The sequence below is a fragment of the Humulus lupulus genome, chromosome 3 (genome assembly GCF_963169125.1).
Source record: "Humulus lupulus chromosome 3, drHumLupu1.1, whole genome shotgun sequence".
NCBI classification, from domain to species: Eukaryota; Viridiplantae; Streptophyta; class Magnoliopsida; order Rosales; family Cannabaceae; genus Humulus; species Humulus lupulus.
Window position 1 is genome coordinate 43,735,905 of NC_084795.1, and position 72,089 is coordinate 43,807,993.

Below are 72,089 nucleotides of genomic sequence, written 5' to 3' on the forward strand. Positions count from 1 at the left end.
TAGCACAGCTTTACTTAAAACTATCCTTGTTGATGGCCAACGAGTATTTGAGAGGGTTTATATTTGCTTGAAGGCTTGTAAGGATGGGTTCAATAAGGGTTGTAGGCCTTTGCTAGGACCGGATGGATGTTTCTTGAAAGGATATTGTAGGGGTATGTTATTGGCTATTGTAGGTATAGACCCAAACAACTCACAATTTCCAGTATCATATGCAATTGCCGAGAAGGAAAACACTGAAACTTGGACTTAGTTTCTGAATTTAATAGTTGAGGATCTTGGCATTGAAAACCCAAGCAATTTCACAATGATGAGTGACCGACATAATTGTTTGGAAAAAAGCTTTGGTCGACATTATGATTGGAAGTGAAATCAGGTATTGTGTGAGGCATCTGCACTCCAACTTCAAAAAAGAACATCCTAGTTTAATATTAAAACAAATTTTATGGGGTTGTGCTCGGGCAACTACACCTATGGAGTTTACTCGAAGAATGAATACTCTGAAAGAAGTAGTTTAGAATGCTTACTGTAACGTCCCAAATTACCTAATAAGGCTTAGGGCCTTGATTAGGGGGCCAGTATGGAAAATTATGGAAATTATGTGTATACGTGATATATATGTGTATCATTATATGATTATGTGAGTTATATTATAATATGACTTGATATGCATGTTTAGGTGTATTAAATATACATGTGGGCCTATTTTTTGTTAAAAGAGCAATTTTCGTAATTTGACCCGTTATGGGTATATTTTGCATATATGTGATATATATGTGTGGAACCACGTTATTATGTGGATATATTTGGGTTATTCGGCACGAGACAATCCTAGCGAGCAAGGTAGCGGTTTAGTCACAACAGGGTCAAATACCCGGCTCGAGGTGAGCGTAAGGGTAATTTGGTAATTTAGTACATTACCGGGATCACGTAATAGGGAAATTATTTGGTAATTATTTGAGGATATTGGAAGTAACAGGAATTATAAGGCGCTAATTAGGATTAACGGGGTATGTGGTTAATGACAAATTTTCCCTTGAAAGGCTTTGAGAGAGAGATTGGCTCTAGGGGCATATAGGTCTTTTGGGCATAAAGTAGTGACTTAAGTCCCTAGTTTCTTCAGCTGAAGGAAACCTCCAAAACAGAGTAACTTACAGAATTTTCTCTCTCTCTCAACCACTTCTCTCTTTCTCTCTAAGTTCTTTGGGTGGTGCCTTGGAGTTCTTGAAATTTTGGAGGTTAAGGTTTGGAATTGAAGACTTGAGGCCTAGAATTTGGTTAGCTGCAGCTAGGACTATTAATTCACAGCTAAGGTGAGTTTCAATTTCTATTTTAATGGTGTTCTGTTTTTGTTTTATGGATGTTCTTGAGCTTTAAGGTTCAAGGTATTGGATTGAGTTTTTTGGTGGTGTTTTGAATGGGTTTAAACTTGGGTTTTGATGAGGTTGGTGTATTGATGAGGTTTTGAGGTTAAATTGTGAGTTTGGATGGTGTTTAGATGAGGTTTTGGTGACTTGAACTCGAGGGAAAACGCAGGGGAAAAGCAGAGAAATTATGGGCTGTAGGGATAGCGCCTCAGCGCTATACCTGTTTCAGCAAAGCCCATTTTTAGGGCTTGGGAGGACTTTGGGGGCTCAGAGGATGGTCCCACCACCCCGTTGAGTGGGATTGGAAGTCTTGAGAGCTCGGGAGTGTTCCCAGAGTTTGTTTTTAAGGATTGAATCTTATGAGATTAATATTTATGGTTGTGACTAGGTTACCTCTAGGGCTCAGGATAGGATCCTACTCGAGGGTCCTTCATATTTAACTAGTGATTGGACCAAAGGTAAGAAAACTGCACCCAGTATGTGATACATTTGATTATGGCTTGGCCCGAATTATTGAACAGGAATATGAACAGGGCATGTAATGCCCTGACTATTTCTAAGACCTCAGACCATTAAAAGCTACTATGACATAGCTACTAATTTGAAATACATACATATAAAATAACATAACTTTATTTAAAACCCAAAATATTGTACCAAATACAAAATATGGTATGAAATATAAAATATGGTATGAGATCCCATTGTTATAAAACATAAACATAATCTTTAAATCAATTGTTTAAAATACTAAGTGCGGAAATACATCAAAACATAAATTTTAAACAACGCCATCCTCGATCTTCCAGTAGTCCATTCAGTCCATCCTTCCTCAATACACATGCCAAGCTACCACAAATCCTTTCCGCCTTCCATGCTTATTTTCCTACATCATTCTAAAAAGAAAGGAATGAGCATAATGCCCAGCAAGGAAAATCTACTAACAACATATATGCCACAAATCATAAAACAGAAGATTATATCATAATGCATATACTATAAAACATATGACTATAAAAACGTATATCATATAGGACTACAGTATTAAGAGCCATTAACTCATTAACATGGTATGTGATAAAACTATCTAGGTCCTCTATCTACTAATCGAGGTAGGTTAGATCACAGCTATAGTATATGATAACACATCTAGGTCATCTGTCTACTAATCGAGGTAGGGTAAATCATAACTCTAAACCATAAAAATGATAAAAAAATCTTGGGGTTTGCTATCTAAGCAACTATAAGCCCCAAATGACTACAAAACATAATTATGCATATATACATAGCACATATCATAGCATAAAACATAACATAACATAAACATATAAACACATATAATCTAACCTATTTTCCTTACCAAAAACTGGGATATGGAGACAAGAACGAGACTTGGAACACTCCTAAAACCAACAGTAAGAATCGTGAGTTTCCAAAGTAAAGGAGATGAAAAAGAGAACTAAACCATCCAAGTAGAAACTTGTCGGAAACCTTAATGTTCAAGGATATTAAACACCTAACCAAGAATCATAAACAAGAGTTAGGATCTGAAAGAAAATAAAAGAAAACTAAAGAACCATGAAGAACTGAACTTAAGGATAGGAATACCTTGGATGAACTATGACTTGATTTACACCTCGAGACCGAAATAACACTATATCTTACTTTCCAAGTGTTTATAAAAGCTTAGATTGGAAAAGCTTTTATCCCAAAACTCAAGTGTTTCTCTCTATAGTAAACTTAGCATCTTGGAGGCTCTAAACAATGCTTGAAGAATAAAGGAAATGGCTGAGTACTAGGTCTTATTTATAGAGTTCATGGAGTGAAACTAACCCCTTTTAATTTGAATAAATAAATTAATATAAAATGAAAAAGATTTGAATTTTCATTCAACAGATGCCCAGAACTCGGTCAAAATCGTTCAAGAGCAAGTCCAAGTGGTTAAGGCTGTTTTTAAATTTAAAATCCTCAATATTCAAAAATTAACTCCCAGGGGTGATATATCGCCTACCATGGGCGATATATCGCTTAGACCTTTACCCTGAGCCTCCGTGCTTTCATTCGTGTGAAGTCGACGTGTTTTCATATCTTCCATAGGCGATATATCGGCCCCTATAGCTGTGATATATCGGCATACGCTGATATTTTAAACACGTTTTTGGACTTTTCAGGATATTTTGAAATTAAAACAACTTTGACTAAGTAAAACGTGATCCTAACAGTTGCTGGAAGGTTCTAGAGCTTCTAGATCTTCTTTTAATTAATTTAATCATCCAAAATACTTAAATCCTTGATAAACATGTTTGTGACAAGTGTCACATTCTTATTAATTCTATCTAAACCTTAGGTTATAATAAACAATATTTCTAGGACCAGCAATATTAATCAAACCTTATGTTATAATTAATATTTCTAAACTATAGGTTAAACTTATAAAATCCATAACTGTTGCTATGAGTTTCCTACTAAGTCCCAGCTTGAACCAAAATCCACGGAAACTAACATACTACAAGCTACTATTACTACTATCTAGCTAAGTAAAATTTCGAGACACTACAGGGCATGAACGCCTGAGAATGTCCATGATTATGATTATGCTTGTGATTCCTGAATTATTGAGCAGGAATATGAATAGGGCATGAACTCCTGAGAATGTGCATGATTGTGATTATTGATTAAGCATGTTTAATGCTTTGTATTTGGACATTTGGTATATGATATATGCATGTCTGCATTATCTGATTGAGAAAGGCTTGACTTATGAGTCAAGCACGGCAATAGCGCGCTGAGTGCTGGTCGAAAAGCATTGACTTATGAGTCAAGGGCGGCAATAGCGCATTGAGCACTGGTATTTTTGGCTAAGCTAACCAGGAGCGCATCATACACTTGTCCAACCTAATGATCGTGGAAAACTCAGTGCCAGGTACGTTGGGCCAGCTTCAATGCTGGTTATATTGAGGATACGGCAACGAGCCCCGAGGTGACTTATTAGTCCCATATCCTAGGGTTGGGCCCCAAACTTGACTTATGAGTCAAGAACGAATTTAGCACACTGAGTGTCGATCGAAATCATTGACTTACAAGTCAAGGATAAAAATAGCATTAAGCGCTGGTCGAAAAGCATTGACTTATGAGTCAAGGACGCATTAGCACGTTGAGTGTCAGTCGAAAGCATTAACTTATGAGTCAAGGGCAACAATAGAGCGCTGGTCGATATGGTTATGCCTAATCAGGAGCGTGACATACGCTTGACCGACCTATTGGTCGTGCAAAACTAAAGCGCCAGGTACGCTGGGCTAGCTTTGGCTGGTTATACAGAGGATAGAGCAAAGGGCCCCAGGGTGACTTATTAGTCCCATATCCTAGGACACTGAGGCCCAGTATGATTTATTAATCATGTATTTTGGGCATTGGGCCCCGGTATGATTCATTGATCATTTATCTTGGACTATTGACCCTATATGACACTATAGCCATTTATATGAATGGTATGCATGCATGAGTAGGGTTATTATTGCTAGGCATACTTATTATGATTTGGTAACATGTTATTAACTGGTTATGATCATGTTTAAGTTTTATTGCTGAGTCTTGGCTCACGGGTGCTATATGGTGCAGGTAAGGGAAAAAGAAAGTTGGATCATCCTTGAGTTGGAGAGCTTAGGTGACGATGTGTACATATGCGGCTGCTCGACCACCACGGTCGAGGTTTTAAAGAGGAACTAGGGTCAAACCCTATTTTTTCGCGTAGGTCGGCTGGTTGTAACTTTTTCCATTGTAATTAACCTTTTTAGATGTATTTTGGGATCCCATGTATAAAGTAAATGTTATAGTGAAACGATTGTACCTTTGACCAAAAAATTTAACCCTAAATCACTTTTAATTACACGATTATGGCCAAATGTCTCGCTTAGCGAGTTTAGCACTATTTAAAATACACAGTGTAACGGTCCCTGAGTAGTAGGGTGTTACACTTACTAATGGTTGCTGAAAAAAGACCCTAAAGAATGGATCAAATCACATTTTGGGGAAGTTGCGAAGTGTGATATGTGTCTTAACAATCTATGTGAAAGCTTTAACTCAGCTATCATGCCTGCAAGAGACAAGGAAATTGTAACACTGTTAGAGAATGTCCGATTCTGGCTTATGTGCAGATTCAACACCAAAAGGGAAGAAGTTAAGAAATGGGTAAATCCAGTTTGTAAAAGGATCTTTGCGATTATTGAGAAACACAAGAAATTGGCCATGGAATTTTACTCAACAATGGCTGGAAATGTTCGGTTTTCAGTAACATATAAAGGAACAAAAACCTTTGTGGTTGATTTGGTGAAGAAAGTGTGCACTTGTAGGGCTTTCCAATTATTTGGCATATCATGTCTCCATGCTTTAGCTTCTATATGGGCATCAGGATTGAACCATTATGATTTTGTTGATGACTGGTATAAAAAAGATACATACATGGATGCATATGCTGGGATAATTAAGCCCATGCCTAGTCCAGATAAGTGGCCTCAAACTGGCCTAATCCCCATATTCCCACCTCTAGAGCAAGTCCTACCTGGAAGACCAAAGAAAAAGAGAAACGGAAGCAACGAGGAACCTCCACCAGGTGCTACAACACTTTCAAGGAAGGGTCAAGCTAATCACTGCAACATATGTAAGCAGACTTGGCATTCTAAGAAGACTTGCCAAAATGAAGCTGTTAAGGAGGTACATTCTTATCTATTGTCATCAATTTTTTATATGATATGTTATTGGTTGTGATATTACTGAAAACTAATTGATATGTTAATGGTTGTGATATGTTGCAGCCCAAAGTTACTAAGAAGAAAGGTAGACCATTTAAGGCTAACCCACTTCCTGAGACGGTGAAGAGGAATGAGAGGTGTAACGCTCTACTACCCAGGGACCGTTACGTTGTACATTTAAACAGTGCTAAACTCGCTAATCGAGTCATTTAGCCATAATCGTGTAACTAAGTGTAATTAATGGTTTAGGGTTAAAAAATTTGGTAAAAGATACAACATTTCACTAAAAGTTTACTGTATACATTGGGATCCTAAAATATATTTTAAAGGTTAATTACAATAAAAGATTTACAACCAGTCGACCTAAGCAGCAAAATAGGGTTTAACCCTAGTTCCTCTTTAACCCTCAGCCGTGGTGGTCGAGCAGCCGCATATGTACACATCGTCACCTAAGCTCTCCAACTCAAGGATGGTCCAGCTTTCCTTTGCCTTTACCTGCACCATATAGCACCCGTGAGCCGAAGCTAAGCAAGAAAACTCAAACACATGCTCATAAATATATAATAGCATGTCACTAAATCATAATAAGCATGCCTAGTAGTAATAGCCCTATTCATGCATGCAAGCAAGTCCAAATAAATGATTATGGGCCCTGCCCCCTATATAGATGACTATCAAGTCAATCTGGGAATTTGTTCCCTGAATAAATGACTAATGAGTCTATCTCTAGGGATCTGCTCCCTAAATAGATGGTTAATGTATCCATCTCTGGGGATCCGCTCCCTGAATAGATGGCTAATGAGTCCATCTCTGGGGATCCGCTCCCTCAGCCATGTGATGTTTCAGTCACCTGAGCCTTTTGGCCCTGGCTCTAAGTAACTAGCCTTTAGACCAGACAAGCGCATTTAGTTTTCTTCAACCTTGGGGTCGGTCAAGCATTTAATGCTTATTTTGATTAGATCTAATCATTTTGGCTCTGCGTTCAATATGCCTATGCCGATCTTGACTCATAGGTCAATTCCATACGACCTGTGCCGTTTCTGAATGCACCCAGGCATATATCATATGTCAAATATCCAAATATAAGACATTCAGCATGCTTACTCAACATTCACTAACATAATTATGATCATGCACATTTACAGATACTCAAGCTCTGATCAATTACATATTCAATATTCATGTCATGCTCTAATCACATGTATCATATGCATCACATGCATCACATACTAGTTGCAGTTTTTGTTAGGAAAAATTTGTGTTTCCTCAATGGAAATTGGTAAGAAATGTTACAACTCTAGACAAGATAATAAAAATAAACTTTAGATTGATTAAATAGTGTTACAACTCTATGACTGAAAATACAACTAAATAAGAAAAGAATTAGAAGAAGAGAATGGTGAAATACAACTCTAAACAAAAGATACAAATAAAGCAAAAGTGTTTGTAACAAAAGAAAAGAAAAGATTACAACTCTAAACAAGAAATACAAGTAAATAGAGAAAAAGAATATGAAGATGAAAAGCAATAGAATAATGGAAAGAACAAGAAACAAAAGACAAGCAACTCTCACTCACACTACCAAAGTGAAGAGTGTTGGGGATCACCAACTTGAACAAGATTTGAAACCTTTGTCCAAAAGCTTATTTCCCCCTAACTCAAGCACTAAGGGGTCTCTCAGAGATTTGGAAATGATTTCTGGAATAATCAAGTCTCTAGGTGTTTCTAGCCAAGTGCTCTAATGGATAGAAACATTGGGTCTTACAAGTGAGCAATAGGCTCCTATTTATAGAGTTTAGAGACACCATTTGAATTTCAAATTCCACCAACCCCCATGGATGTTACCAATGATTAATTGGATGTTTATGGAATTAAAAATAAGATTTGAGAGTTATTTTGGTTTTTGGAGCCGTTCAAAAAGGTTGGAAAAAACTTGTCAGATTTTTCACCTGTGGCCGCGGCTAGGAACATCAGTGGTCGCGGCCACTGCTCTCTGTTCCACAGGCTGTAGCCACTGACCAGTTTCAGCACATAAAAATGTGTTATTTTTCCAAACGGTTCCAACACCCTCCCAATTGATTTTCTAACCCCCAAAACACATTATTGGGGTTTAAATCATATCTCTAACAGTCATTTCACTTATGGCTTTAAGAAATTCATCTCAATATTGTGTAACAACAAATCTAGACAATAATGGGCAATATTTGGAAGTTACAAATTTGTGACTGAATTTGTAACACCAAATATGCTACATATTTGGATATTTCACATATATCTAAATATTGTAACTCTCTATTATATGTTACAATATGTGACACTCTTTGTCACATTTATTTAATCTAAAACATTATATTATAAAATAATATAGCATTCCCCCACTAGATTAAATAGTTATCTATTGTAACACTTATTTAATCAATCATTATATGTAAAATATAACATATCCCCCACTTGATTAAATAAGAATTCTCTCTTACAGGAGTCATTGCATTGGTGCATAAAATAAAGTGTTTTTCAACTTGAACTTTGTCGAAAATTGCATTGGTGCATAATTACTATAGTGTAATTATCACAAAATTTGTCGAAAATTTGGTTGCACTAGGCATTGAACCATCTTTTCATGATAACAAATTGGTGATATAACACACACCTTTGTGATGTTCACTTGAGACATCTATGTCTCACTTTGCACCGTTAATGGCCATGTGTACTTTCCATTCATGGGCGTTCTTGAGAATACTCCCAATTCTCATGAGAGGCGGCACCACCCCTAGGTCCATATAGGTAGAATTCTGACAGCATTTTGCTACCAAAAAATACTTGTCTTGACAAGACTGAATTATATTAAAAAACCTCTTGGTTTTAACCCTCAACTCAGTAACTCACAAGTACTCAACATCTCATATGGGACTTGTTTTGAGTACAACTAATATTCACTTGACCGACTTGTTGCTACCTATTGAACCTAACACTAGTTAAATAACTAGTGTTAAGATAGGTTACCATCAATCGTGAATCTCTTTAGGGAGTTTAAGTCCCATCCCTCAAGATGATGTAGCCACCAAATCCCTCGTTAATGGCTTAGTGAAAGGATCCACCAGATTTTCACTTGTTCTCACATAGGATATTGAGATGACTCCTCTTTGAATCAATTCTCATACATATCCATGTCTTAGACTGATGTGTCTAGACTTCTCATTATACACTCTGTTGTATGCTCTAGCATATGTTGCTTGGCTATCACAATGTATCGATATAGTGGATGCATTCTCTTTGATTAGGGGTATCTCTATCAATAGATCCCTTAACCATTCGGCCTCTTTGCCAGTAGCAGCTGGAGCTATAAACTCTACTTCCATAGTGGAATGAGATATACAGGTTTGTTTCTTGGAACCCCAAGAAATTTCACCCCCACCAAGTGTAAATACCCAACCAGCTGTGGACAAGTTGTCCCCAAGATTGGATATCCAGCTTGCATATGTATATCCTTCTAAGATTGAAGGAAATTTGGAGTAGTGAAGGCTTAGTCATTTGGTTTTCTTGAGATAACCTAGAACTCTTCCAATAGCCTTCCAGTGATCCACACTTGGATTACTTGTAAACCTACTAAGTTTACTCACCACAAATGCTATATCAAGTCTAGTACATTGGGCAGCATACGTCAGACTCCCTATAGCACTTCCGTACTCCAATTGAGTCACCGCTCTTCCTTCATTCTTCTCTAGTTTTACATTATGATTGAATGAAGTATTGGAATCTATAACCTTGAGATGGTTAAATTTGCTCAATAATTTCTCAACATAGTGAGCTTTCCCTAACGCAAAACCCCCACTATGTTTCTTTACTTTGATACCAAGTATGGTGTCAACTTCTCCAAGATCTTTCATCTTGAAGGTTGATGATAGAAACCTCTTCATTTCTTCTATCCCTTTCATGATATCACTTAGAAAAAGCATGGCATCCACTTATAAGCAAACAATGATCACATATCCCTTACAAGTTTTGGAATACAAACACTTGTCTCCATTGTTATGTCTAAACCCATTAGACAAGATGGCTTGATCAAATTTTTCATGTCATTGCTTAGGAGCTTGTTTCAATCCATATAAGGATTTTACAAGTGTACACACTTTATGTTCATATTTTGGTAGGACAAACTGTAACGCTCTGGTTACTCCAAGATCGTTACTGTGAACTTTAAACCGTGCTTAACTCGCTAAACGAGTCATTTGATTATAAACGTGCATCTAGGTGTTATTAATAGACTAAGGTGAAAAATCTTGATCAAAAGGGATGGATATATTTTATTTAAAACATAAAACTGTACATGGGCCCATAAAAACATTTACAATCCAAAATGGTCATTACAGTGTAAAAGTTACAACCCGCCGGCCTATGTGGAAAAAATAGGGTTAACCCCTAGTTCCCCTGAGAAACACCTTGGCCGTGGTGGTCAAGTGGCTGAATATGCACACATCGCCACCTAAGCTCTCCACTCAAGGCTGGGTGAGCTTTTCTTTTCCTTTACATGTACCACATAGCACCCGTGAGCCAAGGTTCAGCAAGAAAACTCATTACTGCATGTATTCAATATCAACAGATGATTGTGATAATCATACTGGGGCTTGCAACCCAATCAGATAAGTGACTATTAAGTCATACTCTGAATAGATGACTAATAAGTCTATCTCTAGGGCTTTGCATCCTAATCAGATAAGTGACTATTAAGTCACACACTGTGCAGGTGGCTAATAAGTCAACCTCTAAAGATCTGTTCCCTGTATAGATGGATAATAAGTCCATCTCTAGGGTTCTGCTCCTTAAATAGATGGCTAATAAATCCATCTCTGGGTATCCGCTCCCTAAGCTGTGTGACATGTCGGTCACCTTAGCCTTTTGGCTCTGGCTCTAAGTAACTAGCCTTTAGACTAGACAAGCACTTTTGTTTTCATCGAACTTAAGGTCGGTCAAGCGTTTCATGCTTTGGTTGATAATTCTTATGTCGATTAGATCTAATCTTTTTGGCTTGCGTTAAACATGCTAATACCATTCTTGACTCATAGGCCAATACCATACGACCAGTGCTCAGTACTACTGCCGAACTTGACTAATGAGTCACAGCTTCACAGTCAATACTGACACCATTGCCGATTATGACTGTAATGCCCCGAATTCTCCAATATGGTTTAATGGCAAGATTAGTAGGCCGGGAGGACCATACTTGTTTAATTATGCCATTAAATGGAAATATGCATGTATATGTGAATTATATTATAATATGATGTTAAATGCATGCATGTGGGTCCACATTTTAATTACAGGGGTGTGATGGTAATTTGGCCTGTTGATGGCATAATTGTATATTTGTATGCATGTCGATGACATATTGTTGAGACCACATTATAATGTGGGTTTGTTCGAGCTATTCGGCATGAGATGATCTTGGAATATTGGTTAGCGGTCTAGTCATAACAGGTTTAAGTTCGGGGCTCGGGATGAGTCTCGGGGTGATTTTAGTGATTAGAGTGTTACTGGGAATTAAAGGGTAACGGGATATAAATTATTGGTGTTTGAGATTATTGAGAATAGCGGGAATTGGAGAGTGTTAATTATGATTAACGAGATAGGTGGAAAATACCAATTTTGCCCTTGGGAGCCTTTGGAAAACCTTATTTGACCTAGGGGTATAATGGTCTTTTCACCCCTAGGATAGATATAACCATTTTTGAGATGAGAAAGAGGTAGAAAAGCAGAGTATACTTGAAGCTTCTCCCGTACCTATCTTCCCTTCAGCTTTCTTTGTGATTTTTGAACCATTCTTGAGGATTCAAGCTTGGGAAGTAAGCCTTGGGAGTTTGGGAGGGTGTTCCTCTATTGAAGAGCATCATAAGCTGAGCTTTGGGTAAGTTTCTAACCATTGCAATCTCTGGTTTGCCCTGTTTTAGTTCTGTTTTGCAGTTGAGATTTCTAGGTTGAATACTTGGTTTTGTTGGGAGTTTTGGCTATGGTTATTATGGTTGTGATGTTTGGGGTATGTTAGGATGGTTTTTGGGTTCATTTGGCACTAAAAATGGGATTTGGAAGTATTGGAATCAGGTTAGAATCGAAGGAATTGAAGAAGAAGGTTTCAGGGGGCAGCTGGTCTGGAGGTAGCACTATAGTGCCCACCCTAGGGCGCTACAGCGCTACCCAGGAGGTGTTTGGGCGTGTTGGGGGTTCTGAGAATAGCGTTGGGGTGCTAGGGATCAGCGCTGTAGCACTACTCTGTTCCTTCAAAGTCCCGTTTTAGGTGTTTTTAAGGGTTTTTGACTTGGGGTTTCAATCCTTAAGGCCCGGGATCGAATCTACTCACCGTGTGGGCATGTTTTGAGGTCTTGAGAGTGGTGCTTAGGTTAAGACCCTATCCATGTTGATTTTCATTAATGGAGGTTATAATTGGTTGTGATTAGGTAACTGGTAAGGAACCAAAAGATCGATCGTTCTCAAGGATCGTCCTTATAATATTTCTCGCTCGAACCTAAGGTAAGAAAACTGCACCCCGTGTATATGACATGTATGATAGTTGTTGAGGCATTCTGGTTGATAAATGTGGACATTGATTGCATATTAAATGCTAGCGAATATTGCTTACTTGTATATGGGACTGACTAGTTAGGGACACTGACCTAAAAGTCAGAAACAGCATAAACATCTTGAACGCAGGGCCGAATGAAGATTAGATCTAATCGATAGCAGCGTTGACATTAACGCTGGACCGACCCTAAGGTCGATGAATATTATAAGCACTTGGCTAGTCTAAGACTAGTTACTGAGAGCCAGTGCCAAAGGCCTAGGTGACCGTTCGTCACATGGCTAGGGAACGATGTTCCAAGGTTATGACTCTATGATCATGAGGAAGGTTATGTTGGTGACTAGTCACCATGCACCTATCCTACTTTAAGCTAGTGAAAGGTTCACTTATCTGTTAAGCCCCGGTGACCCTATCGTCACAAGGCTAAAGGGAGTTATACCCAATTTAGTGACTGTCACCTACCTGTTTTGGACTGATAGTCCTGAATGATTATTATGATCATTGTTGATATTATATCATGCTATATTGTGTTTTCTTGCTGGGCCTTGGCTCATGGGTGCTATGTGGTGCAGGTAAAGGGAAAGAAAAGCTCACCCAGCCTTGAGTGGAGAGCTTAGGTGGTGATGTGTACATATGCGGCCGCTTGACCACCACGGCCAAGGAGTTCTCAGAGGAACTAGGGGGTTTACCCTATTTTTTCCACTTATGTCGGCGGGGTTGTAAATTTGAAAACAGTAGTGACCATTTTACATTGTAAATAACTTGTAAATGTTTTGATGAGCTCATGAACAGTTTTATGTACTTAATAAAATATATCCTTTCCTTTTTATTGGTTTTCCTCCTTATCCTGTTAATAACACCTAGAAGCACGTTTTTAACCAAAGGGCTCGGGTAGCGAGTCAAATTTCCGGTTCACCGATCACCGTAACTGTTCTGGGGTAGCCAGGGCGTTACACTGACTAATAAGTCAGTGCCACTCACAAGTAAGCAATATTTCTAAGCATTTAATATGCAATCAATGTCCACATTTAGAGCACTCAACATGCCTCATCAATAACCATGCATGTCATATACTGGGTGCAATTTTCTTACCTCTGGTTCGAGCGAGAATTAATAAAAGAACGACCCTTGAGAACGATTGGTCCTTTGATCCCTTAGCGGTTACCTCAAACTTGAATTGAATCATCTTCAATGGTTGAACTAAGGTCCTAAGCTCCAAACATTGATCTCCTAGCTTGAATCCTCAAATGGAGTTTCAAAAATTCAAAGGAAGAAGAAGGAGAATGGTGATCGTGAGAGAGGAAGGAAAGACACTATGTTTTTGCTTCAGCTTATGCCATCTACAGCTTTCTAGTTTTAATCATAACCCATGGTCAAAAGACCAAAATGCCCCTAGGTCATATTTATTTCCTTAACAGCCCCCAAGGGCAAAATCGTCCTTTCCTGTCTATCTCGTTAATTATAATTAACGTCCTCCAATTCCCGTTATTCCCAATATTCTCAAATGCTAATAAATCATATCCCATTACCCTATAATTTCTAATAATTTACTAATCATTAAATTACCCCGAGACTCACCCCGAGCCCCGAAAATAACCTCGTTATGACCAAACTGCTAACTTGTATTTGAAGATCGTCTCATGCCGAATAGCTCGAAAAAATCCACATAATAATGTGGCATCGTCCATAAATCACCAATATGCATGAAAATATACAAATATGCCCTCAACGGGCCAAATTACCAAAATGCCCTTATAATGAAAAGTGGACCCACATGCATGCATTTATCATCATATAATAATATAATTCACATAAACATGCATATAATCATTTAATTGCATAATAAATCAATTATGGCCCTCCCGGCCCCCTAATCTAGGCACTAAGCCACATTAGGGAATTTGGGGCATTACACAAACACTTTGGGTTGTTCCATATAGACCTCCTCATTGAGGTCACCACTAAGGAATGTCGTTTTGATATCCATTTGATGAACATACAAGTTGTGTATAGAAGCTAAAGCGAACAGAATTCTTATAGATGTTGTTCTTGCAACAGGTGCATAGGTATCGAAATAATCGATACCCTCTTTTTGCCTAAACCCTTTAGCTACTAATCTAGCTTTAAAGGTTTGGATAGTGCCTTCAGTGTGGTATTTTCTCCTAAATACCCACTTACACCCAATTGGCTTAGACCCGGTGGGAGATCTACCAATTCCCAAGTGTTGTTGGAAAGAATGGAATCCATCTCATCATTGATGGCTTCTTTCCAAAATGCACTATCTCTCGATTGCATAGCTTCTCTATAAGTCTTAGGATCATCCTCAACGAAAAGTACAATAGGAATTTTCCTAATGACTTCCTCTCCATTTCCTTCTACCATGTAGAATGAAATTCGTTGAGAATCTATCTCATCCACTACTAGACTTTTCTCCTTTTTAAGCCTTTGACTACTTCTAAGCTCAAAGGGTTGCTTTACATTCTTTTGAGAATTCTCCTCTTGAGAATCAACTTTGGATGTAGAAGCTTGAGAATTGTTCTCATATAACAAATTCTCCTTTAGAGATGTTGAATCTTGAGAATTGTTGTCACATAACATGTTCTCGAAAAATTCAACTTCTCTAGATTCGATCACAATATTAGACTTTAAGTCTAATAGCCTATAACTTTTACTATTGTTGGCATAACCAACAAAATCACACTTTATGGCTCTTGAACCCAACTTTGTTCTATTAGATTTGGTTTTCTTGCAATATGCAAGACACCCCCACACTTTGAAGTGCCCTATGTTGGGTTTTCTTCCTTTCCATAACTCATATGGAGATCATCGGTATTAGATTAAGAATGTGACAATCGGTTAATAACGCTTCACCCCATAAGTTGAAATTCAACTTAGAAAACACCAACATAGAATTTATCATCTCTAGATAAGTTCTATTTTCCTTTCGGCAACACCACTGTGTTGTGGTGTATAAGGTGCGGTGCACTCATGAATTATACAATTTTCTTCACAAAATGTATTGAATTCATTAGAGAAGTACTCTCCTCCTCTATCACTTCTTAGCACCTTAATCTTGTTTAGTTGATTTTCAACTTCTAATTTATATAATTTAAAAGCATCAAAAGTTTCATCTTTATGCTTTAAAAGAAACACATAGGTATATCTACTAAAATCATCTATAAAAGTAAGAAAATACCTTTTACTGTAATGCCCCAAAATCCCTAATGAGGTTTAATGGTTGGATTAGTAGGCTGGGAGGGCCATAATTGATTTATTATGCCATTAAATGATTATATGCATGCTTATGTGAATTATATTATTATATGATGATAAATGCATGCATGTGGGTCCACATTTCTTGATAAGGGCATTTTGGTAATTTGGCTCGTTGATGGCATAATTGTGTATTTTCATGCATGTTGGTGAACTATTTATGAGGCCACATTATAATGTGGATTTGTTCGAGCTATTCGGTATGAGACGCTATTTGAGTGCAAGTTAGCAGTTTGGTCATAACGGGGTTAATTTCGGGGCTCGGGGTGAGTCTCGGGGTAATTTGATGATTAGAACATTACCGAGAATTAAAGAGTAATGGGATATGATTTATTAGCATTTAAGAATATTGGGAATAACGGGAATTGGAGGGCGTTAATTATGATTAACGAGATAGGGGAGAAATGACGATTTTGCCCTTGGTGGCTGTTAAGGGTTTTATTTAAGTCTAGGGGCAATATTGTCTTTTGACCTAAGTATAGATATAATCCATTTGAAGGATGTAGAAACTTGCAAAAACAGAGTGTCTTCATCTTCTTCTCTTGTTCAACTTTTCTCCTCCTTTTCTCTTTGGATTTTTGAGCTTCATTTGAGGAATCAAGCTAGAGAAGTGAACCTTGAGGGTCTAGGGTTGTGTTCCACCATTGAAGAGGGTTCCATACTGAGCTTGAGGTAAGTTTCTAGCCATTAGAACTCTGGTTTTCTACTTTGTTTTCATTTGGTTTTCAGCTTGAATTCTAGATTGGATAGTTGAGAATTGATGGGAGTTTTTGGAAAATATGGATTGGGTTATGATGCCTAGGACTTGTAGAGTGGATATTTGGGTTCATTTGGGAGTTTGGATGAGGTTTGGGATCAATTCTTGAAGGTTGAAAGTGGTGAAATCAAAGGAGGGAAAAACCAGGGTAGTTTAGCCTGGTTATAGCGCTACAACGCCCAAAGGAGGGCACTACAGCGCTAGCCAGGGCAAACTTCCCTGCTTGTAGCGCTATGGCGCTAGGGGGGCAGTGCTACAACGTTGCTCTGTTCTTCCTGATTCCTATTTTGAGCACTTTTGAGGGTTTTTGTCTCAGGGTTTCAAATCCTAAGGCTCGGGATCGAATCTACTAACCATTTGGGTACGATTCGAGGTCCGGGGAGTGAGGTTTAAATCAAGAACCTTTTGTTGTTCATTTTCATTAATGGGAATTATATTTGGTTATGATTAGGTGACCGCTAAGGAATCAAAGGACCGATCGTTCTCAAGGGTCGTTCTTGTATTATTTCTCGCTCAAACCAAAGGTAAGAAAATTGCACCCCATATGTGACATGCATGGTTATTAATGAGGCATGTTGAGTGATGTATATGTGGACATTGATTGCATATCAAATGCTTAGCAAAACTTGCTTACTTGTGAATGGCACTGACTCATTAGTCAGAATCGGCAATGGTGTCAGTATTAACTGTGAAGTTGTGACTCATTAGTCAAGTTCGGCAGTAGTACTGAGCACTGGTTGTATGGTAATGACTTATGAGTCAAGAACGGTATTAGCGTGTTTAACGCAAGTCGAAAAGATTAGATCTAATCGACATTAGCATTATCGTCCTGAGCATGAAATGCTTGACCGACCCTAAGTTCGATGAAAAACAAAAGCGCTTGTCTAGTCTAATGGCTAGTTACTTAGAGTCAGGGCCAGAAGGTCCAGGTGACTGCATCGTCACATGGCTAAGGGTGTGGAGCCCAAGTTAGCAACTCACTCATCAGTCACTCATCTGGTTTAAGTTAGTGACTCACGCATCAGTCACTCACCTGGTTTAAGTTAGTGACTCACTCATCAGTCACTCATCTGGTTTAAGTTAGTGACTTACTCATCAGTCACTCATCTGATTAGGGCTACACACCCCAACATGATTATTAGAATCTCAATATTATCTTATTAGGGCTACAAGCCCCAACATGGTTACTAGAATCTTGAAGTGATATTCACTTATCTATTTAGGGCTTTAAGCTCTGTATGATTATCATAATCATCATCTGATGCTGTATACATGCAGTAATGAGTTTTCTTACTGAGTCTTGGCTCATGGGTGCTACGTAGTGCAGGTAAAGGGAAAGAAAAGCTCACCCAGCCTTGAGTGGAGAGCTTAGGTGGCGATGTGTACATATGCGGCTGCTTGACCACCACGGCCAAGGTGTTTCTTAGAGGAACTAGGGGTTAACCCTATTTTTGCCGCTTAGGTCGACAGGTTGTAATTTTTACACTATAATGACCATTTTGGATTGTAAATAACTTGTAAACGCTTTTATGGGCCCATGTATAGTTTTATGTTTTAAATAAAATATATAATTTCCTTTTGATCAAGTTTTTAACCTTAGCCTATTAATAACACCTAGATGCTCATTTATAACCAAATGACTTGATTAGCGAGTTAAGCACGGTTCAAAGTTCACAGTAACGGTCTTGGAGTAACCAGGGCATTACATTTACCACCTCTAGTTAAAACACCATTTAATTCACAAAGATCACTATAGATTAAATCTAGTAAATTAGATGATCTTTCTACACTAGGAAATGGTTTCTTAATCATTTTTGCCTTAACACATGTTTCACATTTACCATAGTTTTTAATATTGCATGCAATCATACCACATTTTACTACTATTTTCATGGTTGAAAAACCTATGTGAGATAGTCTAAGATGCCAAAAAAATAAAGAATCATACTCAACTATATAGGCAGAATTTGCATTTTTATTGATAACATTGAAAGTTACATCATTGGTGCACAACTTAACCATACCCTCACAAGAGTACCCATTTCCCAAAAATACATTTGATTTGGTAAGAATAAGTTTACCGGACTCAAAAACGGCTTTAATGCCGGGCTTGCCAAGCAAATCACCACTTACCAAGTTTCTACTCATTTCGGGAACATAAAGTACATTCACTAATGTAACTTTCTTGTCGGAGATGAAAAAGATTTCAATGGTACCTTTGCCAAGTACCTTGGATTTTCCCTCATTGCCCATTTGAATCTCATGATTGCCCTTTGACTCTTCAAAGGTCTTGAACAATGATTTGTCATAGGTGACATGGACGGTGGCACATGTATCATACCACCATTCTTTCACCTTGCCTTGGATCGCATTCACCTCACTAAGGGTGGTAGCAACTATGTTTTCCTCTTGAGTTTCGTTTACCTTAGGTCCTTGTTGGTCTTTTCTATGCGTACACTCTCTAGCATAGTGACCATTTTTCCCACACGCAAAGCAAGTACCTTTCTCGCCCTTAAACTTGTTTGGGTTGGTTCTTGGACCCAAGGATGTCCCGTTACCCTTCTTGTCTTTCCCTTTGTTTTTGGGATGTTTTGGTTGTGACACCGCATTTTCTTTGGAAGTCTCTCCATTAGACCCCTCCACAAGTTTATCTCTACTTATCGATTCCTCCTCGATTCGAATATGCTTTTGAATTTCCTCCAAAGAATAATCATCATTTTTATGAAGGATTCTTTTCCTATAGCTCTTCCAAGTTGGTGGTAATTTAGCCACTATAGCACCAACTTGAAAGGCCTCGGGAAGCTCAATCTTCAAAACTTTCAATTTGTTATCAATTATTTGCAATTCATGTATTTGAGGAAGAATAGGTTTATCACCAAAAAACTTGAAATCAAAATATTGAGATATCAAAAACTTTTTGGTACATTTTTCTTCCGCCTTGAATTTTGTCTCAAGTGCATCCCATATCTCATTTGTCGATTTGGTCTCGATGTAGAGGTCATAGAGCCTATCAGAAAGAGCGTTGAGGATATGACCCCTACAAAGGAGATTTTCCTCCTCCCTCTTCCTTCTTTTCTCCACCTCCTCGGGAGTGTCCTTGTCGGATGGCGTTGGGAGAGGTTCTAGAGTGGACTCTAGAATGTAGGCGATTTTGAGAGTGATCAAAAGGAATCTCACCTTGTCTTGCCATCTAGTGAAATTGGACCCATCAAACCTATCCAACCTCACTAGGTCTTGATTCATAATCTTGATAGTCTCGCCTTCCATTGAAACAAACAAAGGGTAAGCTTTTGAATGTTAGGAAAAATTTGTGTTGCCTCAATGGAAATTGGTAAGAAATTTTACAACTCTAGACAAGATAATACAAATAAACTTTAGATTGATTAAATAGTGTTACAACTCTATGACTGAAAATACAAATAAATAAGAAAAGAATTAGAAGAATAGAATGGTGAAATACAACTCTAAACAAAAGATACAAATAAAGCATAAGTGTTTGTAACAAAAGAAAAGAAAAGATTACAACTCTAAACAAGAAATACAAGTAAATAGAGAAGAAGAATATGAAGATGAAAAGCAATAGAATAATGGAAAGAACAAGAAACAAAAGACAAGCAACTCTCACTCACACTATCAAAGTGAAGAGTGTTGGGGATCACCAATTTGAACAAGGTTTGAAACTTTTGTCCAAAAGCTTATTTCCCCCTAACTCAACCACTAAGGGATCTCTCATAGATTTTGGAAATGCTTTCTAGAATAATAAAGCCTCTAGATGTTTCTAGCCAAGCGTTGTAATGGATAGAAAATTTGTGTCTTACAAGTGAGCAATAGGCTCCTATTTGTAGAGTTTAGAGACACCCTTTGAATTTCAAATTCCACCAACCCCATGGCTTACCAATGATTAATTGGATATTTATGGGATTAAAAATGAGATTTTGGAGTTATTTTGGTTTTTGGAGCTGTTCAAAAAGGTTGGAAAAACTGAAAAAACTTGTCAGATTTTTCACCTGTGGCCGCGGCCAGGAACAGTTCCATAGGCCACGGCCACCAACATCCTGTGGCCGCGGCCACTGACCAGTTTCAGCACATAAAAATGTGTTGTTTTTCCAAGCAGTTCCAACACCCTCCCAATTGATTTTGTAACCCCCAAAACACATTATTGTGGTTAAAATCATATTTCTAACAGTCATTTCACTTATGGCTTTAAGAAATTCATCTCAATATTGTGTAACAACAAATTTACACAATAATGGGCAATATTTGGAAGTTACAAATTTATGACTGAATTTGCAACACCAAATATGTTACATATTTGGATATTTCACATATATCTAAATATTGTAACTCTCTATTATATGTTACAATATGTGACACTCTTTGTCACATTTATTTAATCTAAAACATTATATTATAAAATAATATAACATTTTTCTTACCTTTGGTCCAAGCACAGGTTACCAATAAATGAGCCACAAGCACGATCCTATTTCCAAGCCCCTAGCAATAACCTAGTCACAACCATAATATAAAACCCATCAAAAATGAGTAATTAAATACTTCCAGACCCAAACCTTGTCTCCGGGATGTCGAATCCTACTCAAATGGTTAGTAGGATTGATCCCAGGCCCTTAGAATTAAGTTCCCATGGCTAAAAACCAAATCTGGGCAAAAATGCACAAGTTGGTCGTGACCTGGCCCTTAGGGTCGCGACTTGCCCCAAGTCAGAGAGCATTTGCCTGGGCTTCAGGGTGCGGACCGCGACTTGGCCCCTCTTGGGTCATGGCCCACCCCCCAAGCAGAGCCCTCCTGGCTCTTGGCTTCATCCAAGCCGCGACTTGCTAGAACAAGGTCGCGACTTGACCACAAAACCAGCCATTTCCTACGATGTTTCCCACTTAAAACCTACCCAAACATATCCAAATCCCAAAATAAAAGTTCTCAAACATTCTAATTATCCAACACCAATAAAACCCAAGATTCAATTCATCCAAAAACTCATCAAAACACAAAATCCAATCAAAGCTTAAAAACTTTAAAAACTTAGAACTTAAAACTTGGATTACCTCTGATTAAGTCGTTTCTCAACTAAATCCTCCGGCTAATGAGCTTCTAATCTTCTCTAGAATCGCTATGCCTCGATCCTTTCTTGAATCCGAGTCCTAAAACTCGAGTTTCCTTAAAAAATGTGACCGGATGTCGAAAAGGGAACGAGAGGAAGAAAGAACGTTCTGAACATTCTTTTATAATTTTGACAGGTTATTTCAAGCTTAAGTAACCTCAAAAAAATCCTAATGCTTGGGGTCCCGAAAACGCCCCCCAGGATAAAATAGTCAAAACTCCTAGAATTTCCCCATAATCTCACTAACTCCCAATTTATCATCAAATATTTATTCTCATTACCCAATATCTCGGTAATGTGCTAAATACCCATTGACTCACTCCGAGTCAAGTATGAATCCCGTTGTGACTTTCCCACTGGCTTGCCTCCTAGAATCGTCTTGTGCTGAGTAACCCAAACATAACCAAATAATAATGAAATATCACACACATACCACATATATGCCAAATATACTCACAACGAGCCAAATTATGAAAATGGACCAATTAAACAGAAATGGGTCCACATGCATATTTAATACACCTAAACATGCATATCAAGTCATATTATAATGTAATTCACATAATCACATAATGATACACATAAATATCACATAATCATATAATTCCAAAAAATTTCATCCTGGCCCCCTAATAAATGCCCTAAGCCTTAATAGAAAATTTGGGTTGTTACAAGAGGAGAAAGAGACAAAAAGCAAAGGAACAGGCCTCTGGATCTCAGCAACAACAAGGATGAATTTTAGACCTGCTCCACAACAACTCATTGTGTAATGTTGGTTTCTGTGTAGAAGAGGGGATGGAACATATCATTTTGTGTAGAACAAATCATTTTGTGTATAACAGATCATTTTGTACATGTGTAGAGTAGCTTCTTTTGTTTAAATATTTAGGGTGGAAGGATAAATGAGCAACTCCCTATACTTTACTGTTTTATGGCTAACTGTATTGGATATCTTATATTGAATGTATTGCAGGCCAAAATTAATGCTATATTGTTGGTCTATTTCAACATTTTACTAGTTTATTTACTGGTTTAAAACTATAAGAATTTTGTACTAGTGCAGGATCTTTTTATTGGTTTATGTCTGGTTTGTAGCTTTTGAATTACTAAACAGGGACATGATAATGGCACTCAAATTGACTTAATTAATGATGCAATAGCTATTTACTGGTTTATGGCTTATTTACTGGTACAAAATCATGCAAAATACCAGTTGAAACATTTAAAAAGACAACTTGCAAGAACATTTTGGATTCAAAATAAATAAAATTTCATTGATGCAAAATACTAGCTACAAATTATATTGTCATTGTCAATATACAAACAGTCATTGATTCAAATTACAAGTTCAATTCTTTAACCAAACAGACACAACAAGAACAAATATAGACATCAACAATATTAATTTGAAATTTTTACAAATCCAAACAAGGCCAGCCCCATTTTTATTAGCTTGGTCTCTCAAATAGCAAGTTCCACATGCTATTGGTCCCGTAATTGGTCTTCATTTTCCATAGCCTGCAATGGTTCTCTGATATAGCTAATCTCGTGCTCCTGCTCCCTAATTTTTCTCAACAGCCCAGGTATGACTTTTTTGGATCTTTCACAAATTTCAGGGTCAACCCAATGAAAAAATAAGACCCACCTGCTAACTGAAAATTCAACAAAAAGAAAATGAAAAGGCAACAAAGAACCTGCGATTAAACAAAAAGAATGAAAAAAATTATGGGACAACAATCTTACCTTCATCTTTCAGCAAGCAATGAACTTTCTTCTAGGATTAGCGTTTGTCCATGACGTCCTCTGAACCACGTGTGTTAGGACCCCTAGGTTTTGAAAAATCTTTCTTCCTCCCAGAGTTACTACGAGGGTTTACTCTTTGCCAATTGCTTCGAGGGCTTACGTGAGATGAAGAGGAAGCATCTCCCATTGTCGATTTCAAGCTACACCGTCGATTTCAAGCACTGGTGTGGTTCGTCTGCTTCGTCTTCCTCTGGTAAGGTGTCAAAGAGAGAAGCTGTACTACTCGGTTTGGTTCGTCTTCGTCCAAGGGAGAATTTTAGGGTTTGATTATTGTGTTTTTTTTTAAAATAATTCAATTAATTAAAATAGGATATCAAAGGAAATAAACAGGATTTATTCAGAGCCCTACACGTGTCTTTTTTTTCCCAGGTAACGGAGTGGTAGTGACGGAATTGTCCATATCATAACTTTTGGTATTTAATCTATCAAAAAAAAAAAAGATGTGGTATATAAATGTATAAAACTAAAAGCATTTGGTATTTATGCCGCAAATAACCAAAAACAAAAAAAATACTAATTTTATGTATAAAAAACTTAAAATTTTGTTAAAAAATTAACTATTTACTGGATTACTACTTTATTAAAATTCAATTGCCAAAAAAACAATTTTGAAAAACTTAAAAAATATATATTTATGCTAAAAACTCTTTATTGGGGGAAACTTTTATAAATAATGGTTCTAATTTTCTACTTATTACAGCTGACTGAATATAGTAAGAAATGTATTTAGAAGTGATTAATAGACAATCTTTAACTAATAATTCAAAAGAAAAACATTGGAAAATTTTATCAAATATTAATTTAAAAATACTCAACCAAATGTAACCCTAAGTAATGTTAAGTTTGGTATCATCATCAGAATTGATAAAGTAGAACTCATAGCAAGAAGCCAAAACCCAGAAGTATGATTAAATTGATGTTGATGGTAGACATTTAATATATATTCGAACTTCAAAAATCAAACTGTACGTAATACACCACTAAATAAAAGCTTCTTTCTTCATTTAATTAAACTATGGACTGTAGACTGATGCAGTAAACATAACTTGAAAAAAGCTAATAGGAAATTGAAACTTCTACAAAATAAAGAAAAAAACTACTTATTTCTTCTATCTTTGAAATACGGGGGACATTCTACAAAATGGGTCAATATACTGAAAGGAAGAGAAAGGAGGAAAATTTTATATTAAAAAAAGGGGAGAGTAAAAGGAGACAAAAAAATGGAAACTAATTCCTCTCAACTTCCTCTATGAAATAAACATTTTAGACAGATTAGGACAATTATAGTACACTTGCCACCATGGGATGGCATCCGACGGATTACTACGAGACCATAAAATCAAAGAATCACCAAATTGGGCTACCAGGCAGATTTGCATCAGTGCTACAATTTCGCCTCGCCGATGGAGCAAGGCATGGTTAGCCGCTGTCGAAAGAGGAAGGACACCTCCACTTTTCACTTGTTTTCCTCTCTAGGGAGAATCTTGTTGTGTCAACTATGATGGTGATGAAGAAGAAGAACAGGAAAAGAGAATATTTCCCAAACAAAGCAAATGTAAAAACAACCTCTCTGTTGAGTGATGCAGAATGAATGCATAATACCATCCCCTTCCAACCGTCTAATCTTCGTTCCCACTTTCTGCGGACTGCTCGGTTTCCAGCAGTTAGCAAGGCAGTAGAAAACTATTGTCAAATCTTTCCCCACATTCTGAAGGATTTTTCAGAAACCTTAATATTTACATGAACAAATTTGTTTGGTCATCCAGTGTTGCTTGTAAGCTCGGCTGCTCGCTGTCTCATCATCTCCATCACAGCAGCCCTTCTTCGAGAGTCTGACTGCTGCTGCAGCCTCCTCAAATGTTCCTTCAAGTCTCTGAATAAAAAAATATTATCGTTTTAAACTTTTGACATGTACTGAAGACTCTTTGACAAAGAAGAGTGGAGAGAGACTTTCGATTAAGAAATAAAAGCTTAATTCATGTACCTGCAGCGTGGTACGTGGCACTTGGATTCTTTACAAGCTCGAGCATGAAGTTGGAGGAGATACCACATTCTCTTACAGAGGACACAACCTCCAGAAGCACGGGTTGTGCATTGTATCCCATGACGGAAAAGTCCCTTCACCTTGCGACAATTGGGGTACTGACATTGTGCAGAGCGACACTGAGAGGCGTGCACTAGAAGATCAAGCATTTTTCTTAGCTGCAAAATATGAAAATCAATAATGTCAAATTTTGAGTTGAAAAATAGAAAAAAGAAAACCAGAACCAGAGCAAACAAAAGAAATCAACTTTGTGAGTGCGCAAAAAACATGCACAGGAAGGAGCAACAACTTTCAGCATTAGTCAATACAATCTCGTGAACTCTTGTCATAATTAGATTAGTGAAGAGAAAAACTCAGGATACAGAAGTTCTTAATCAAAATAAGTACCTGCTGAACACGTAATTGCCTAGCTTCTTGATTTTGTGCATCACGATCAGCCATGGATGGATGATTTGTCAACTTATGAGGATGCTGAGTATTTCCATCCTTCTGATAACAAGCATTGCATATATCATAGTCGGCACAAACTTCACAACGCCATCCCTGGCCCGTTTCAATGTCAAGATGGCATATATTGCACGTTATAACAAATGCAGGAGCAGTTGGGTTGTGAAGATGGTAAAGGACCATCATTGATGAATGTTTAGCACGCCGAAGGGTATCATACTGATAATGGTTGCCTTGGCAAAGACTCAAAAATGCTTGTCTAGTGTCAAAGAATTCGCTCTCAAGAATTTCATCTTTGTCTTTTGTATCTACAGGAACCTCAGTAATTTCCACCTGCCGGAATAGATGTCATTTGAATCTTAATAAATGAAGACTCCCTTGGGTTGACAACTTTAATAGATAAAAAGAAAATCAAAAGTAGAAAGGGGAACAAAAAATAGTCTCAGTCATACCGGGTGAAGTGCATGTTTTTCCCTATTAATCATAGGGTGTCTTTCTCTTTCTTCACGTTTCTGCTCTACTTCATAACACCTACCAATAATAAAAGCATCACAAGGCCAACATGAAATCAGATTAGATAAAAGAATAGCATTTATATACTACATTGCAAAAAACAAGAAAAATATATCGGAAAGCATTAGACCAGTCTATAATAATTGATGCCATCATAATAAAACAAATCAGCACGCTGTCTGGAATAAAGATGAGAGAGAGGAAAAAATAAAATGTAAAAGCTACACCTTATCACTAGATGTAAATGGTCCCTAATAACCTTGAAATAACGAAGTTTCAAAACAGAAGACTAAACTACTGAATGTACTTATCATTCTCGGAACATAAAACTTGCCAAAAAAAAAACCAATAGACTGAAACTGATAATTGGAGGAGCCTTTGTCATGAAAACAATTTAATTAACACCCGTACAAAATTATAAAGAGTCTTACTTGTCACATATCTGAAAATTTTTGCACTGGTCACAAGTCCATCGATTTCCAGATACCATTAGAATACAGCAGTGACTGCACGCATGTTGCAGATGAACCATAATAAAATCCTCCTTCATTGGGCATATGGTTTCACCAAGCTGAGGAATAGTAATTAGATATTAGTGAGAGAATATCTCAGTTTTCTAAGCACAGTGCAGAAAAACCTCAGGGCTGAGGGTGACGTAACATTAAACAATACAGATACTATTGTACACAAAACTCCATATTTTGATAAAAGATCTGCAACCTAACTCATCCAACACCAATAACAACAACAGAAACGACTCAGCTAAAAGGTCAAGGTTAAGAAATTACTTTATGCATCAGTAGCAGATCCTTTGATGCGTTACCAGAGAGGTCAGACTGACCAGAGGCTTTCAAAGCCCTTTTAGTGAAAGTCTTTTTTGTTGTTCCTTTCTTATTCTGCTTTCTCCCATCCTCTTCTTGACGGAGCTGATAAATTAGATCCTCTGCAGCCCCAGGCCAGTAGTCACCGTCAAAATATGGCAGCCTGGCTGCAGTAACCTTGGCCTTGCATTCACCAGTAGACACAAAGAAATGGTCATACAGGTTAGTGAGATCAACTACAATGTTTTCCTTTGACGCTTTTCTAAGCATTGCTAGATACCTGCAATAAGAAGACATTAACAAATGTAAAAGACAATCAGACTATATGTAATATTGTGAAGCTTCTAGAACCTATTTCTTGGTTCAATATCCCTCTTAACTGGGATACAAGAAATAGTAGACTGGAAATTTTGCTGACAAATGATGCAAAAGTTCTCTGAATATAGCTCACCACTCCCGGAGCTTGTCAGATTTTGGTGTTTTCTGTATCTCCGGATGACAGTATAATATATAATCTTCACCCTTTAATGGAGGACATGCCCATATATAACAGCTTGTAAACCCCCGTTTTTTGCAATATTCAAGATATCCAATCTGCAAACATGTTCATGTATGAAAGCCACAACTCATTAGATTATTACACAAGTCATTACCCAACATATATAGATTAGAGTACCCAGAAAACTTACCAAAATTTCATGATAAACAAATGTACGGAGAGCCTCTCCAGTTACTGCCTTAATCTCAGGCCTAAAATACTTCACAGAATCCAGATATGAGAGATATACACGTCGCTGGTTAGGGAACTGGCTTTCAGACCCAAATTCTTGAACGTACATGCCAAATAGGCATACTTCTACACCTTCAATCTTCTGAAATAATAAAACCACCTAGAATGGACAATTTTAAATAAATTAGAGCTCCAGTACTAAATAATAAGAATAAATCATATATCAGTAGTTAGTAATTGAGATGGAATATCTAGCCTCAAACCTTAGATTTATAAGGGAACTCAGTTGGATAATTCTCTTCCTGAAAAATTTCAAGAAATCTCTGCTTCACTTCTAACTTTTTGTCAACTGAGGAAACAACTCTAATAACAAGTGCTTCTGCTCCGGGAACCTAACAGTAAAAAAAATTATAAACAAATTATTAAAAAAAACTGTCAAGACTAAGTGCTCTCTCCCTCTCTCTCACACACACACACGGCAGCAGCAGCAGCAACTAAGAAAAAATATAAGTAAATGATAATCTCTACTCTCTCTCCCACTCACATCATATCTTGAGAGTAAATTCACTGATCAAGTAATACATCAGAGATTAAATTCATACATCTGATTATCTAATTACATCCAAAGCCAATTATTATGTTGAGAAATGGCACATAGAAGAAAAATAAACCCACAACATATAATTTGGAAAATAATTATGTACAATAATAAACATTCAAATTTCAAACAAACTCTTATGTTTGATCTGTAAAGAAGAAAACCCAAAAAGCCCCAACAACGAATCTTTTGCAGCTAGATTATAACATATTAAAGTCCAAAGGGACACTTGGCAATCAAAAATATCATAAACACCTATTTTGAACACCCAAGGCCTCAAAGTGCAGTAACATTATCAAAACTGATAGCACTTAACCCAATTTTTATATCCACTTATTTTGTAAACAGGTTCAAAAAAATAATTTTAACAAAGAATATAAAGTATATTAGCCACATCCCCAATAAGAAATAAAAGGAAGATATAAAGTACCTGGTCATAGCTTTTTCCTTGTTGTTTTGCCCTTTCTAGCCTTTCCTGTTTCAGTCTCTTAAACAATCGTTGCTCAATGTGATCACTGAGGATAGTTCTCGGCAAATCTTTAGCCCCAAGAACAGCACTCTGTGGCAAGGGCTTGCGCTCTCCTCTTTCAACCTCTTGTATATAACAATTAGGACAAGTGTATTCAGCTTGCCCACCATCATTCCTTCGACCATTAAATAAAGCACAAATTTGATGCTGCCAAGCTTCACATTTGTCACATTGGACCCACTGCAAATAGAGGCATTGAGGTGAAAAATACCAAAAAACCAATTGTCCAGGGAAACAAAGTTTTAAACAACACAAATACATACCCATTCTTCTGTCTCCTCATCATTTTTCTTCTTCTCTAGCCTTGCCTTAGGAATAGCTGTCCCATCAACAACTATAGTTTCTCCACGTGCCTCATTGTAGCATGGTATGCAGAAATAATGGCGTGTATCACCAGCAGCCATACAATAATACATTGCATTTCTTTTTATTCGAGCACCACAAGGAGTGCAATATATTGGAGGAGGTTCAAAAGTAAGCTTCTCAACTGCACACAATTGACAGGAGTTCTCACTCATTGCATGCTCCATAGCTTGATTCTTCTCAGCCTTTGCTTTACTCTGATATAGTGAAGGAAGAAATGACTTATTAATCTAAAACAAATATTTGATAGAGGGTTTAAAATAAAAAAATAACCATATTTCATTTGTTTCTTGAATAAGTAGATGACTATATTGACTGTGGTAAATAATTTTTGGGCTTGCCCTAGAATGCAGCTGTTTTTGGTTGACAACTACTTTGGCTTATGCAATAACAACAAAGCCAATGTACGCCCAAAATGTTCATAATTTGCCTGTTTTGGGGCTAATGTAAGAAAATGAATCAAAAAAGCTTTCAGCAAAGATTTTCTTGAAATGCTGAATTTTTTTTCAGGCTTCATCTATTAAAAAATTTTAAAACATTCCTCATTATTTTATTTTTTAGTTTGAAAAACAGTATTCCATTTTCCTGGTTCTGCTGTGGCTTTTCTAAGTTCTTTTGCTCCTTTTGTTCTTAAGAGCGTGTTTGGGATGATTGAAAAATGTGTCCTAAACAAGAATGGGTTCTACAAATAAAAACACAAAAAAGTTCAAAATTTGCCCGGAAAAAACAAATTATACATATAAATATATACACATACCTGGCCAACCCACTGCCTTAGACCTGTAATGTGCTGTCTAACTTGCTCTGGAGTAAACAATTCGGTCAATGAAACTCCCTTGATCTTTGGCTTTCCAGATTTTGTTACAGTTGGTTCTGCAGGTGGTGGAACACTCTCTTCCTTGGCTGGTTCAATCTCTTTCTCGTATTTACCATTTTCTTGTTTAACTAAACCAGCAGAATCACCATATGTGGCAGGATCAGCAGGACCTAGATTGCTGATATCAATTACAGTATCCTTCTTTAACTCAGCAAAGATCTCTTGCCCAGAGTTAGCAGGAAGTTCCGATTTCACTTCTGGCAACTCAGATTTTATTGGCCCAACATCAACTTGCTGGAACTCTTGGTGCTGGATACCCTGTAACAATGGGGTTTCATCAGTCAAAGAAACTGATACAGCAGCATTATGACTCTCAGAAACAAGAGGCTGTGAGGACTCTATCTTCATTCGTTTCATAGAAGGTTGTATCTCTTCTGGTGCTTCAACAACAGGAGTCTTTGGTATCAATTTCCCTGAGGTGTCTCTGTTATCGAAGGATTTGGAAGGTCCACTAACTGAAGCTGGCAAAGCAGGCACAGATGTCACACGGATGCGTGCCTTGCATGTCATTAAAAAGTTTTTCACAGGGATACACACAGGACAGCCTGGGTCCACACAGCGCTTGTGATGATGAAGCAATACCTTGGAAGGTTGGCATCTAGGATACTGACATTGAGGTAGCATGCATTTCTCAATGTGTTTCCACAATTTTTGGACAGTAATACAATTAAGTTCATGACATTTTCCTTCAGGAGCTGTACATCGGCGTGCATGACGCAATAACAAAAGCCATCTTTGTTGATTTCTATACTGAAGATCGGAATTTGTATTTGCAGATTTGCGTAAAGTAGTTCCTGAATATGAGAGATCCCCAGTACCTTTACAAGCATCAGCCTGGCCATTGATAGCTCCCGATGATAAATTATTGCGTTGTGCTTCATCCTGCCCAGATATCCTCTGGCGAAAATCTTCTTGCAAATGTTGTTCATGAGGTATGTTACCTGGTCTATTACTCCTGTCTTGTGATTGAGGATGCCATTGACCCTGCAACACCGATTCTGGTTGAGTTCCAACAGAAACAGAGCCTAAATCATTTTGAGATTCTGCAACCAATTCATGTGGATGTAAAGTTTGTTGCATTTGCTGAGAATTTTGTGTCAATGATGAGGAGATGTCTTGCTGCCCAGACAAAAGAGAAATATGATGTTGAGAACTCCTCATATGGTCCTCGGCAGAGTTCTGGAATTGGTTCTGCATCTCAGACAACTGGAACTGTTCAGGCATTTGTGGCATCATAACTTCATTATGGAGCTCTGCAGGCTCACGTTTTACTTGACTACTTAGATCAGATGTCATCTGAGGGTGACCAAAAGCGTCATTATTTATTAAATGCTGGGCTTGCTGATTTTGCTGCTTCATTTGACGTTGTTGGTGTACGTACTGTTGATGTTGTTGAAACGACTGCTGTTGCTGAAATTGCTGCTGCTGATGAGGATGAAGATTGTCTCTTGAAGATAGTGATGATTGGAAACTCATATTTTCCATCTGATCCACCGGTTGAGGCTTTATATGAGTAGCTTGTTGTGCTTGCATATTCGACTGATTACCTATGAGAGTAGAGTTTGTTTTAGATATAGATGACAAATTAACTGAATTCAAATTCTGAGAATTCATCATTGGTCCAACAGATGTTGCAGAACCATAATAGTTGCCAGACGCAAAAGAATCAACATTGCTAATTCCAAAACCATCACCTGATAAATAAATTATTCATAATGAGAACACTTGCTGATGTAATAATAGAATACAAATTCTACCGTACAAAATATTTAATGAACATGGACCATTACAAAATAAAGAAACACACAAAGTGATGCGTAAGGTTTGTTCACATACAACTTGAAGAAGTAAGGGAGAGAGTCAAAGAAGAAAAAATCGGAAAAATAGGAGTATCCATAAAATATCGAAAAAAATCTCATATATATCGGTATTGAGATATTCTATCTCATTGTTTTTATTTTTTCTCTATATTAATGAAATATAGATTTATTTATTTTTTAATTTTAAAGTTTAAAGTAGATATTAAATAAATATCTTTCTAACCGTTATTTATTTTTTATATTAAAAGAAAATAATATATTCATATCTTTTGTCTTTTGTAGTAAATATTGCTATCTCAAATTTTCAAGTTATATACTAGCTTTTTCCTTCATATATATATATATGTATATATAAATATTTTGCTACGGATATTGCTTTCTACTTCTTATCTTATTCTAAGAAAAGTGACTATTATATTCTTCCACAAATATATTATAAAAATGTTATAATATATAACTAAGGTTTTATTTATATTGACAATTATTTTGTATATATTCTTGTAATTTTTTTAAATTATGTATTTCTATCAGTTTTATATTAACAAAATTATATTTTTAGAGATATTTCTAAATTTTCTAAAAATTTCCGTCAGATATCGAAAATATCTTCGATATGAAAAGTTATTTTCATAAAATTCTTTTTATAATTATAGTATCGTCATTTATTTTCATCCTTGGGAGAGACAGAGATCAAGTACCTTGTATAACTTGCCGCTGATGTTGTAAGGGCTTGGGCGAATTAACAAAAGATGTGCCAGTTAGATAGCCCTCTGAGGAGCAATGTTCATTAACAAGGGGTAAACTGTTACCAATCAACCCTAGCCCACCATTTAAAGCCCCATTCGAGAACCCATAAGAACGTTTCTGCTGTAAACTAGAGCTTATCCCACTACCCATTTGGCTGCTAACATTGTGTAATATACGGCTGTTCTGACCAATAATATGCTGCTTTTGCTGTTGTGGTTGAGACACCATAGTAGATTCAACAGTAGAGAACCCACTACCATTACTCGCTGATTCGGGATTCATGTAAGACTGATTAGTATTGCCACTTAATCCAGGAGTAGGAATCATCTGACTTGTGGGTTTTTGCCCATTCATTGATAACATACTTGCTCCAGGACCAACAGAGAAATTGGCTGGAGACTGCTGATGATACCCATTTGAGACTGAACCTGCAAAACCATATTCAGTCAAGTTGCTCCAAAGCAAAAGGTAGACATAATTCAAAACATAATAAAACTTGATATTACCATCAGATCTATTGAAAGCACTTCCAGCAAAAACACCAGTAGACAACATGTTTCCAGTGTTGACATTATTAGATGCGACATTACCACCTCCACTTGCAGAAAGCATTGAAGTATCCCCAGAGGAGGTAACCATCATGTTAGAGTTCCCACTGTGTGACATTCCAGGGGTTGGTATCATTGCACCAATAGAAGACGAATTATTTACTAGTTGTGCCGGTTGGTTGGGCGGCGGGGGACGCCTGAGTAAACTATGCAAGCGGCTCTCCAATGTTTCCAGGTTCATATATTCTTCCTAAAATGAGAATTGCAAAATCAAGACATTAAAAAAAATAACTAATTGAAATTTGAACGAACTATGAAAGCAAGAGAAACACTCAAGGACAGCATAGATATTACTAAAAAGTAATATGCATACACAAAACATAAATATCAACTTTTGACAAGCAGACTAACCTTTGAAGAAGCCATTCTAAATACACCCTCCTCTAGGCGCTTAACAATATCTTTAAACTTCTTTTTCTGTGGTTCATTTATTGGCTGTTGATGCCGCTGCAATAGGGTATCATAACTGGATAGAGAAGAGTCATTAGACGATTGGGCCCAAAATTAATAACCTAATATGAGCTATACACTATCACAATCAAACTAATTTCCACAAATATCTTAATACATAATATGCATTTTAGTCCATTAATAAGTATTTTTCTTCCATCGGCATGGATAATTAATTAATTTAAGACACTTTGAGTAAGCTTATTGAAAAAGCCAATAAACTGATGAAAACCCCCCCATAAAATTGGAAAAGCCAAAGCTGCCCAAGATTTGGCCCAAGTTGTTGCAAAATTAATTTTGAAGGGTTTACCGGACACCTTTTTGGCCAACAGATTGTTTAGTTATTAGCCTCTTACATGGACAACTAAACATAATCAACAGTAAAAAAAATGAGCCTTACATCTTTTCCTGCATATACATGCGCGCTCGGAAAAGCTCAGGTTCCATAGTGTTCCCAGTACGAGGAGGAGCTGCTAATGTTTGCATCTGAGAAGGAAGAGCATTACCATTCTGCTGAGGCATTACAGGTTGATTAGGTACCTGCCCGGAGATTTGTCCAGACATGTGAGCTTGCACATTCATCTTCTTTATTCTTGACCACGTTTCCCCCAACTACCAAGTACCGCATTACTCAAAAACACAAGGGAATCTCCAAATGAACCACCTACAACAAAAGCTTTTATCAACAATGTATGCAGTCCATGCTACACAACTAAATCGTCCCAGTGCCCTACAGAGCCAATCCAAATACATAATCTTCTTACCAGTATTTCCTAATGCTCTAACTAAAAAAGTTGCTAACTCTACCATTTCATATTCTTCAGTGAACAGCCCTACTAATCAATAAAAACTTCAAAACCGAGAATGTCACAACTGTTAGTTATACTAACTTTTTAAAAAAAAAAAAAAAAAAATGGAAATGAAAACAGTCAAACACCTACATGTTAGAAACAATCATAATGCTCCTTAGACGTGAAATGACCAAACTTTACACCAATACCAACTCTAAAAATGAAGCAAATACCAAAATTGAAGTGCCCAAATTGAAGGCGGCAAGAGTAGATCGTTAATGACCTAACCCCCAATTTGAAGATAGTTATTGATAATAACTAACAAATTAGAACAATTAAGCAACGCAATTGGATAGAACTAACTAAAACAACGAGTCAACAGCTACAAAATCAAAATAAAATAAAAAAACCCTAGGTACCTAAGCCATACCTTCAACAAAGAGATCGAAAATCCAAATTGGCAGAGGGCTTTTAAAGGAGACACCAAGTATCGACGAAAACGAGAAACACGACGGCGATCGGAGATTCAGAGCATCCCCTACAGAATTAAGAGAGATATCGAGTAAGAGAGAGAGAGAGAGCGAGAAAGGGATGAAAAAAAAGGTCGGTCGAGAGTTGAGAGAATAGGCTCCTATAGAAGATCGAATTTATGGAAAACACACGTGCGAAAATTGACACGAGCGAAACGAAGCAAAAGAGAAAGCTATCAAAAAAAAAGCACAAGAGTTTCGCAGAAGAGAAAGAACAGAAATTGCAGACACTAACACAGATTTGGGGCCAAAAAAAAATCGAAGAAGATTCAATTTTTCTAACACGGAATTATTATTATTATTATTGTTATTATTTATTTAAATATTTTTTATTAAATTTTCTGATTCATCAATAAATAATATCAATACTTACTCTCGCACACACAAGGCAAGCCACCCCCGGCCTTGCCCTTGCTCTTGGGCTTTTATTGGTTAATTTAACTCTCAAGTAATTTTTTTTATCTGAATTGAATATTATCTATTATAAATGGATGTTGATTCTCCTAAATTATTTTTATTTTATTTTGTTTAAGTTCGAAAATAATTTATCTGAAACAAAAAGAAATACATTTTATTTTGCAATTCTCAAATTTTTCACCACTTAAAATTTTTTAAAAATTGTATATTCTTTTAGAAAAAAAATATAATGTTTTTTTTAATTTATTAATGAATAAAGAAAAGGGAGATAAAGAGTAAAGGGAGGGAAAGAAAGAAAGGTTTGGGAGTAGACGGTCCTACACACCACACCATACCATTGCCTCTTCGCTTACTCCTCTTATCCAACCAAATTATAGTAAAAATATAATTTTTTTTGTTTTACAAATGACTAAATACTTGTTGAAAATAAATATAATAAAGTATATTGATCATAATACAAGGTATATATTCTTCTAATAAAGTAACCTCTTTTTTTTTTTTTTTTTGGAATTTACTTATTTGGTACCTTATGTTTTTGCAAAGTATCATTTTGGTACTCTCTGTTTTCAATAATGTTCATATGGTACCCTGTATTTTAAAATTATACATATTTGATACCCTAGACTCAGATTTGATAGATAAAATTTTGTCAATATGATCAAACTATCATCAGTTATATGTAATTAAGTAATTAAATTTAAATTTTGAACTTACATAATTGCAGCAGTTTGATTAAATTGGTAAAATTTTATTAATTAAATTTGAGTTTAGGGTACCAAATATGTACGATTTTAAAATACGGGGTACCATATGAGCATTATTGAAAACAGAGGATACCAAAATGATATTTTGCAAAAACACAAGGTACCAAATGGTTACCTACCTTTTTTTTTATCTGTAATGCATATCTAACATGAAATATATGAGGTTATTTGGTACCTTAACTAAATAATATTTTTTATCTTTAAAAGTTAAAAGCTGTTTTTTGAAAACAAGTTAAGAGTGTTTGCATTGTTTTCATAAAATAATTTTTTTTTTTAAAATACAAAAAATAGAAAATTTTGAGAACAACAAAAAATTGTTTTCTGTTATTTTCAAATTTTTTTTGTCTATATTTTTTTTTCTCACATCACTTTTATAATTATTATTATCTAACTTCATTTATTGTCATATCATTTTCTCTCTCATTAGTTTCTCTCTCTTCACTTTCTCTCACATCAGTTTATCTCTCCTTATTTTCTCTCTCATCACTTTCTTTCTCGCTATTTTCTCTCTTCTCACTTTCTTTCTTTTCATTTTCTCTTTCATCAATTTCTATCTTCTTATTTTCTCTTGCATCACTTATTATGTCATCATTTTCTCTTTCATCACTTACTGTTGACGCCGTTTTTCGTCAACAGATAAAAGAAGAGAGCACGTAAACAATTAAAGACAATGGCTAAAAGAAACAAACGAATCAGACACACGGTTTTTACGTGGTTCAGCAGTTAAATCTGCCTAGTCCACGAGTCTCTGTTATTAATCTCAAGATTATCTCTGAACAATTCTTTAGCAAGAATTCTCCAGAGTTTTCTCTCAAGGATCAGAATTTCGGTCCTTTACAATGGTGCATCCTTCTCTATTTATAGAGAAGGATGCAGAATACTATCCCACATATTTTGGGTAGTTACTCTTTTGTGAATAAAAATAAATGGCTTTAAATGCCAATAATCAGATATAAAAGGAAACGTTCCCCAAAGATCAGGAAACGCATAACTGACTAAATAATATCCCACGATTCTTGGGGATTTATATCAATAAATGAGGATTACATCTCATGCTTACAATACTTGTAGATATTCAAGGTGTTCATAGCGTATCTCCAAGGCTTCAGCATCTCAGGTTTCACGTCATTGTGCTAGCCACTGACATCTCCCGAGCTAACATTGCTTTCGAGATAGTACATCGAGCTCGATATCCCTGCTCCGAAGTTGTTCCTGAAGATGAGGGGCTCTCAGAGCTATCCTTCGAGATCGAGATCATTTCGAGGTCAGTACATTCGAGGTCATGTATCGTACTTTGCAGGCTTCGATTTACAATCGTAGAGCATACCCTAACCCTCACGAGACCATTTAATGCGAACTCAGCTTTCGAGGTCATATTTACTATGGCTCGAAATCTGGGTATAACATTTTGCCCCCTCAAAAGTATTTGTTCGAATCCTAAGAGAAGGAAACTTTTGAACTACTCTTTTCGGGAACCATACCGTCACACTCTTGAAAATGGACACGTGCCAGATGGGTATTGCTCACTTTAGGTACTTGAGTACCTTGGGAACACGCCCACGATCGTCCGTCTGACAACTTTTCGGCGCCATCTTATCACCGATTCCCCTCCATTCGATCTGTTGAGGATTTTAACCAACGCTCCTGATCAATTTAGTTTTCCCACCTATATATATAAGATCTCCTCTTCGTCTTCTCCTTTACGTTTGTTCATTGTAAACCAGAAAGAAAAGAAAAAACAAGAAAGCCAGAAACTTTCTTAAGAAGCTTCCATCCCGTGCATGTTTTCTCGACCCAAAAAACAAAGGAACCCTGGTCTGTTCGAGTCAGTGAGTTCTTTCTTGCAACCTCTTCTCCACTGGACGATTTCGCTGCACTCACCATCACTGTGTAAGTACGCCATTTTTATTGTTCTTTTTATATTGTGCTTGCTGTGTACGTTAGTATGTGTTCTTAGCATGATGCGATAGGAGGTTTTGAACCGATAGGTTTTATGTTTTCTGGATTTTCTTTCTGGATGTTCGCCTCTGGTTTATGCCCAGTTTTGTCCTTTGACCGGCGTTTCAACTTTCTGGGTTTTGAAAATTTTAGGCTATGTTTCTTGTACACCAAGTTTTCGGGTAAAAGCCCTTGTTCTTGACAATTACACGAAACCCAAAAACGCTTTTCCTGGCTAACCGCCACTCTCCTTTCCCTTGAATTTCGGGATTTTCAAAAAAGAAATCATCCACGCTCCTTTTCCTTTCCCGTGGAATACGCGCTCTGACTCTTTAGTGAGGGTCTTAATATTTAGTTTCTTGTCATTAGATCTCCGAGCTCATCCATCGAGCTCGTGATTCTTGCATGCATGGCCCTCACCATTTTTTCTTTCTCGTTAGATGTCACAGAATTCGGAAAAACGGTGGGGGTCATTACGAGCAATTCCTTACGAGCCCAAATCTCCGAGCCCGGAATCGATCTTTGCCTGGAACCAGCGTCGGATTAAAGAGTACGAGATAGCACGCGAGCAAGAAGACATTCGAGCCCACTATCGTCGCCAGATTGACGAGGTCATCGAAAAGAAGAGAAGGGTCCTTCGGGAAGCCATCTATCCGGAGCCTAACCCCGGACCTAGGCCAGTTCCCCTCGACCCCGCGTTAAAAGTCATGGTAGCATACCACCCGGGGGAACTTCAGTTTTCCTTAATGGCGGAGCCTTCGTCTTCGCAGCCTAGGAGGGAGATGTTTGAAGCCGAGTTCTACCAAAGCTCGGTTACCACCTCCGACCAGATAACTGACATCCTGGCCCTTCATGGCCTTAGCTCGTTGGACACACTGAACTGTCGAGCTCCGACAAGGCATGAACGGAGCTGCTTCGCTCCTGGGGGCCGCGATTCCATTGTGAAATACGCGGCCTGGAGCCAGGAACACATAAGGGCAGGAGCTTTGCTGCCCCTGAAGTCCTTTTTCAGGGACTTCATCGATTTTGTTGGGTTGGCTCCATTCCAACTCAACACCAACTCATACAGGGTGCTGTCTGCCCTGAGGTCCTTATTCCACGAGCTGGGGTGGATAGGACCTTCACCCCAAGAGATTTTATATCTCTTTTGTTTGAAGAGTAATCCCTCCCGAGCTCGGGGAGGAGATGGTTTCTACTATCTTTCGAGCTACCCCAAAGAGACAAAAATCTTTGAAGACCTTCCGAACCATCCTCCTGACTTCAAGAAGGCTTTTTTCTGGACAGACGATCTGTTCCCGTCTCGACATCGTTCGTTTAGGCGGATTCGTAAGTATTCTCGTTACTTTCTATTTTTGAGCTCGAATCTTTAGCCCTTGAATCCATGTTTAGTTGAAGTGTATCTCGCCTTTCAGCTAACTTTCAGCGTCCCACCCCTGACGAGACTATGAAGGAGCACAGAGAGAGCCTGCTCCGACTCCCTTATGGCAGGAGGTCTCTCTCATTTCTGCTACATGAGGACAAGCTACGAGCTTGTGGGTTGTTGGGACAGGGCCAGTCAACTTCTGACTGGTCCAGTAAAAAATATGAATGCTGGGAGGAAGTGCCTCTGCCCACAGGCATCCTTCCTCCGAGGAGGGAAAGGAAAGCATCTCTCCTAATTAGCTCGAGAAGTCCGCGGTCGGGGAACGAGCCCAATGATGAAGCCTCGAGTTCGGACTCCGATGGAGGTAAAACCCTTCCTACTTCGCGAATGTGGTCCCCCACTTTATTAAAACACAGGCCCAATAGACTAGTCTCGTGCCCACAGGATAGATATCACTTCTACATATGGAGTTGGGTGGATGACTGTGTCCATAGGTTTGATAGTGGGCTCGGGAAATACGACACTATGTATACCGCGGACGAGGTGTGGAATGGGATAGCTGTGCAGTATGGGACCAATGATTATAGGGACCTTTCGAGGTTATCACCAACTTATAGGGAAGGCCCTCCCCCCGCCTCTTCTGAAGACGGGGGAATTTCATGGTCCCCAAGCTCAAGCTCGGGGGAAAGTTCCAGTTAGGTTTTTTCTTCCACCACTCTATATAAAGTGTTGAAGTAACTTGTATCTCTTTTACTGACTCACTGTGATGACTTGTGCAGGCGATATGGACTCCGACCTCGACGCCCTTATCGACAATGCGGGTGCCAAGAGGAGCAAACGCCCCAGGTCAGGGGGACTGAAAACCAGCCAGCCTGGGAAAGGCTCCAAGAAATCTAGGAAAACGCCTCCTCCTCCCCCGCCGGCTTCGAGCTCTGCTGCTGCGTCGACTGGCCAGACTAACGCCCCCATGACGATACCACCCTCGCAGGCCGTCGTCTCTGTGGTGGCGCCGGCCTCGCAGACCGGTATCGCTGCCGTGGCCGAATCCCAACCTCCTGCGGCGGGTCAAATGTCTTCTACTCAGCTCACCAAAAGACCTTCTGCTTCCCGAGCTCAGAAGCTAACCATCTCCACCCATATGGATTCGTATGTGGTGGATAATGCTGCCGGTCCTCACGGATCTACGCTGATCTCGGATGTAATGTCCCGGATCGGCCAGAGCTACGGCAGTTTCGAAGCTCCTCAGTGGCAGTGTCTAACTGGCACTCGAGACCGCACTGTCCTGTACGAGAAGAGTATCGAGCACACTGCCGCGGTAAGTATCCTATATTCCCTTTGCTTACATTCATACTGTCTCGAGGCTAATGATGTTTTCTTCCTTTTTTTTTTTTTTCAGGCTCTTGCTTTCACTGCCCAGCTCAATTACGAGCTGAACAACGAGGTCCATTCGAGCAGGACCCTCGCCCAAGAGGAGAGGGACCTCCACCTTAGAGCGAATGATGACCTGAAGGCGGCGAACATTAAGCTCGAGGCAGTGGTTAAGGAGCGTGAGGAAATGGCCAAGGAGCTTGGAAAGCTGAAAAACGAACCCGAGGAGCAAAAGAGAGATAACATCCAGCTTCGGGAGACCAATAAGAAGCTCGAGGAAGATAAGGCCGTCACCCTCGACCTTATGGAGGATATCAAAACCCGCCTTACTGCCGAGTTCAAAGAAAAGAAGGAAACGGCGGTCGATTCAGCCATGTACCGGATGTGGGCCTATAACGAAGAACTGGACACCAGTTTTTTGGGTCCCCTCGAGGCGTCCTTCCTCGAACGATGGAATGCTCGGCTCGACAAGGAAGAGGCTGAACGGCTCGAGAAAGAGAAGGCTGAGCAGCTCGAGAAGGAAAAGGCTGCTCCGGGTACCGTTTCGGAGGGAGCTCAGGAGGATAGTCATGCTATTCGTCCTGAGGGGTCCGGTGCCGCTGAGAAGGCCAAGGAGACTCCTCTTCATTGAGTCTGACCTCGGGAAGATCAGTCATTGGGGCTGCGTCCTCTTATGTAATTATTGTGAATTACGCCCATGGGGCTGATACAATTTCTTTAACTAATTTAATTTTTTACATGCTTTACATTTCTTGGCTCAAAATATTTTGCACATTCTTATAATTGATGAACTCGTTTATGTTTATTTATGCATACAAACATAGTTTGGATTTTAGGCTCGAAATTCGATGCATTCATGCATAGTTTATTCGGATTATCCGTTTCCGACCTCGTTATTTATCAAGGTCGGATATTACTCCAACAATGAACTCGAAAGTACTTATATGGTATGTAATATGAATGATTTGGTTATATCTTTTTTTAGTTACTTTTCCTCATCCTCAGTATTTTAGCTCCGAGGTTAAGAGTTCGAAACTATATTTCTAAGATATTCCAGCCTCGACTTTGACTTATCTCGCAATAGGTTTAGGCTCCCATTTGTCATCGATCGATAATTTGGCTGGTTTGTTCCAAACCTGTTGTGTCTACACATCTGGTTAACTCCAGATATCTAGGTTTTGATGGTTCGATTATATCCGAACTATCTAAGCTCGCGATGGTTCGGTTATATCCGAACTATCTAAGCTCGCGCATTTGGTCATGTCCAAATACTTTGTGTTTGATAATTCGGTTATGTCCGAACTATCTAACATCGCGTACTTGGTTATATCCAAGTACTTTATGTATATTTTTTATTTTTTAAGCTGGTGGTATGTATACCAATGATGCCCCCTTAATATCCTATGAGTGTGATAATAGGTTATTAAATTAAGAGAGATTGCAAAAATAAAAATAAATTACATGTGAAACAAAGTAGACCCTTTATTTGAAATTCAAAAACAAACTAAATACGGAAAATCATGGTTACAGGCGACACTTTCTACACTATTGATAATATGGTCTAAGGTGTTCGCCATTCCATGCTCGAGGTATCAGGCTCCCATCTAATCTCGCAAGTTTGTATACGCCCGGTCGGATGATTGACTCTATCTGGTATGGTCCTTCCCAGTTCGGCCCGAGCACCCCAGCTGCTGGATCTCGGGTTGCTAAGAATACTCGTCTCAAAATCAGGTCTCCCACTCCGAACTTTCGGTCTCGAACCCTCTTATTGAAATATCTCGTGGTCCGTTGCTGGTAAGCAGCATTTTTCAGCTGAGCCTCTTCCCTTTTTTCTTCGATCAAGTCTAGGGTTTCTTCGAGCTGAGTATGATTGGAACTTTGGTCGTAAGTCTGAGTTCGAATTGTTGGAATTTCGACCTCAATGGGCAACATTGCCTCGCAGCCGTATGCTAGAGAAAACGGGGTATGCCCAGTTGACGTCCGAGCTGTAGTTCTATATCCCCAAAGGACTTGGGGTAATTCCTCAGGCCATCGTCCCTTTGCTTCTTCCAACTTTTTCTTCAAGGAACTCTTGAGAGTTTTATTAACAGCTTCGACCTGACCGTTCGCCTGAGGGTGAGCCACTGACGAAAAGCTCTTTATTATACCGTTCTTGTTACAAAAGTTGGTAAATAAGTCGCAATCAAACTGGGTTCCGTTGTCAGACACAATCTTTCTTGGCACTCCATATCGGCATACGATGTTCTTTACCACGAAATCTAGGATCTTCTTCGAAGTTATGGTCGCCAATGGTTCAGCCTCCGTCCATTTTGTGAAGTAATCAACTGCGACCACAGCATACTTTACTCCTCCTTTGCTAGTTGGGAGTGAGCCTATGAGGTCGATGCCCCATACCGCAAAAGGCCATGGGGATGTCAACATGGTTAGTTCGGAAGGTGGAGCTCGGGGTATCGTGGCGAATCTCTGGCACTTGTCGCACTTTTTCACGAACTCGAAAGAATCCGTTTTAATGGTTGGCCAGAAATATCCTTGGCGTATAATCTTCTTGGACAGGCTATGCCCCCCGGTATGGTCTCCGCAGAACCCTTCATGAATTTCTTCAATAATCTTCTTTGCCTCAGGAGGAGTTACACATCTGAGCAATGGCATGGAATACCCCTTTCTGTATAGCCTTCCGTCCAGGATGGTGTAACGGGGAAGTTGATACATTAGTTTCCGAGCCTGATTTCGATCTTTTGGAAGAATTCCATTTTCGAGGTACTCAACTATCGGGCTCATCCAGGTCGGCTCTGTCTCGACCATCCACACATCTTCCTCGTCAGGCTCAGTAATGCTGGGCGCTGACAGGTGCTCTACGGGTACGACATTTAGCTCCTCATTTTCGGCGGAGGTGGCGAGGCGAGCTAAGGCATCTGCGTTTGAGTTTTGTTCTCGGGGAACCTGTTCGATTGCATAAAACTCAAAAAACTCCAATGCGGATTTTGCCTTCTCCAGATAAGCTGCCATTTTTGTGCCACGAGCCTGGTACTCTCCCAAGATTTGATTAACTACGAGCTGAGAGTCGCTGTAGCAATGTATAGCTTTGGCCTTAAGCTCCTTTGCTATTCGTAGTCCCGCAAGTAAAGCTTCATACTCAGCTTCATTATTAGATGCTTTAAAACCGAACTTTAAAGTAGAGTGAAATCTGCTCCCTGTAGGAGTGATCAGAATAACTCCTGCCCCCGCTCCATTTTCATTTGACGACCCGTCGACGTAAAGTTTCCACAGCTCGTGGGCCGTGGTTGTTACCTCGTCGTCGGCTGTACCGGTGCATTCCACTATAAAATCTGCCAACGCTTGTGCCTTAATGGTTGTTCTCGGATGGTAGGTGATCTCGAATTGTCCGAGCTCAACAGCCCACTTTAGGAGTCGACCAGACGCCTCTGGTTTAGACAAGACTTGCCTTAGTGGTTGATCTGTTAGTACATGGATAGGATGTGCCTGAAAGTAAGGGCAGAGCTTTCGAGATGAGTGGATCAGACTAAGGGCAAGCTTCTCCATCAATGGATACCTTGACTCTGCCCCCAGTAATCTTTTACTGATGTAGTAGACGGGTTTCTGTATTCTCTCTTCCTCTCGGACGAGCACCGCGCTTATCGCGTGTTCGGTTGTTGAGAGGTATAAGAACAATACTTCTCCCGTCTCAGGCTTCGATAGGATGGGTGGTTCGGCTAAGTGCCTTTTGAGCTCTTGAAAGGCTAGCTCGCACTCATCTGTCCATTCGAACTTTTTACTTCCTTTCAATAAGTTGAAGAATGGGAGACCGCGGTCCGTTGACTTCGAAATGAACCTGCCCAGAGCTGCCATCCTGCCAGTCAAGCTTTGAACATCTTTATGCTTCCGAGGTGAAGGCATATCGATCAGGGCCTTTATTTTATCGGGATTAGCCTCGATTCCACGAGAGTTGACAATGAAACCCAGAAATTTCCCTGAAGACACCCCAAAAGTGCACTTCTGAGGATTCAACTTCATGTTGTACTTTCTGAGCACGCCAAAGCACTCTTCGAGGTCATCAACATGGTTTTTGTTAAGTTGAGACTTTACAAGCATGTCATCAACATAAACTTCCATGTTGTTCCCAATTTGCTCTGAGAACATCATGTTTACGAGCCGCTGGTACGTGGCTCCGGCATTCTTGAGTCCGAATGGCATGACATTGTAGCAGTAGAGCCCCTTGTCTGTGATGAAGCTCGTATGCTCTTGGTTGGGGGCATGCATGGGAATCTGGTTATACCCAGAATAAGCATCCATGAACGACATCAGACCATGCCCCGCCGTGGCGTCTACGAGCTGGTCAATTCTCGGCAGGGGAAAACAGTCTTTCGGGCAGGCCTTGTTGAGGTCTGAGTAGTCAATGCACATTCTCCACGTCCCATTGGGTTTCGGGACCAACACTGGATTGGCCACCCAATCAGGGTAAAAAGCGTCCCTTATAAAATTATTTGCTTTCAGCCTGTCTACCTCCTCCTTTAGTGCTTTCTTTCTGTCTTCATCCAGCTGCCTTCGCTTTTGCTGCTTCGGGGGAAAGCTTTTGTCTATATTCAATGCGTGGCTCACTACATTAGGGCTTATTCCCACCATGTCAGAGTGTGACCACGCGAAGACATCCTGGTTTTTCTTCAGAAAGCAAATTAATTGCTATTTTGATTCGTCTTGGAGGTGTTTCCCGACCTTCACTTTCTTTGAGGGATCAGCTTCCTCGAGCTGAACCTCTTCGAGCTCTTCCAAAGGTTGGAGGTCGACCTTCTCCTCAATCCTTGGATCAATCTCCTCATCAATTTCTAAAACTGTCCCATCTTTATTCTGTATGACAACGAGTGCTTGCGCGCTTGTTTGTTTCTTTCCCCTTAAGGAAATGCTGTAGCACTCCCTTCCTGCCAATTGATCTCCTTTCAATGTTCCGACCTCGCTTGGAGTTGGGAACTTAAGGGCTAGATGCCTTACAGATGAAACTGCCCCCAGCCCGACCAGGGCGGGTCTCGCGAGCAGTACATTGTAGGCAGATGGTAACTCTACGACCACGAACTCCATCATCTTGGTCACCGAGACTGGATAGTCTCCCAAGGTCACAGGGAGTTCAATGGACCCCATACAGGCGGTTCCTTCTCTAGAAAAGCCGTACAAAGTGGTTGCACAAGCCTTCAGGTCGCGAAGGGAGAGTCCCATTTTCTCTAGTGTCGCTTTATAAAGAATGTTAACTGAGCTCCCATTGTCTATGAGAACTCGGCGCACTCTTTTGTTGGCAAGCTGTAGGGTGATGACGAGTGGATCATGATGAGGGAACTGGACATGGGAGGCATCCTCCTCGGTGAAGGTTATAGGCTGAGTCTCAACCCTTTGGCTTTTTGGTGCCCTTGGTTCGGGTTCGTATGGAGACCCGTCCCCTGTCTTCAGCTCATTCACATATCGTTTTTGAGCATTTCTGCCCCCTCCTGCGAGATGAGGACCTCCCGAGATGGTTATTACGTCCTCTCCATCTATCGGTGGAGGCCTGTCTTCATCCCGAGATCGGGAGTTTTTATTCTGTGATGCCGGAAGCGCGACTACTCTCTGGCTGGCAGTAGCCTGTCCAGTTTTCTGGTTTTTGACGTACTGCCGGAAATAACCTCTCGAGATCAACCCTTCGATCTCGTCCTTCAGCTGTCGGCACTCATCAGTTGTGTGGCCGGTGTCCCTATGAAATCGACAATACTTGCTGGAGTCCCTCTTGGACTTTTGATTCCTCATAGGGTCCGGACGCCTGAAGGGGACCTGGTTTTCATTAGCCAGGTATATGTTTTCCCGAGACTCGTTGAGCTCGGTATGCACTTTATATACGGAGAAATACCTTTCTCCTTTTTTCTTCTTTCCTCCATCAGCCTCGGGATTATTTCCCTCGCTCTTTTTCCTCTTGGAGGGATTCTCCGAGGTAGGCTGTGTAGCTGCTGGGTCAACCGAGGTTGAGGCGGAGTTAATGTTTATCGTTGTAGTTTCGGTCTGCGAGGTCGCCTTGAGTGTTGACCTCGCCTCCTCTACATTGACAAATTTCTGCGCCCGTCTGTTAAACTCGGTTATTGACCTCACCGGTTTCCCTTGCATGTCATCCCAAAGGGCACTCCCGGGTAAAACACCAGCCCCGATGGCCATCAAGTGCCCACTGTCATCCACGTCACGAGCTCGGGCGACCTCTAGATTAAATCTTGTTAGGTAGCTCTTCAGTGTTTCGCCCGGTTGTTGTCGGACGTTAGTCAAAGTGGATGCTTCGGGTCTGACTCCCATCATAGCTCGGAACTGCTTCTTGAAGTCTCTAGACAATTGATCCCACGAAGTTATAGAATGTCTCTTGTACTTCTCGAACCAACTCTTGGCAGGTCCGGCCAATGATGTCGGAAACAACATACATCTGAGCTCGTAACCCACGTTACTAGCTCTCATGATAGTGTTGAATGTACTCAGGTGGCTGCATGGGTCGGTTTTTCCTTCAAACGCTGGGACATGAGGAATCCGGAACCCTTGGGGGAACTGAGTGTTAGAAATATTGGGAGCAAACGGCTCGAGCTCCTCATCAGAGTCCTCATATCGACCGTTCCCTCGTTCATTCTTCAAAAGCCTAATGGCTTTTTCGAGCTGATCGATCCTTTCTTGTACTGGGTCCTTAGGCGGTGTTTGGAATTGATAGTCATTAATCGCGATCCCAGGCTCGCGTCTCCGTGAGGGATCTCTACGCCCATTCAAATGATTCCTAAGATCCGGGTTTGTCTGATCTCCCTTTCCCCTGCTCTGATTCAGATGATTGCGCAGGTCGGGATGGCTCTTGTGATTTCCAGTATTTTTACGACCCTGGTCGTGTTTACTGACAGACCTAGTTTCTCCGGACTCATCACTGGTGAAACTCATCGATCGGTCATTTCGTGGTGGATCCTTTCTACGTCGCCTTGTCTCTGCAGTGCGAGATCGGGACGTCTGACTTCTCTCGGATGGCGCGCCTTTCCGCCCCTGGAACGTCTCCCTGTTTCCTTGTCTTTCCCCTGTACGCCCTTGATCCTGATCTCGACCAGGTTGAGCGTTCCTGCGGGGAGGTGAAGGATATCTTATGGGAGACGGAGGAAACTGTATGGGTGATGGTGGTTGTCGTCCTTGCCTCGGCCTGGAGGGTCCAGAATTTGCCCGAGACGGGCCAGTCGCGTTCGGTGCACTACCAGGAACCTGAGTCTGAGCCTCGGCAGGAGCTCGGTTGTTCTCAGTTCCTGCAGGCACTTCCACAGGTGGATTAGGCGGGACCCGAGCTCGGGTACTCCTCTGAGGCCTAGAAGGAGCAGATGGCTCTGTTGGTGCTGGAGGCTGTGCTGGCCTCCTTGTGGCAGCATTTTTTCATGGACGTCCACGGGGCCTCCGGGGAGGAACGTGCACGTCCCTTGAAGGAGGGACTTGGTCTTCGCGCGGAAGCGGGGGCTGAGCCACCTGCGCCTCCGCGGCTATCCTAGTCAACTCCTCGTTACGTTTATTGGCATCTGCCAGCAGCTGTTTCAGCTGCCGATTCTCCAATTCTACAATAGGGACATAACGCTCAGGGTTATAGTACATGTCCTCATCCCTTGGTTGTGGAGGTGGTCCCCGGGAATCAGAGGATCCACTCCTTTCTTCAGCGTCCGGGTTCTCCATTGGTTGTTTTCCAGGACGCCTTGGGTAATTTCCTTCAGGAGTGTTCTGATTGTTTGCAGCCATGAATCTCTCCGGGATGGATGCTTGAGGCTCTCAATGAAAGCACCAAACTGTTGACGCCGTTTTTCGTCAACAAATAAAAGAAGAGAGCACGTAAACAATTAAAGACAATGGCTAAAAGAAACAAACGAATCAGACACACGGTTTTTACGTGGTTCAGCAGTTAAATCTGCCTAGTCCACGAGTCTCTGTTATTAATCTCAAGATTATCTCTGAACAATTCTTTAGCAAGAATTCTCCAGAGTTTTCTCTCAAGGATCAGAATTTCGGTCCTTTACAATGGTGCATCCTTCTCTATTTATAGAGAAGGATGCAGAATACTATCCCACATATTTTGGGTAGTTACTCTTTTGTGAATAAAAATAAATGGCTTTAAATGCCAATAATCAGATATAAAAGGAAACGTTCCCCAAAAATCAGGAAACGCATAACTGACTAAATAATATCCCACGATTCTTGGGGATTTATATCAATAAATGAGGATTACATCTCATGCTTACAATACTTGTAGATATTCAAGGTGGTCATAGCGTATCTCCAAGGCTTCAGCATCTCAGGTTTCACGTCATTGTGCGAGCCACTGACATCTCCCGAGCTAACATTGCTTTCGAGATAGTACATCGAGCTCGATATCCCTGCTCCGAAGTTGTTCCTGAAGATGAGGGGCTCTCAGAGCTATCCTTCGAGATCGAGATCATTTCGAGGTCAGTACATTCGAGGTCATGTATCGTACTTTGCAGGCTTCGATTTACAATCGTAGAGCATACCCTAACCCTCACGAGACCATTTAATGCGAACTCAGCTTTCGAGGTCATATTTACTATGGCTCGAAATCTGGGTATAACACTTACTATATCTTCACTTTCTCTCTCATCACTTAATATATTCTCATTTTTTCTCTCTCATCATTTCCTTTCTCATCACTTTCTCTCTACTCACTTCTATCTCTTCACTTTCTTTCTCATCACATTCTCTCTCATTTTTTCTTGGATCAATTTCTCTCTTCTCAATTTCTATTTCTTCAAATTTTCTCTCATTACTTTCTCACTTCTTATTTTTCATCATTTTTTATTTTAAATTATTTTATCTCATTATTTATTACAAACTTTTAAAATATTTTTCTCTTTGTAAATATATTTGTTAATTTTTTATTTAAGATTTAAAAAAATAAAAATAAAAAATTAATTTTAGAAAACATTAACCCAACACTTCTTGTTTTATTTTAAAACTACAAAAAACTGTTTTCTGTTCTTATTTCTAAGAACATAATTTTAAAAACAAAAAACAATATCAAACAGGTCCTATACATAAATAAAAAGATAACAAAGATCTAAAGTTCCTAATAATACAACTTCATTCTAAAGGACAGAATATAGTTAGCTCTGATTTGTACAACTTCACCATTAAAATGAAAGGCTTCATTAACAAGAGGTCAACAAATTTGAAGATGAATTATGCCTTTATAGCTTGTTTAAACTGTAAATAAAGAAAATATATATTAGAAAATTTAAATTAAATGAATGATGAAAAAAATACAAGAAAATAAATAATAACTTTATGAAACAATAATAAAAATGCTCTAATAATTATTATAAAACAAATTAAAAAAATAAGAAAAGCTAAAAACTTATCTGCAACATACAATTACTATCATTAGTAGTTTATTCCAAGCTCATAACAAAATTATGCATGTCATCAACAATAATTTAAATAACCAATAACTAATAACTTTGACCAATAATAATAATAAAATTAAAATAATATTAATAGTATCAGTTTATGAAAAGTAGGAAATATCTAAATTTATAAATATATAACATAATATAAGTAAAAATATCTTCTATATCAAAAATGTGTAGATAACAGAAATTTTTTGTTTTAACGGTTTTTTATTTTATTTTTCCGTTAACTTTAACGGAATATTCTTATATTTAATAGAATATTTTTATATTTAATAGTAGATTGTAAACCTGGTTTAAATTTAAATTAAATTAAATAAATAAATAATTAAACAAATTAAAATATGATATTTTTGAGATATTTTACAATGATAATTATTTAAAAATAATAAAATCATACATTTTATAACTTAAATTAAATTTAATTAAACTTAATATTATATTAAACAAGTTTTTTTTTTCAATTTTTTCTTATATTTCAACGGGAGGAAGTTTGAAAGTTTTTTCCCGCGCTTTTTTTCTCTCGGTGATTCTCATCGGCGCCATGGCAAAGGGATCAAAGGTTGGGGGGAAGGGCAAATCGAAGAGCAAAAGCAAGAGAACAGGTCCAACATCTGCTGATAGGGTCATCAAAACTCGATCTATGGATGCCATTTTAGGGATTCAAGAATTGGAGATGTCAGAGGATGAACAAGGAGCAGGCGAAGTGCGAGTCTGTGGTGAATCCACTCCAGCGCCTCGAACTGGAATTTGTACGAATGTAGAAGATTGGTTATCGGCCTCCAAGCAAGTAATGCAAGATGTAGATATGGGTAAGACTGTTCCATCTCCGATTTTACAGTCTAACTCTACTAATGTCACTTATACTGGGGCCAAAGAGAAGAGTATTGCAGGGAAAGGTGTTATGAATCAGGAGAGGACTTCAGGAGTCAAAATTGATGTTGAGGATATAGCTGAGGAGGTGAATTTTTGGCAATCTTCCATAGTCTGCTATGTGCTTGGTGCTAATCCACCAATTCGAATCCTGGAGGGCTTTGTGAGGAGATTATGGAAGGATCAAGTAGACAAAGTTGGGATTCTCTCATCAGGTATTTTCATAATTCGATTCTTGTCTATGGAAATGAGAGATAGAATATTGGATGGAGGCTATCTGTTTTTTGGGAAAAAACCTCTGATAATGAAGCCTTGGAATCTTGTTGATGATTTCTCTAAAGAAGATATAGATTCAATTCCGACTTGGGTTCAATTGGGAGGACTGGATATTAAATATTGGGGTGATAGGTCACTTTTCAAGATAGTGGGTCAGATTGGGAAGCCAATTCAAGTTGACTCCATTACTAAAAACAGAGATCGATTAGCATATCCTAGAATTCTTATTGAGGTGACCATGACACAGGACTTTCCATCTCGAATCAGTTTCTTGAATGAATTTGATCAGGAAGTTGACATTTTCGTAGAATATGAATGGAAGCCCACTTTCTGTACGAATTGCTCTGGCTTAGGACATGAAGCTCACGTATGCAGGAAGAGTAAGCTAGTCAAGCAGGAATGGGTTCCTAAACAGAGGGTCTCATCACCAATTGCAAGTAAAGTCAATGTGGATGCAGATGGATTTCAAGCAGTTACCAAAGGAGTTAAGATACAGGAACCTATAGCCATTCAAACGAGTGTGAATAATAAATTTTGTCTGCTGGAAGGGGATCCTGAGATAGAGCTGTTACAGAGGAGTAATACAGGAAGAGAGGGGGGAGGACCCTCTACACTAGATGGATAGAATCCTTACCTGGAATGTTCGAGGGATTAACAGTCAACATAAGCATAGGGAGATTAAGCATTTAATCCTTTCAAAGAAGGTTGGCTTGGTTAGTCTACTCAAAACAAAAGTGAAAAATAAAAATATGGGTTCTATGTACACAAGTCTGTTTTCCGGGTGGTGTTTCACTAATAACAATCCTTGGATTGATAAGGGTAGGATAATAATTGCTTGGAACCCGAGAGTTTTCTCTCTAGATATCAAGTTATGTACTACACAATTAATTCACTGTTTAGTGCAGGTTCCAAATAGAACAGGAAGGTTTTTGGTTACCTTTGTGTATGGTTATAATGATGATTCCTCCAGGGAGCAGCTATGGAATGATTTACAAGAATTGGCTGTAGATATAACTGAACCTTGGATGGTGATAGGAGACTTCAATGAGATTCTTTCACTACATGACAGAATAGGCAAAAAGGTTTACCACTAAGATTTCAAGCAAATTTCTAGATTGTTTGACATCTTGTCATTTGGAAGATTTGAACTTTTCAGGCTGCTTCTATACATGGAACAACAAGCAGAGAGCAGAGGAGAAGGTTTATTCAAAGATCGATAGAGCTTTAGTTAATCCACAATGGATCGATCATTTTCCTAACTCAGAGGCTGTGTTCTTACCAGAAGGGATATTTGACCATAGTCCAATTCTTGTTCATGTTACTTTGGAGATGCAATTGGAGAAGAAGCCATTTAGATATTTCCGGATGTGGAAAGAAGCACCTTGTTATGAAGACAAAATCCAAACCAGTTGGAACATACCAGTTGCTGGTACTCCAATGTTCCAAGTTGTATCTAAGCTGAAAAGGTTGAAACAGGTGCTAGTGAGTATAAATAGAGAGGGTTTTTCTGACATTCAACAGACAGAATTTAAGGCGGGACTATTATTGAAGGAACTTCAGGAACAATTGCAGAAGGATCCACTCAATGACAGGTTGATTACTCAAGAACAATTGGCTAGAGAACAGTATCTTCATTACCATAAAGCCTACATGATGTTCTTAGCTCAAAAAGCTAAAGCAGTTTGGATGGTTAATGGAGATGAAAATACTCACATCTTTCATGCTTCTCTTAAGACTAGGAGAATACAGAATAGGATTATGTCCGTCAAGACTGAGACAGGGATTTGGGTCGACTCTCCTACAGATATAAAAAAGGCTTTTTTGGAGTATTATCAAGGCTTGTTGGGGACAGTTATGATGCACAGGAAAAAGGTGTCTCGGTCAATCATGAAGCTATGACCAGTTCAAAATGCAGCTCTTATTCAGACTCTCGCAACATATTTTTCAACTCAGGAGGTTAAGGATGTAATGTTTGCAATACCAGGTTTGAAAGCCCCAGGCCCAGATGGATATAGCAGCTACTTTTACCAAGATAATTGGAATCTGGTGGGTTCGGAGGTTACTACAGCTGTGTTATCCTTCCTTAATTCGGGTAAACTACTTAGGGAGATTAATAACACAACCATTACACTCATTTCCAAGCATATTTTCCCTGATACTATGTGTGATTTCAAACCCATTGCATGTTGTAATGTTATATATAAAGCAGCTTCCAAGATGATATGCTCAAGACTCCGGAAAGTTCTACCTGAAATAATTGCAGAAAATCAAGGGGGATTTGTTCATGGTAGATATATAGCTTACAATATCATGATATGTCAAGATTTAGTTCGGCATTATGGGAGACAAAGTTGTAGGCCAAGTTGCATGATCAAATTGGATTTGAGGAAAGCATATGATACTATAGAATGGGACTTTATTGAAGAGATGCTCACTGTTTTTCAGTTTCCCCAGAAATTTATACAGCTCATCATGGTTTGTGTTCGAACTCCCAGGTTTTCATTGATGATTAATGGCTCACTGAATGGATATTTTGAGGCTAAAAGAGGATTGAGGCAAGGAGATCCTATGTCTCCCTTGTTATTTGTACTTGGTATGGAATATCTATCTAGGATTATGCTTAAAGTTAGCTCTTCTCCAGGCTATAAATTCCATGATAGGTGTGCTAGTTTGAAGCTGAACCATCTATGTTTTGCTGATGACATATTATTATTCAGTCATGGAGACTTTATATTTATCCTTTAGATGCTTAGGGGGCTCAAGCTATTTTCCAAGACCTCGGGACTCTTTCCAAATGAGGCTAAATCTGCAATATATTGCAGTGGTATGATTGAATCTGAGATTGACAGAGTGGTGAAGGCCTCGGGATTCATTCGATCTTCATTACCATTCAGGAATCTGGGCATTCTTATCTGTTCTAAACACATATCTAATGCTGAATGCGGGATCATTCTAGAAAAAATGGTAGCTAGGATTAAGCAGTGGAGTTCTAGGAATTTATCATACAGTGCTAGAGCTACATTGATCAATTCGGTTTTACTGTCAATACACTCTTATTGGGCTCAAATAATGGTGATGCCAAAACAGCTATTGAAGGATATAGAAGCAATTTTCAGGGCCTTTCTTTGGAAGGGAGTGGCAGAAGCTCATGGTCCAAGATTAGTTGCTTGGTTCACTATTTGTACTCCAAAATCTGCAGGAGGGTTAGGCTTCAAGAAAATCTTGGAATGGAATATTGCTGCATTAGGGAAATATGTATGGGCAATAGCTTCTAAAAAGGATAACCTATGGGTAAAGTGGATACATAGCATCTATTTGAAAAAGATGGACTGGTGGGCTTACACAGTGCAACAAAATTGCAGCTGGTATTGGAAGAAAATTGTTGAAATTAAGGATTTCTTTAAAGCTAAAATGGACAGATCAGCTTTCATGGCAACGAAATATAGTATTCAATCTGGGCATGCAATACTATATGACCAACATACCAAGGTTCAATGGAGTAAATATGTCTGGGAGAGATGCAGTATTCCGAAACATAGATACATTCTTTGGCTAACTTTGCACCAGAAGTTGAGAACTAGAGAGTATCTCAGTAAACACTGGCAGGCAATGGACACAGTATGCTTGCTGTGTGGAGATCACATTGAAGAGATTTCTCATCTATTCTTTCAATGTACTTACAGCAAAATCTGTCTTGTGAAGATGAAGGAGTGGATTGGTTGCCGAGCACAAACAGAGAACTATCACACTTTATTGCAATGGATTTCCAAAGCAAAACATCTCAGCAAACTCAGGAGAGGCTTTTACATAGCTGCTGTTTCTGCACTAGTATACCATATATGGAGGGTCCGAAATGATGTCTTGTGGTCATCTAAGATTTGGCATGTAAATCATACTATAGAGGTCATTAAAAGAGAGTTAAAGTTGAGACTCACTGTATCAATGTACAAGGGGAAACAAAATAGGGATAAAGAATGGATTCACAAATTGTAAAGTTAGATACATGGATTGCAAGTCACATAGGGGTAGAAGGAAATCCATAAGTGTACATGATTTGATTTTGAGCAATACAATGATTCTTATTCACCAAAAAATATATATATATTATATTAAACATATAATATATAATCTTTTGTTGTCATTGTCAAATTCAAAAACTAAAACAAACATAAACTTAAACAAAAAATTAATTAATTAAAATATGATATTTCTAAGATATTTTATGATAATTTAAGTAATTAAATCATATTTATTTAAAAACAATAAATACATAGATATCATTTTTTATCTTATAAATTTATGTGATAGTTTATTTTTTATCAAGTGATTGTAGCTATTTTTCTTCATCAAATTCACCAAAGGACATTGCGAGATATATTAGAAACTAAATATAGTTGATGCATATATACTACTATTGTTACACCCAGATTTCGAGACCCCCGAGATTGTGATCTCTAAAGCTGGACTCGTCAATTGTGAGCTCGAAAATTTGAAACGCATATGCATGACTCAAGTGTCGAACCCTCGAATCAAGATGGCAACCTCGAAGACATTTTTTAACCTCGAAAGAACTTAGCATCGGGATGTACCCGATGTCGGGTATCTGCGGATCAAGTAGTCCGAGCTTGGCATGAGTATAAGCTCGGAGTGTGACAGCCTCGGTAGTATTTACCCTCTCCGAGCTGGTCTTGAGGAAAGGTGCCTAGCTCATAACTTATCTATAGACCTGGACTGGCATGATGCTGATTGCCGACCTCGAACGACTTAATGTGTCATCTGATGAGACGCAGTCCATGCATTTAAAAGATATTTATTGTTGTAACATCCCAACATTAAAGGGATATTAACAAGTCTGTTATATGCCCCCTGATCTTCAGGGGACGTTTCCTTGTGTATAGGAGTTACAGAATTTAATATCATTATTTTCATTAATAAATGAGAGTATCTTCCCGAAATATGTGAGAATGAACTCTGAGAATCCTCTATAAATAGGGAGGTTATGAACATTTGTAGAGGAGGGATCTTTTGATATCTTGAGAGAATTTATGGAGAATTCATCCCTGAAGGATTTCCTGAAATTTCCAAAGTCTTAATAAAATTGACTCGTGGACTAGGCAGAGTTAACTGCTGAACCACGTAAAATTCTTGTTGTTTTACTGTATTATTCATCTGCGTCATAGTTCCTATTATTTATTCGCTCTACGTTTTAAGTTGACGAAAAACAGCGTCAACAACTATCTACACTATGACGTTTTCTATTCTTATTTTATTTCTATTAATAATTTATTTTAAATATTATTATATTATATATATCATGTAACCATGTAAATATATACATATATCAATGTTGTGTTTAGATATTATATATGTAAAAATTATATTGATATAAATATTTATATATATTATAAAATTATAATTCATTCTATTATATATATATATATTTTAAAATAGTGTACCTTTTTTATTAAAATTATAAATAATATTTATAACTTTAAAACTAAACAAACATATTTAACATTATTTCTACTTAGTGTATATATATATATCATTACAATATATTCCTTTTATGAAAATCGTATGACATTTTTATATAATTCCATCAATATCTTATTTGTCTTTCTAATGATCAACTTTAGTGATGAGTACTTAAGTTTTATTTTATTTTATTAAGAATGATGTGTCATCCAAAAATATTAGTACTTCAAATAATAAAATATGGGCTTAGCCCAAATGAAAGCAAATTAACGAAAATTAAATCATTAATGTACAGTGTATATACTTTAACTAAGTTTAAACAAACATAATTATAATTATTAATATGTCATATATATTTAATTTCTAAGATTATTTATTAGGAGAAAATCATATTTAAATTTTATATATTTAGTCAATAGTATTTTTTATAAGATAAATAAAATTAATAAAACATTTTGTTAATGGTATTATCAACATGAAAAATAAAATTAGGTATAGATTTGTATAATTATGTTTCATTGTAAAATATATGAATTTAAATATTATTTATATAAAGTGTCATGTATAAATATATTTATTGATAAATGTTTTATTTTATATTATATATAAAAATTATTATTATAACTATTAACTAATGTATATTTGTAGTTATGTAAGAATTCATCAATTATGAATACGAAAAATGAAAATAAAGATCAATGTAATTTCAACTTTATGATACGTAAAATTAAAGAAAGAAAGACAAAAAAACACACTTGAACAATATATATAAATCGTGATATCTAAAGTATAATGAATTCTTGGTAGAGGTATATTTTTTACTTCATAACGTGTTTAATTTGATATAATGATAAATTCAACTTGTAAATAAATAATATTATATAATATGTATTTATGTAAAGTTTTATTTATAAAATATTTGTTTTGTTTGTGCTTACTAGGTTTTATGTACACGAACATAAACTATGTCAAAAAAATCCAAACAATTGATCAACTTTTGGTAATCCTGAATGTTTATTACTTAATGTAGTCTCTAGAATGTTTATTAGGTTGCATATAGAGACAAATATTTTCTCATGAAATAAAATTGCACAGGTATAGTCTCGCATAAAATATCAAATTTATATAATATTTATAATCAAATGACATAATAAAGTAATAATGTTGTATTTAAATTATCAATAAAAAAATAATATATTTCACTTACTTTAAAATTTTGATTTCATTTAAAATTAGCTAGTTTTTTTAATATTTAAGAATATAATTTTGTTTAATTACAAATCTATATAGATAGTTTGGAGGATTCACTAATAGTTATATATTTTTATACAGATAAATCTTATTTGATTTTTTTATACAAATTTATACCTTACATATACAATTTTTTAACTTAAAAAATAATATTTAATTTCACATGTAATTTTGTAATGTTGTGTTTAATCTTAATTGTAAATAATATTTTTTAGAGAAAAAAATGTTTATTGCGATTTTAATAAAATTTAATTTTGTATCAAGTAATTCATGGACTTCACTACTAGTATATATAAATATCTTCACATAAATTACTATATATTATCATTAATCTTAATATAACAAACTATTGAACCATTTAAAAATTCAAATATAATTTTTTAAAACTATAATAATAATTCTTTAAAAAATTAATAACTGTACGCCCTAATATTCAGCCCAGGCCTTTTATGCAGCTCGAGTACAGCTGGCTATCTACGAACAATTCTAAGGGACGCACAAGATGATATCTCCTCGGCGAAGGCAGTGCGACTCCCCAGATAATAACACAAGTTGAGGAGAACGAAACATTAAAGTACGAGCTGGAGATGGATATAACTTACCACCTCATGGACACGGGCTGGTATTATGCTCAGGTCGGAGTCCTCTGACCACCTGCCACGCCCACGAGTTTATTAAGCTGGATACGTTATATATAAATGTGCGTGGTTAGACATCGCATGTCCATTTATTCCTAAATTCTCGGATACGTAATATAAACGTGCGTAATCAGATATCACGTGTCTGATTATGCCAGGCGGCCCACGATCATTTTTACCTAATGATTAGACCTTACCTTAAGATATATTATAATATTCATCATTTGTAGAAGGCAGGTCACAGAAAGGGATGAATATTCACGTGACAACCCCAACACCTATCCTGGGATGGTTATTCTATAAATACCAAGACCTTGGATAGAAAAGGGGTTGGGTTTTCTCTGTGTAATGCAAATATTCTGTCAAAATATAGAGAGACACACAGTAATAATATCGACTTGTGGACTAGGGGATTTTAACCTCCGAACCACGTAAAAAGGAACGAGCGTTCTTACTATACCATTCTAAGCATCTTTAAAAGTTATTATTCTTGTTACAGTTTACCCTTAAGCACTAATTCATTCCAGCTAATTTTCGTAATACACTGTTGGCGAAAAACCGCGTCAACAATAATAATAAATTATTTTAAAAGGAGATAGTCAATCCTATAAATAAAATATATTATATGTTATGAAAAAATAAAAAGAAATAATAACAAGTTAAAATATAAATTTTTACTAACAAATATTACTAAAAAAATGAAAAGTTACATCGATTCAAATCTTTTCTATATAAAAAGTGTGTAGATAACATAAATTTTTGGGTTTAATAGTTTGTTTTGTTAACTTTAACGGAATATTCTAAATATTTAATGGAATATACTTTCAAAACTAACTAAAAATATATATTTATTAATTATATTAATATAAATTCAAATATTATAAAGTATCATTATTATAATAATATTTAACATAAGACTACTGTTATCCAAAAAACAAGCACGGATGGCGTGGCAGGTGATTTCTGAACACGTGGCTGACACCTGGCAGAGTTCTGTTAGAGTATCGACCAGTAAGATATTGCAAGCACAACGGTTGAGTTTTTCTTATGACCAGCATGGTCGTACACTCCGCATATTTCAAGAAGATTTTGTAAAGATCATAGTCAATCCCGGGATTGTCTCCAATAATTCCTGGTTATCCGATTAATTAGGAGAGAATATCTGTAACAAATTAATGTAATCATCCTTGAGCCTATAAATAGTGAAAGATAGTTCAAGGGAGGGACTTTTTGGCTTTTTGATTACTTGAGATTAAAGATTTACGAGAGAACTAGAGCTATTATGTTACGATATATTGTTTATTCTTCAGAGGTTGGTGAAACTCATAGAACCCTAGTTCTTTGATCACTCATTTGAAATCTCATATCAATAATAGCTCAAGTGGACGTAGGTTATTACTAGTTTCTGGGGCCGAACCACTATAAATTCTTGTGCGCTTTACTGTTTTTGTCATCATATTCATTTCAACGTATCCGTCCACATCAAGCATTTTGATTCCGTGTCAGTTGACTAAAATCAGGGTCAAAATTCTGGTGCTTTCATTGAGAGTTTGATACGAAATCGTTGATATAGTAATGGCGAAAACAACAAAGAAGACTGGACAGGCGGCTAGCGTGGCACCATCTTAACCACCTCCTCCTCCAAACGTGACTGAAGATGAGCCACACTTGGAATTTGATGAGGAAGAATTGGATTCTGAGACGCTGAGGAATACCCGGGGGTATTGCAAGATGAACTGGCCAATCTGAGGGCCAGCCAGGAAAGTGCTGCTGAGATTATGGCACGGCAGCAACAAGAGATTCAGCGACAGCGCCAGGAGTTGAGTGAAAGACAGGTGGAGATGGACCGTCGTCAGAGGGAGGCCATGGCAGCCCTCGAAGCAGCCCTACAATTGGCTAGGAATCAGGCTGCACCTGCCTCACAACCTGATCAACCTTCAAATGGGCCACCCCAAAAGGGTCCCAATCCTAGCCCGCCGATCCAGCCCTCGAGCCCTCAGAGGCCCGAGCAGCCACCAATGCCTCAGGAGGATGTCCCGCTAAGGGATCCTGAAGCGCAGCCTCCATCCCAGGCTGGTCGCGGCAATCCCCCGCAACCAAGGCAGAATAGGGCCGGGCAGCAGCCCCGCAGTCCTAGACGTCATAGGGGCGAAGAGCCGAACCCACCGAGCAGAGGGCAGTGTCCTTCTGGTAACAGAAGGAACTTAGAGATAAGCTCTGCGGTCCGGGGCCCCCCACGGCATGATAATGCACGGGGACCTACGGACCAACGCAAGCCACCCTCTAACGCTCGGGAAGTTCCAGCCCAAGGAGGCAACCGAGGGGACAGTCGATCCCACCATAGCCAGTCGAGGTTCAGAGATGGGCATGGCTACAATGAGGTCGACTCAGGCAGAGGAAATGCCGGTCGGAGAAATGGAAAGAGAGGTGGGGGCAGAAGCCCGCCGCCTAGGGAAGACCAATCCGAAAGACGTGACGCTGGGGGGCAACCCAGGCAAAATAACGTCTTCAACCGGCTCGGAGCAAGCGAGCAGCGGCGAAGAGACGAGGATTTAAGAGACGTACTCAATGATCCCCGGGAACGGCATGACGAGTACGTTCCCCCAGCACCAGAGGCCCCGGCGATTCCCGAAGCCGTGCAAGCCCAAATAGATGCCCTGAACCAGGCAGTACAACAGCTGGTCGGGGGAAGGATGTCTCATATCGAGTACGACAGGAGAAGAGGCACTCATTTCGTTCAAAGGATAGCTATGGCAGAAACTCCTAGCAAGTTTAAAATGCCCACGCTTCCGAACTTTGACAGGTATGGTGACCCAGTGTCTCACGTCAATAAGTTTGAGATACAAATGGACATTCAGAAAGTGTCCGAAGACGCTTGGTGTAGGATCTTTCCTGCAACACTTTCTGATGCTGCACAGGAGTGGTTTTTCAAATTCCCTCCTGCAAGTATTGTTTCTTGGGAGACGTTCGTAAAAGAATTTTACGGACAATTCTATGTGGGTCGTGTGCACCCAACTGAGGCGAATCAGCTGGTCGAGATACGCCAGCAAGAAGGAGAGCCACTGAAGGATTACGTCCAATGCTTCATGCGAGCAGTGGATGGAGCCAAAACAGTGGGTGATGAGGGCAAGATGATGGCCCTAACTGCAGGAGTTAGGCGTTGTACACCTTTGTGGAGTAGCCTCAGGAAGCACGGAGTTAGGACTACCCAAGAATTTTTGGATAGAGCTGATTGGTACATCAAGCTCGAAGACGCCATCGCTAGCGAAGGAAAGCCCCCAGGCAAGGATAAGGGGACTGCCGATCCCGCCAAAGCCGCTAATGGGTCAAAGCCCAACGGCAAAGGCAACGGGAATGGCAATGGCAATGGCAAGAATGGGGGGAAACGACCGCATAATGAGCCTTCCACCTTTGAGAATAAACGCGCCAAAGGCAATCGTTATGAACCACGATTCACTAACTACACTGCCCTTATCGAGTCTGGAGGAGAGGTGTATCAGGCCACGAGTTCTAGTGTGCCTTATAAAAAACCCGCTCCCATTCGAAAAGATATTTCAAAGAGAGATACCACCAAGTTATGTCGTTATCATAACGATTGCGGACATGATACAAATGAATGCAACCAGCTGAAGGATGAAATTAAGTTCCTTATCAGACAAGGAAACTTGAGAAGATACGTACGGGCCTCGAGAAATTCCCAATGAGAAGCTACAGATGGCAACGAGCAGGCGCCCGCACGCCAATGCTCGCCACCTTTGCAGCCTACCCCCGTAGCTGGTACTTTACTCACCATCTGTGGAGGCTCGCACCTCGCAGGAAGCAGTGGAAAGGCGAGGGAACGATATGCCCGAACCCTACGTCACGGCCAGGACATCGAGATGATGACTGTGGAGGACAGGGTATCAAAGAAGGCTCGATTAGAGGATGGTGAAATAACCTTCTCTGATAGCGACGCCTAGCATGTCCGGTTCCCACATTCTGATCCGCTGGTCATGGACGTTCAAATCGCCAACATGATGGTGAAGAGGGTACTAGTTGATACAGGAAGTTCAGTAAACATCCTGTACAAATCTTCGCTGAAACGCATGAAGTTGTCCGTCAAGGAATTGGGGCCCTGCAACCAAACGATTTACGGCTTCTCCGGTGAGGGACTCGCCCCGACGGGGTCAATCAGACTTCCAGTGACAGCAGGTACCGCGCCTGCTACCAGGACATTACTCGCTACTTTCATAGTAGTCGATTGTCCTTCGGCGTACAATGCTGTAATTGGAAGGCCCATACTGGTTAACCTTCGGGTCGTCACCTCAGTATGGCACTTGGCCATGAAATTCCCGACAGACGCAGGGGTAGGACGCATGTTGGGAAATCAGAGGGAAGCTAGGGAGTGCTACAACGCCTCAGTCACAAAGGCGAAGAAGGGAACGTCAAAGAGCACTCCCCCAGATAGGTTGCAAATGGATATTGATACACAAGCCCAATCCGGTGATGGAGTCACCAAATAGGGTGTTGCCCAAAGTGAGGATAGGGATTTAGATCCTCGCTTTGGGGATTTTGAGGAAGATGTTGGACCCGTCGAGGACTTGGAAGAGGTCCAACTTGACGAAAAAGACCCGACTAGAGTTGTAAAGGTCGGGAAAAATTTAGAAGCAACAATGAAGCATGCACTGGTGGAATTTTTGCAAAAGAACCAGTAAGTTTTTGCCTAGTCACATAAAGACATGGCTGGAATAGATCCTGCAGTTATCAGCCATGTCCTGAACGTTGACAAGAGTTTTCCACCCGTCCAACAGAAAATAAGGCTGCTCGATAAAGATAGATCGAAAGCCTTAAAAGAGGAAGTTGAAAGACTGAGAGAGAATGGGTTCATCAGGGTGGCGTTTTATCCATCGTGGGTCTCTAATCCAGTGCTGGTTCCCAAGCCTAACGGCAAATGGCGAACCTGTGTGGATTTCACAGACCTTAATAAAGCTTGCCCAAAGGATTGCTTCCCACTCCCAAGGATCGACCAGCTGGTCGATGCAACTGCAGGACATGAGATCCTCTATTTCATGGATGCATACTCAGGATACAATCGGATCAGTATGCGTCCCCCTGATGAGGATCACACTAGCTTTCGGACTGATACAGGGTTATACTGTTATAAGGTAATGCCCTTCGGACTGAAAAACGCTGGTGCAACTTATCAGCGATTGGTTAACCACATGTTTGAGGAGTTAATCGGAGTAAACATGGAGGTATACGTAGACGACATGCTGGTAAAGTCAAAGAAGGCAGAAGGACATGTAAAGGATTTACAAGAGTGTTTCAACGTTCTGAACAAATATCAGATGAAGTTAAATCCTCTCAAATGTTCCTTCGGAGTAGGATCAGGGAAATTTTTGGGGTTCATTGTTAATTCAAGAGGAATCGAGGCCAACCCCGACAAGATCAAAGCCTTGATCGACATGAAATCGCCGGTGAAAATAAAAGATGTGCAAAGTTTAACTGGAAGAATTGCCGCACTTAGTAGATTCATTTCCAAGTTGACGGATAAATGCGTCCCTTTCTTTAATCTACTTAGAGGCAACAAGAAGTTCGAATGGACCGGAGGCTGCGAACAGGCTTTCCAGGCCTTAAAGGCCCACATGGCACAACCTCCTATTTGATCAAAACCCATAGATGGAGAAGCTTTGTTCATTTACCTGCGATCACCGAATTTGTTGCTAGTGCGGTACTAGTACGAGAAGAAGAAGGCGTACAAAATGCGGTTTACTATGTAAGCAAGAGGTTAATCGGGGCCGAATTGAGGTACCCCTCAATCGAAAGATTAGCCTATTGCTTAATATTGGCCTCAAGGAAGTTACGTCCTTACTTCCAAGCCCATCCCATCACAGTCTTAACTGATCAGCCCCTTCGGCAAGTTCTGCAAAAGCCAGAGTCGGCTGGGCGTTTACTAAAATGGGCAGTCGAACTCGGGCAGTTCGATATCACATATTTACCGCAAGCTGCAGTAAAAAGACAAGTCTTGGTTGATCTTATCGCTGAATTCACTGAACTCCTAGATGACGAGCAGTGCGAAAAACCTAGTGCGCCTGAGCCCCAAGTCGAAACTCCTTCGTGGAAGTTATTCACGGATGGATCGTCCAACGAATCTCACGCAGGAGCAGGAGTGATATTGATAATGCCAGAAGGGCATTGATTTCACTACGCTATTAGGTTCGATTTCACCGCATCAAACAATGAGGCCGAATATGAAGCACTCCTCGCAGGGCTAAGATTAGCCAAAGACATGAGTATAAAGGTGCTTGATATTTATAGTGATTCACATCTGGTAGTGAATCAGATCTTAGTGGAGTATCAAGCACGGGGCCTCAAAATGGTGGCCTACTTAAACAAAACCAAAGATCTGTTGGCGCAGTTCGAGAAGTATACCCTCCAGCAAATACCTCGAGATTAGAATTCAAACACAGATGCCTTAGCCAAACTCGCAAGTGCGAAAGACGCTGACACTTTAAATATAGTGCCAGTAGAAAGATTATGCGAGCAGAGCATACGAGCAGACGAAACAAATATGGAAATTCGAGTAGAAGATACATGGATGGCACCGTACTTGGAGTATCTCACGAATGGTATACTACCAGCAGATAGAAACAAAGCCAGGACTCTTCAAAGACAGGCTGCTAGGTATATACTGGTCAATGGTGTTCTGTACCGAAGAGGATACTCCATGCCACTGCTCAGATGTATTACACCAGAAAAGGCTAAAGAACTAATCAGGGAAGTACATGAAGGCTTCTGTGGGGATCATGCTGGGGGGCAGAGCTTGTCGAAAAAGATTCTGAGGCAGGGTTATTTCTGGGCGACTATGAATGAAGACTCAATGGAGTTTGTGCGAAAATGCGATAAGTGTCAGAGGTTTTCCAAGATCCCGCGCGCAGCTCCCAACGAGTTAAAATAGATGCAGATTCCTTGGCCTTTCGCGGTGTGGGGTATAGATTTGATTGGATCCTTGCCAACGGGAAAGGGTGGAGTAAAATACGCAGTCGTAGCAGTCGACTACTTCACCAAATGGGCCGAAGCTGAGCCACTCGCTACCATAACGACCAAGAAAGTTCTTGACTTTGTCATCAAGAACATTGTTTGCCGATATGGATTGCCTCGAAAAATTGTCTCAGACAACGACACCCAGTTTGACAGTGACTTATTCACAGACTTCTGCGAAAGGCATGGAATCGTCAAAAGCTTTTCTTCAGTTGCGCATCCACAAGAAAATGGGCAAGTCGAAGTAATGAATAAAACACTTAAAGATACCCTGAAGAAATGGCTCGAAGATGCTAAAGGAGCATGGCCAGAACAGCTGCCTAAAGTGCTCTGGTCGTACACAACTTCTCAGCGAACAGCAACAGATCATACCCCATTTTCCTTAGCATACGGGTATGAAGCTATGTTGCCAGTCGAGTTAGATCCGCCCTCACATCGAAGAATCACATACGACCATGACCAGAATAGCCAACTGTTGATGGAGTCCCTATACTCCCTTGACGAGAAACGGGACAGAGCCCAACTCCGAGTAGCTGCGTACCAGCAAAAAGTCGCCTGGTATTTTAACTCAAAGGTGAAAGAAAGAAAGTTCAACGTCGGAGACCTAGTACTTCGACGAGTTTTCTTAAACACCCGCGACCTAACTGCTGGAGTACTCAGACCAAACTGGGAAGGACCTTACCAGATTGAAGAAGTCCTTCACCCAGGCACTTACAAGCTTGCACGCTTAAACGAAGATCTCGTTCCACGTTATTGGAACGGAGAGCACCTGCGCAAGTATTACCAATAAACAATCCTTTTTAAAGGACTGGCTTGTATTAATTTTTACTTTTTACAAGTTTTGAAAAAGGGTTAGCCATGTTATATGGCTAATCGCTTATAAGTGTAAAATCTTTTTAAGATCACTCGTAAAGACATGTTTAGTCCATTTTAATACGAGAATTATAAGGGACTGTGCGCAGCCAGTCATTCTTGCCAACCTTTGTAAAATCTTTTTACAAGTATTTATTCATTACGTGTGTTGTTTTGCTGTATTATAAGTGTTGCATTTCTTGCCGAGCACTAATGTTCGTACAGGTCGTGGTCAAGGCAAGTGGCCAAGGACCTAAAGCTCCTCAGTCACTTGGGGGGCATATAAGGTACATCGATAGCAAAGCATACCAAGAGGTATGTAAACACATGAACAAAATGAGTGAAAGCATGCTACGGTACTTAGAGTATTTTTCAAAATTTATATTTTGTTAAATCAAACCAAAGTACTATGCTAAGTTCGGTCATGCGAACAGATGTTATAATAAGCAGAAATATTATAATATCGAAAGGAATTCTCTTACACCGCAAGCAGTATTGCTTGGATGTAATTGTTCAAAGTAAAAGGAAAATATGCTGCCCATGCAGCAAAATTTAAAATAAAATTTAGTCTTTACATCACGACCCGTGGGTCGTGTAATTAAAGAAAAATAAAAGAATAAAAACTTCAAGGAGCAGGAGGATCTTGTTCAGCACTCTGGTCGACTACGTCCCTGGCGGCTTTTCCTCCCTCCTCTTCGGCAGCTGGCTGAATGCTTGGGGAAGCAGGAACTCTAGTTATCTCTTCGGCAGCTAGCCGAGCAGTGCAGTGGGCTAGCTCAGCATTCCTGGCGTCTTTTGGGAGGTAGTGAAGTCGGCACCTTGGTTGTGTTTCCAAAAATCATAGAAACACCGAAGTGTCACGTTCTTGTACCTCTCCAAATCCTTGGCATTGGTGAGCTTGAGCTGTTCCACCTGGCTTTTGAGAACAGCAATGGTCGCGTCCTTAACGAGATGCTCCTCCCTAAGTTTCTTGACTTCACGCCAATGGATGCGGCTGGACTCCAGGTATTCATCCCTCTGCTTCCTCAGGGTTTCTTGAGAAGTTTGCTTCTCTGCCAGTTCTGCCACCGCGGCATCCCTCTGTTGGGTGACCACCTCCAACTCCCCAGCATGCCTAGCCTTCACGGCCTTAATCTCCTCAACAACCTTCGCCCGGGACTGCTCGATGCTAACGATAGCGCGAGTACGAGCAGCGGTCATTGTCAGCATGGCCTGCAGTTAAAGAATAAAAGTTAGGCTATTCAACAAGAAGGAAAGATAAAAACTAAGAGAAAGAGTACTTACACTAGCCACTTCGTTAAGAGCCCTGTTGAGGATCTGATCGACCCCCATGTTCTCAGCCTCAGCCATTGCTTCCCTGCAACGGTCATGCTTCAGAATGTGAGCAAGGCGATCTTTAGCTGATCGTAGGGAGCGGCTCGAGAGTTTGGTCCCAGGAAGATCAACTTGTTGGGCCTGTTCTTTTTGAGCCGCAGACGAAGGGTTGGCGGCAGGGGTAGTCTCCTTCTCAGCAGAGGCAAGAGGTTGGGCAGAAGGTTGGCCAGTGGGCCCATCCTTGGAAGGATTAGCTATTCGACCCTTTTTGGTCGAGGGTGCTTGGCTTGATTCGCCATCGTGTCTCCTAGCCGATTTCCTCTGTCGGACCAGGGGGACCTCCTCTTCCTCTTGAGTCTGGTACAGATCGAAAACATTGGGGGAAGCCATCTCTGCAGAAAAAGAAAAGTATGCAGACAGTAAGACAAAAATAGATGAAAAATCATGGCAAATTAGAAAAGGGGTCACAAAGTTCAATACCCGAGCTGCAACTACTTGTTGCTACACTACTGACTCTATTAGTCATACACTCACTCTTTGGCACGAAGAAGTCTGGCCCTAGATTTGGAGTATACGTAAAATTGCCGTCCCCGTCAAACAAGTGACAGGGAATTGGCAAGCTATTTAAAAGCAGAATAACAGTACCGTTTTTGTCTGAAGACTCATCCAAGTCTATGACAGGCTCTGTTGCCTTTTGTTTCCCCTTCCCTTGGGGCGCAGAAGGCCTCTCTGCTGAAGGGTCGCCAGTGGGTTCCCTGATCGTAACCCCCGTTGGCCTCCTTCGGGGAGGAGACGCTGGGGGTTGTTGCTCGGGATCCCCCTCGGCAGTGGCGTCTGCCACCACGGGTCCCCTCGTTTCATGACGAGGAGCCAGGAGGCCAGATAGCCTCTGGTTTTCATCAGTGACCAAGGACTTAACGCTTTTTTCAGCGTCTGCCATCCTGGCCAGTGCATTGGACCTGAACACCATGTCTGGTGTTGGGTTCGGGCGTAACCATGGTCCTGAAAGGCACAAGATACTTTAGAGAAGTGCAGAAGAACTTGCTAAGGAAAAGTAGCGACTAGTGAAAAGGGACATTTACCTCCTCGAGCGAAGGCCAGGTTGTTCGTAGCATGTCTGGCGTGAGGAAATACTCTTGATTGTACTTCCCCACGTTGGAAATATGAGTAATGTCACTCAGGAACGTTCGGTTTGTTTCCTGGTGACAAAGGTGAAAAAATCCCGTCCCGTATTGTTGAGGGTTGGACTTAAGGTCAAAAAGGAAGTTGACCTCGTCAGGGGTGGGCTCTGGTCATTTTTTGAGTTTATAAAGGATATAGAGTGCAGCCAGCATTCTATATCCGTTTGGGGTAATTTGAAAGGGGGCAACACCAAAGTAGTTGGCCACCCCCTGGTAAAATGGATGTAGAGGAAGGATAGCTCCCGCCTCTATGTGATACCTTGACCAAGCACTGTAAACGCCCCCAGGCAGATTAGCTCTCTGGTCAGCAGCTGAGATCTTGAGATTAACCCCGGTAAAAGGATACTTCCTAAAGTAATTGGCAAGTATCCGAGGAGTCACCTGGCTGGTGGGAGAAAGATACCACTCGACATCAGGGAGGTTTTGATGCCGAGGGCGAGCCCTAACTTGAATGCGAGGGTCAGGGGCAATGTTTTCTCGACCACTGGTCGAGAGAACCCTAGCCTGCGAATCAGGCTGGGCAGGTGAATTTGGATGGTTTTCAGGGTTCGGTTTCTTCTTTCCTGGAGATTTAGAACGAGCCATTTGAGGTGGTGGTTGAGGTATAGAAGGAGAAGCTCTGGAAAATGGAATCTTGTTGACACGATGGGCCGGCTGTTCTTTGCCTTCAAGCAGTTGTGTAAGAAGATTGTCGTCGATTGGCCGCTCACCTCCCCACAAATCTGGCATTAAAATCTGCGAACAGAAAAATGGGGAGGTGAGGAGGAATAATTTAGAAAGTTTTTTAGAATAACGCTGGTCGAGTATAAAAGTCAAACTTTTATACAACAACATTCTAACAAAAAACTAATTTTTTCGCACAAACAGTTTGAAAAACATATCAAAAAGTGAAAGCAAAAAGTTTTTTTTGAAAAGGCTTTTTCAACTCCTTTTAGGGCGGGAAAAACTTAGTTTTTCAACTGGCATAAAAATCGAATTTTTACTTCGGTTTTACGTCCTAAAGTTGTGATCTCAACTATCAAACTAACTCGTAACTCCTTAATGGCAAAGAAACATCATCCTATACAACATCACCCATTAAATCCCCTACTATCATGCATCTCAACCTAGGAACATAAGAACTTAATTGTCAATCCACAGAGGCATGCACGGCAAAAATAAGGAGCATAGAAGTTTTGAGACTTACCAGAGAAACGATCGTGGAGGTTTAAAAGAATTTCGAGCGTCGACGAACTGACGGGCTGAATCTTGAAACGCTGGAAGACGATCTTCAGAAGAGAATGGAGGTTCTGATTTTAGGGTTTCTTGAAGGAGGAATAACTTGTGTAAAAAGGAAAAGAAGACTCTGGGAAGGCTATATATTTTTAGTCCGTGGCATGAAAGAAGAAGTAATCATCAGTTTCCTCTTTTTCGAAGCATGGGGAATGGTGATAGCCGTCAAAAGGTTACTTGGGAACCGAAAAGCCGTGATTAGACAAGGGTAGGTTACTTTTCCCAAGGTTGCATGAACTACTCTGATAGATCTGGTGGGGTAATCGAAGGGTCGTTTCCTTAAAGTTTATTTATTGTTGGTCATAATAAATAAACTTGGGGGGCAAATGTTATCCAAAAAACAAGCACGGATGACGTGGCAGGTGATTTCTAAACACGTGGCTGACACCTGGCAGAGTTCTGTTAGAGTATCGATCAGTAAGATATTGCAAGCACAACGGTTGAGTTTTTCTTATGACCAGCATGGTCGTACACTCCGCATATTTCAAGATGATTTTGTAAAAATCATAGTCAATCCCGAGATTGTCTCCAATAATTCCTGATTATCCGATTAATTAGGAGAGAATATCTGTAACAAATTAATATAATCATCCTTGAGCCTATAAATAGTGAAAGATAGTTCAAGGGAGGGACTTTTTGGCTTTTTGATTACTTGAGATTAAAGATTTACGAGAGAACTAGAGCTATTACATTACGATATATTGTTTATTCTTTAGAGGTTGGTGAAACTCATAGAATCCTAGTTCTTTGATCACTCCTTTGAAATCTCATATCAATAATAGCTCAAGTGGGCGTAGGTTATTACTAGTTTCTGGGGCCGAACCACTATAAATTCTTGTGCGCTTTACTGTTTTTGTCATCATATTCATTTCAACGTATCTGTCCACATCAAGCATTTTGACTCCGTATCAGTTGACTAAAATCATGGTCAACAACTACATATATAATAATTATATTAATATAAATTCAAATTCAAAATAAAATATCATTATTATAATAATATATAATATAAAACTAAATATTTTATAATTATATTAATATAAATTTAAATATTATAAAATATTATTATGATAATAATATGTATTATATTAATATGAATTCAAATATTAATAATATTTAATACAAGACTAGATATTTAATACTTATATTAATATATATTTAAATA

The 72,089-nt window shown here is 39.2% G+C and overlaps 1 protein-coding gene across 2 annotated transcripts; it reads right to left on the minus strand.

The window, feature by feature from the left end:
* Positions 1-24,538: 24,538 nt before the first annotated feature.
* LOC133822605 (histone acetyltransferase HAC1-like) lies at positions 24,539-35,780 on the minus strand. 2 transcript variants are annotated; one of them, XM_062254993.1, is made up of 17 exons: positions 35,404-35,780; positions 34,583-34,846; positions 34,084-34,198; positions 33,631-33,922; positions 33,076-33,552; positions 30,438-32,251; positions 29,581-29,877; positions 29,219-29,497; positions 28,454-28,582; positions 28,150-28,350; positions 27,912-28,054; positions 27,428-27,740; positions 27,071-27,210; positions 26,579-26,657; positions 26,067-26,459; positions 25,620-25,837; positions 24,539-25,508 (listed from the first exon to the last, which is right to left on the minus strand). In XM_062254993.1, exons 2-17 carry the CDS (start codon positions 34,762-34,764, stop codon positions 25,394-25,396), a joined length of 5,187 nt encoding a protein of 1,728 aa, XP_062110977.1. In that variant the 5' UTR covers positions 34,765-34,846; positions 35,404-35,780; the 3' UTR covers positions 24,539-25,393. The 2 variants fall into 2 exon arrangements, with proteins under 2 accessions (XP_062110977.1, XP_062110978.1); XM_062254994.1 differs by having other exon boundaries at positions 30,438-32,104; positions 35,404-35,779.
* Positions 35,781-72,089: the final 36,309 nt, after the last annotated feature.

Excerpts from the sequence above, each read along its gene's own strand:
- LOC133822605 (XM_062254993.1), bottom strand. The coding sequence starts at position 34,764 with ATGAATGTGCAAGCTCACATGTCTGGACAAATCTCCGGGCAGGTACCT. Across the intron at positions 33,923-34,083 it reads TTAGAATGGCTTCTTCAAAG|GAAGAATATATGAACCTGGA; the intron begins GTTAGTCTGCTT and ends TTCTCATTTTAG. Across the intron at positions 29,878-30,437 it reads TAAGGCAGTGGGTTGGCCAG|AGTAAAGCAAAGGCTGAGAA; the intron begins GTATGTGTATAT and ends TCACTATATCAG.